This window comes from Topomyia yanbarensis, chromosome 2 (assembly GCF_030247195.1).
Source record: "Topomyia yanbarensis strain Yona2022 chromosome 2, ASM3024719v1, whole genome shotgun sequence".
In the NCBI taxonomy this organism is placed as follows: Eukaryota; Metazoa; Arthropoda; class Insecta; order Diptera; family Culicidae; genus Topomyia; species Topomyia yanbarensis.
This window is the reverse complement of record NC_080671.1, coordinates 68,824,474-68,896,562: the sequence shown is the minus strand read 5'-3', so window position 1 is coordinate 68,896,562 and position 72,089 is coordinate 68,824,474. Positions and strand designations below refer to the sequence as shown.

The following is a 72,089-nucleotide window of genomic DNA, read 5'->3' as shown; positions in this document are numbered from 1 at the left end:
ATCATTTCTTTTTCATCCTTTACCACTCAGTTTTGTAAATCTTACCGTTTATTGTGCCTTTGGTCACAAATGGTTTCCTTGGTCACGAATGGTTTCCTACATTTGGAACAAGTGCATATGGTATGCCAAGTCAGGTACTGCAAAGCAAAGCTGAAAAAGTCATCCACATCATACTTGTCCTTATTCGTGAAATATGCCTTAGCCAGCAACTACTTCAAATACACTTTGAAGTAGGTCTCATCGCCAATGGCGCAGCACCTGTATTCATCAGCGTCATGTAGAGTTTCGAGGCGAACGTTTTCAATGTGGATAATTTCTTGGCCATCTGGGCGAAACTTTGCGGAACACCAAGGTTTTTGACCAAATCCCGCGTCGAAATGTTCGAATTTCGCATGAAATGAGCCATCAGCGCTTCCTCGGTTATTTTGTACGTTTTTCGTGGTTTTCGTCCAGCACCTGCCTTTGGTCACGAATGGCGGTGGTGTGGCCCACTGTCCTCCGTTCCTGGAGCCTTTGGAAGACCTTTGAGACGTTCTAATGATATATGTTCCTCAGTTTTCCCAAGTCGCGAAAATATAACGTTCGTTAAAGGGGTCGAAAGACACAAGCGATTGTTAGCGGTCGCTATATTTCGCCACGCAACATCGAAACCCCGGTATAAAAAAAACAAATCAAACATTAAACTTCTTAAAACTACATTTTTCTTTCTCGAAACTGTCCATCCAGTCTACTTCAGGTGTAACCGAAGAATATAAATCGGAATATTTTACTGATTAGCTGTTTTACAATTTCTTATGCTTATATGGGTAGATCTCCCCGTTTACAGTACCGGTAGTCACGAACGGCTCACTTCGTTTGCCACATGAGCATATCGCTTGCCAAATCATGTATTTATTGGCAAACTTTGAAAGTTTCTGCGCCCATACTTCCTCCGGAACAATAAATTTGTGCTGGGCGGTGAGGAACAGTCGCCTCGGAAGGTGCTGAAAGTTCGCCTTGACGTTAGTCTGATCATCCATGATGAGGCTTCGTCAGCAGCTGTCTGTACGGTTTCCGAGCCCGTGACTTTCCCACATATGGGTCATTCCAAGCCATATTTGCAACCAAAAGTTTAATTTCTTCAAAAAAAAAATTCTTGCATTCTTTAGATGAAAATAATTGACAGTAAATTATATATATATATATATATATATATATATATATATATATATATATATATATATATATATATATATATATATATATATATATATATATATATATATATATATATATATATATATATATATATATATATATATATATATATATATATATATATATATATATATATATATATATATATATATATATATATATATATATATATGTAAAATTTTCAGAATGGATCTCGAAGTACTGTACGAGATCAATTATAACAGCCCTATCGCTACTCGCTAGGTGTTCAGTGTGAAATTGCCTTGTTTCAATGTTACAATTGTAATATCTCGCAAAGTATTTTAAGATCCACCCGAACTTTTTACATAACCTGCTTGATATGATTCTTAATAGTTAAAGAAAAAGCAGAAAAAATCGGACAAACTTTAAAAAAAATACAAAATATATTCTTATGTAAATTTTTTCCAGTTGGCTCATGTGAAAACGCAATCCTTTTTTCAATTTTTTCCATGCATCGCACAGTGGCTTAAAACAGCGTTTTGAGGTACTTGTTTCATTGGAGTCAAAACTGCCCATATTAGCGATTTTACATATTCTACCATGTGTTTGTGTAAAAAGCACCATCTTTTGGCAGTATTATTTTTTTAAAGAATTGATCATAGTAGACTATAGAAAATTTATCTTTCGAACCAAAAAAAATAGCGCTTGATTATCTTCGACAAAGTTGTAGAGGAGGGCACATTTATAAATGTTGCAGAAGACAGATTATCCCTATCGCTCACAGTAATGGAGATTACGAGACGTTTTCTATGATAAACTCCTTCCATTCTTATTTTCGCTTAAAACTTTTTTCTTTCTAATTTAATAATAATGTTCGAAAATATTTTTTATCATTACACGCAACTTTCTCGGAGAGACTGATTTTGATTTTAGCCTGTTTTTGAACCCTTACAACTTCACTATCGGCAAAAACTGTAATTGTAATGTTATAAATTATTCTCATAGAACTGGGTTTCACCTACAAAACCAAGGTAAAACCGTTTGTCCATAAGCACCCGTTCTGAAGTTATACACCGTTGAAAGCATTATGTCTGGCCCTCCAGAAGTCGCGTGTATGCCTCACAGAACGAGTAGCCGCTGGTGTTCAAAGACGCTTTCGCTTGATTTTCTGAGTGACGCGCACTCTATTTACTAGCACGTCTCCAGGAAGGTTAACACCGATTTTGAATGATTTTCTAACAGATGATGTACAGCTTTATCTTGGTCCGGACCATAACTGGGTTACTGTGAGTGATAGCCCTAGTAACAATTGAGATTTTATTACGCTCTTGAAGACTTTCTTAAAATTAATAATTCATTTGTAGTGTGCTATAAAACTAGAAATGCTACTGGGAAAGACAATATGTCTTCTGCAAAATTTATAAATGTTCTCTCTTTTCTCCAACTTTGTCGAAGAGAGTCAAGCGCTACCTATTTTGGTTCAAAAGATAAATTTTGTATAGCCTACTACGATCAATTTAAAAATAATAATATTACCATAAGATGGCGTTTTTTACACACACAAACATTGTAGAATAAGTAAAATCGCTAATATGGACACTTTTGACTCCATTGAATTAAATACCTCAAAACGCTGTTTTGAGCCACTGTGCATCGAATAGTTTCCGATTTGTCGGTAATTGAAAAATACTCAATTTTAAAAACATCAAAAACTCATAACTTGAAAAAATATCATATTCAGTCAAAACAAAAAATACGTCAATTGTTTTTAGCTAAAAAATGCAAAAAAGAAGCCCATATACCTATAAATATACTTACGCTTATTGTTATACTCACTTATACTTTCCGGAAACTTTAAATTTGTCATTCTTTTTCAAAAACATTTTTCCACAGTGCAGCTGTCGGGAAGAATGATAAAAAAGTTTTGATCTCACAGATGACGGAAAATTTCACTGCGACTGCAAATTGAATTTATTTTCCTCGTATTTTGCGTTTGATCATCGCATAAATTCTGCAGCTTTTCTTTTTCTACCTATAAATTATATAAATGACCCTAGACAGAGCCGTCTTATGACCACTCGAGGCCCCTGGGCACTATTGAACGAAGGGGCCCCTATGGTTCAACAGACGTAAACAGATTAACGGCCAATTTCTTCACTTGAATACGGTTTTCGGCTAATTGGTCACCAGCAACCCGAAAAGTGGTTTTCATCGAAAACCGGTTTTCATCCAGTGAAGAAATTGGCCGTAAAAGAGTTATATTCGATGAATGTGATTAAGCGTCACATCACAAAGATGAAGTCAGGATTTAGTATTTTACTTCAAGGGTTCCAAAATGGGAAATTTTGCAATGGCAGTTGATTAGAACAATTGAAGGCGAGAAATATGCGTGTCGATGCTATTAGTAGCATCCGTATAATTGAATGCGCTGTTAACATTATACTGACAGAATTCACAATAGTAATTTGATCTTCTTAGTTACATTGCGTTTTTTGAGGATGAAGAGTTTCTTGGCGAAGAAGGAAGAGTAATGGAGAAGATATACCGTAAATTTACTATTCGAACTGTCTTATGTAGGTCAGCAAAGAATTCTTCGTACTTCATGATGCGTTTAAGGTTGTTTTCGTAAACAATAGATGTCACTCTTTATTGATAGATGGGCGAACATTACTAGTTTAGAAGCCTATCGCTGAAGTATAATCCTTTTCGAAACAAGAAATGCGGACAAAATAAGGTAACAATTCAGAAATTTCCATTTTGATTTTTGTTGTGTTATACTATCATCAGATTTGTTGAGTTTTGCTTACTAAATGCTTTCCAAGAAAACAATGCATTCCTTCTCCGAACGACATAGAATAACCAAATTTTGTTGAAATACAATTTATCGTGTAATGTCCATATTCGGTAAATTTGGTGACATTTCTTTGTGTAGTCTGGTAAATTTGGATAAAAAATTATCGACTTTACCGATTTTTTCCAAATATCTCGAAAACGGCTGCTTGTAGAAAGTTGCTGAATATGAGTGTTTTGATTGCAAATATTTTGAAAAATCATTATTTATTATATAAATTCACTTATTTATACTAAAACATAAAATCTTGAAAATAAACGAAATATTTCTGTTCAGCACACTTTTTTGTCCTATATCCTCCTATCATCTATCTTTATCAAACCATCATTCTTTGTCTTGCTCATAGCTAAAAATAATCGAAGCTCTTTTTGACGGCTGAAAATGAGCCGGATGCGACTCGTGGTGAATAGAAAAAATATTCATTCAAAAATTCATGTTATTCATTCAGTTGAATATTGTACAATAATATTCATTTCGCTAATTATCTAGGCAAATGTTTTCAAATGCCGGTAAAGCATATAAAATAGCAATTATCATCGCTTACATTGTGACAGGGCTTATTTTGATGCGTTTGATTCGTCGCTGCACGTTCGCTTCGTGTAATAATCGGAGACGAATGAAAACCTGCATGGATGAATGGGCGGTTTGTTCGATTGACGATTTCAGCAGCGTCACTGAATATTGAAAATGAATGCGACTGAATATGATCAATTTTCATTCAATGAATTTGAATATTTTTAACTCTGCTTTTCTAATTCCTCTCAGGGGCGGATCCAGAAACAAATTTCGGGAGGGGTTTGAAATTCTGATTTTAAAATATGCACTGTGCAATACGTAAAAACCACATTTAATGGTATCAGTATTCTTAGTTTGAAACTAATATAAAATTCAAACTAAAATTTCTCAACAAATTGAAAATTTTCGGGAGGAGTCCGAACCCTTCCCCTGGATCCGCTACTGATTCGACAATTTTTTATTTGGGTATCGTCCAGTGCATTTTTTATAAAGTTTAATCATTTCTTTACAACTTTTTCTTAGACATGATACGGATTCCCAGTTACATTTTTTTTGAAAAACATGACAGAAATCACAATCACGCTTTTCAAAAGCTAATATGGGGGCAAAAGGGTCTCTAGACCGGTATAATGCATATATGCCGAATTCCATCCAAACCACCTAATTTTGGCTATTTTTATCTCACTGTCCTTTTAATTGCTCAAAAACTAAAAATGGGGTAGCTATAACATGTGACAAACGTTTTCGACGCGAATCTATGCATTGCATTTTGCGGTTCAATTTTCAGAAGTTCAGAAAATCGGCTCGGTCATCCCTTTTCACCCCTCAGCTATATAAAACGGATTGTACTACCGTCGAACCAGGCTCAATTGACATTTTTGTTTTAGTTAACTTGTAATATGGACTCCGCAGCAGCATTGGATTGAATAGAAATAATTACTACTAGGGTTAGGTTTGAAGCATTTTTCTTTTTCGTTTTAAATAAGCTCGGTGTGTGTAGATAAATTACTATCCAAAGTCACCCAATCTAACTGTACCCACCGACAATGCAAGCTCGTTCAGCATAGTTTTTTCCCTCCCTGTAGGTACATCATCAACCAACTGTGCAGATTCTCCATAACAAGATCGACAACTACATTCGCCTTGCCATGATTTACCAATACCACAAGCCCACATACAATCGTACAGATCGAACCAGAGGAACAGTAAAAGAACACCCTCCCGAATATCTCAGATTCGTCTGCCACATGGTGATGCTAGTTTTTACATTTCAGTTGTTGTTATCGTTGTTATGAACGTTACATCCAGTCAGGTCTCGCTCGCTACCCCAGTAGTGTATCAGGGGGTGATGAGTTTTCGTTAGTGATTTTTTCGCTACCTCAGCATTTAAACTCCCCATTATTGGAGTGGTTCCGGGCGAAACGAACGAATCGTTGATGAAATTGGCACTGAAGCGGCAAGTATTTGATCAAGGATTAATTAATTAAAACAAATAGCAAACTAATTAATTTTGGTTCTCTCCTCGCTGCAGTGCCAGACCTGTGCTCATCGTCTCGACAAAAGTCTGATGGATAGGAAATGCGGATGAAAGCCAAACAACATTATTCAGACAAAAGCAAACAACCCTTATTACTTGGTTTGTTCGCTATTCGCGGGGCACAAGGGTGTGTGTGTGTTTGAGTGTGCTCTCCCAGGAGCTTTCGTTTAAATACCCTAAAATAACAGAGCAGCTGACAACAGCGCCATCATCGGGAATCAACCGAAATTACGACCAACAATTACAGACCAGAGCACACACAAACCGCAGAATCACCATCAATGGTGGAAGTCCTTCCGAACGCGAATCGGGAAGTGTGTAACTTGTTGGCAGCTGAGACGGAGGAAAAACTTGTATTCATAAGTGATTCGTCGAAAAGTACCACTCACATACACTCGGCTGGATTCTGGATCTGACGGTCCAAATTGAATTTTCCGAGAAAGAAAAGTGCTATCCGGAGAAGCAGACAACATTTCAAGTATTTTGTGACGCGTCCAACACCGCCTCGTCACACAATTCACAGCACCCCACGAGAGCCGGCCTGACAAGGTGGGAGGCTGGATGGAAAATTGAATCGAATGCTGGAAACTCTCATTTCGCTACATCTTGGTTGCTAAATCGAGGAATAGGTCAATCTAACGATAAGAATTAATAGTGGTATGTATTCTCTTTCTAGGGTCATGTGCGTGTCATTTTATTTTCTTATAGGATATGCAGGATTTCCCATCCTGTTTAGTTTTGCTATCATCTGATTAAATCTTTAGTTGCAATCCGCTCTTTCTCACTCAATAATTTTCTCACTGAACCAGGAGATTTTTCATCCGCAACACCTCTGTAGTTGAGAGAAGTAAACCTTGTTTTTTACGTAGTGCCATCTGTATTTGATGGTTGAAAAGTTCTATGATGATGATAGAGAACGCATGGCACTGTCAGCACTGCTAAGACATCTATCACGCTTTTACATATATGATAAATGCTATGTTGTTGCAGTCACGCGAATTTAGAGGTTTCGAGATATAGCATGTTTTATGTTAACAACTTTGAGAGATCGTGTGGATTTTGCGCGGATGTTGTTTTCGGTAGTGTTGATTGTATCTTGAGCTATTTTTTTTAATATACAGGGCGTTTGATTCATGATTAAGAGCCTCTTGAGGGGTGATTGACTGTCATATTTGGCGAAAAAAATATACTTCGCATTTGAAATCTTTTAGTTCTATTAGAAAGGAGAAAAAAATCCTATTGAATGGTGTTCATATCTTTTAGTTATTTAGTTTTAATTGCCTTTTAGTCGTTAAAAGCTAGTATTTTGATGAGGTTTTTGTTAATTTTCTCAAAAAAAATGAATTATGATTATTGCAATTTCTATTATCAAAAAGTTGGGTTTTAGAACGATATATAACACTGGTCTACAAAATCAAAAAAAAATCGTGCAGGGTTGTGATAGTAGTTTTTAGGGTAAATCGGTTGCGCTGAGTTCAAAAATGATCATAGTTTTTACCGCCGTGCTCCTGTTTTTGAGATTTTTCCATTAATTTATTTTTTTACTAGGCAGCGGTAGAATTTTTTTTGAAATCTGGAAAGGCATATTGAATGCTATCAAATTCGAAAAAAAAACCATACGTAAACAAAAAATATGCCACTTTTTCACGAAAATTTGACATTTTGCGAAATTCAAAATGCTGCCATTTCAAAAGTTCTTAATGGATTTCAATCAGCAGTAGCTATATTTGTAGCTGTAAGCGTCTTCTTTCAGACAAAAAAAAGTTCAAGCTAAGTAGATGAAAATTATCAGAGTTCTGATCAATTTACCTAATTGAAAAAATCTTCAAAATCAACGCTTTTTAGTATTACTACAAACACGACAAAAACTTCAGAAAATCTATTAAAAATAAATGTTTTTTATAGACTTCAATGCACTGCATTCGCAGAGCAGATGTTTCACTTTCAGATCAACAGACGAGGCATGTATCGTTTGTAAGCTTACCAAATTAAGATGATATTTACTAGGACAGTGTCCGGTAGGTAGTCCTGTCATGATGCATAGCTCTTTTTGGTTTAGTCTGAGCAACTCCACACTTTTTTTCTCGTTGGGTTAGATAAATTTCTTTGATTGTCGTACTCCAACTGTTCTTTATAGTTGCATTTTGAGGACACTCGGTGAGACTCCACAGAATGGTTCTGGGCCGAAAAAATTAGTGGAAGACCCTCTTCTTGCTAGCTCATCGGCTTTTTCGTTCCCTGCAACGCCACTATGTCCTGGAACCCAGCATAAATTAACATGGTTTTTCTCCGCCAATTGTCGGAGTGCAAGAATGGGAGTGTACTAGTTTTGAACGTCATGTAGGAGGCCTTAATGCGTTGAGCGCAGCCTAAATATCTGAAAAAATGCAGATATTTGCGCACCGTTATTTTCATTTTAGATATACGTAAGTGCATTCTAGAATGACCTATATTTTTGCTTGAAACACATATTCGGCCAGTATCCCATGATTTGGATCATTCTTACACTGTTTACGTGAAGCCGCCATATTTCTCATTGAATCTATTCTGTTCCGGTGTGCAGTTATGTCCCTATCCTCTGTGCAGTAAAGAGAAATTGAAATTACTCCCCACAATCTGGCAAGCAAAACGAGAGCGCTTCTCTTTCGTTCATATACACCACCGTATTTGATATGTGTAAGCGCATGTTGGTGGCAGAGGTAATTTTCATATACCCAACACTGGAACGATCTAGAGTGTGGAGAAGAGCTCTTGAAATTCTCTGTGGCGCGCTCAGATAAATTCGCCACCGCGCGCCCCAGAGTCGCTGTGGTGTATTCACTGGCGTGTGATCTTGGGTTTGTTTTCGTCTTACAAGCGGCAGTGCGGGTGAGTTTGATTTGATTTGCACAGGTTGTTGCGTTGTGTTGTGTGGATGGTGGTGGCTTATTTCAAGCTTATATGATTTTCTACTGAAGATTTCGTACAAGTTGCTTGGTAAAGCTTACGAGTTTATAGAGTGTTGTTACACTACCGTGGGAAACCTGAACTATTCGAGCCTAGGGACAAACAAGGAAAACGTTTTACGTATCATTGTATCGGCTGGTATAAACAAAGTTTTATACTGATCTGTAGTATCAGATTACTCGTATAACAGATGTAAGACGGGATTTGTACATCCACATTAGGACCGGCCTATTTTTTGTTCAACTGAATAACTCAATGGTAATTTAACTTATTTTGATTGGCGACGCCAAAAAGTAAAGTGATCCATTACAAGTAATGTCCTGGTATTACACACGTTTTCGATTATTATCATACGCAGGCATTGTAATTCTCTCACACCCCGAGTATACTGAAAACGTTAACCGTGTTTTTCTCGAAATATTTTTTTTGGATCTGGCCGGAAATGTAACTCGAACAAATGATTTTTGATCAGCCTAAAATTTTTACAGCATATTCAAGATTACTTTCTCCAGCGATGTACGTGGGATTTAATTTTTCCATTGCATAATTTTTAATAAGCAATTTTGTGTCGATTTTTAACACATTTTCAGCGTTTTTCGACTAAAAATGTGCCATTTCGCGAAAAATCAAGACATAGAAAAAATCTTACTTACGCCGCTTGCTGTCGTTCTAAGAAGTTTAAAAAGCTTTGGTTTTTGGCTCTGGATCAAAAGTTCCGGTCGTGGACCCCTTCCAAAAAAACTCCCCGACGGGAAAGTGCTGCACAGCCGCCATCTTGTGCTGAAATTACTCGAATAAATTATTTTTTTGCAATTCATTACTTATGTTATATATCTCATTAACCCTCCGGAAGTCGCGCTTATGGCCCACTGAACGAGCAGCCGCTGATGCTTTAAGACGATTTCGCTAGATTTTCAGAGCAGCGTGCTTTTCTGGAAAGTTAAACAAGATCTCGATTCATCTCATTATTGCGTCAAGATGAATTCCCGAAATATGCCTATTTTTCGTGCTCTATAGTGGTGTAACCCCTCAATAATTAGTTCTGGAATCTTTTGACGGCATTTTTCTTCTGTGCCATCATTTAAATAAATTAGTTGGTTTTCTCTCGAATTTCCACGCGATGGAATAATAAGAGAGAGAATTAAAATTAAAACCTAACATGTTCGGGTACGAGTATAGCAAAGAAGTTCAAAATGGCAAATCCATCGTCTTTGCAGCACATACTAAATTGTTCCAAAGAACGTTTATCTGTTTACCGTGATTTTATAATTTGTAAAACTTATAATATTAAGTTTATGACCTCACCGAATAAAAATCTTCTTGTGTAAACCTTGAACCTATAGTTGATTTCGTGACGTGAGGATGTGCTTTTGTTTTCATTTCGATCCGAAAAAGGAATACGTTCTACGTTTATCCCAAACATTAACGTAAACTTCGTATTCTATACATATATTAATCAATTCACCTGTATGTATTCATGCATACACTTCAAATCGAGTACACTTCCGTGATTTTTATTCTTAGTCCAATTAGGTGATTCAAATTTTCTGATAAACAGAAATATTGGATTTTATTCATGATGAAATAAGTTTTTATGGATATTTAGTAATATTATATCAAACAATACTAATTAACATATTCCATTTTCTTCTCAAAATTTATCAATTTCGAATGCTCTAGTAATGCTAACAAAGTAAGTACGTAATAGTTTAATAGTTCTGCACTTTAGGTGTGAGTCGCATTTTAGTCATGCTTGGGTCAGTAAAAGCCAAATATTTTAGGCTTTTTTGGCTATTCTCGAGCGACGTAGCGATACAAAAAAATATTTCGTTTTAATTCTAATATAAAATTTTTGAAAATCTACACTTGTATTGCGTTACAACGATAGCATTAGTTAGACTAATAATATAGTGCAATAAAAGCAGAATGTTGAAAGTTGTACTACGTGGCTTATGAACTGCCCTTGAATTTTAATTGCAAACATGGAAAATCGTTCAACGTATCTTTGGTATGTGTGCAAAGAACTAGAATATTTGAGTGAAAATTCTACTAAAAAATCGATGAAAAGTTCTATGGGCGATGTCAATATATTAAACGAAAGCTTTTAATCCCAAAAATGATAAAAAATGTTAAGATTGTTTATTAACCAATTTATGTATGTGAAACTTCTTGTACCATTACCACTACCATGTATCATTAATTTAGCCATTGCTAATTAGGGTTCCTATGGGACATGCAACTATAGATACATTAGCTCAACTATATGTGCAAGGGAGCTCAAAATTCAACGCAATTTTTTTTTCAACTGTTTTTGAGCTAATTTCCAAGCTTGCAATTGGAACTTTTCATTGTTCCTAGCAGTGTTGGGAAAATCATTATCAATAAAAGTTTATTCCAGGTTCATTCGCGAATCAATCTTTCCCAGAACATTTCCAAACAAAAATCTGTGAAACCAAACATCGCATCCGAATGTATAATTCTTGAGACAAATATTCAATGATTCTTAGCATCGAAGTTCGTACACGAACTTCTGCCTCAGTGAAACTCTTGAAAGAATGTTCGCCCAAAGCAACATCGAAAAAGAGACATTCGGAAGCGAAAACGCTTTTAGTGATTCTTTGCACATCACATTGAAAATATGATTGTATATGAAACTTTCATACTCGGTCATACAAACAACGGGTTGTTAAGAACCGGCCTCCATACCAGAATTTGCTTTTTTCCATATGTATATTTTGACAACATACCATTCAAGCACCATTTTTATTCTTTCCCATTTTAATTCTGTCGATTGAGTTTTTTTTCACGCGATGGCTTCTGAAGAAAGCTTCGTTGACACTAAAGTAGCCTGACGCTTTATCCCATTGAGCTATCGCCGTAATATTGTAGAACGTAGTTTTTTTTATCATGTTAATCTACAGGTTTTTGGAATCTTTGAAAATCCCTCGGAAATCCCTTGTTCAAATATCGTGCAAGATGTTTTCATAAGGCGAACTTTTTTCTATATTTTCGTTGTTATAAAAGTTCGCAAGCGATCTTTTCTTCTTCAATCCAATATTTTTTTTGCTTGAACCGAATAATGTTCCCAAACATCGGCACTCTTGAAGTTCACTGACGATTTTTTCCGTAGCGATATTTTATATCAGTGAACTTTTCATTAGAAAATCGGCGATGAAAAGATTCTGTTGTGAACATTGATATTTTGATATTTTCATAACACTGGTTGCTAGTACCTTTTTGATAAAACACTTCATTCAAGAAATTTATAATGAGGAATAATTTATCACACAAAAATCGCTTGTTAAAACTGGAGGAAACACCTTACTTGTTACTTGAAAATACGAAAATTTCATAGAGATTGACAGAGATTCCGACAGATACTACCAAACTAATACTTTGTTTTGCTGTTGATATTACGTGCAATGCATCCATGCATTATAATTACGGTATAAAATACTAACTGACGCAAAAATCTAGAATACGTATAACAAACATTGTTGCTGCTGACCCATTTAACATCCTTTTATGAAACACAAGAACACAAGATTCATTGTTCATTTAAAATAAGCGTGAACACTAGTGGCCTTTTTTCTTGAGCCCGAAACTGAGCTAATTTATTTCGCTCATTGACGTGCAGAATCCCCTTCCTAGCTCCCATGCTCTTGAAACATTCGCTTTCGCCTGCTGTTTAAACGATTTTCACGCAAAATAATAGACAAATGAACAAATGAATAACGGGTGTACGCTCAATTGTGATGTATGTAAATTAATTATCACCACAAGCGTATACCTAATTTTACTGAATATGTCAAGCCTGTCGACGAAATCTAAGATTTCGTTTTAAACTTGTAGGATTAAGTTATAATAAAACTATTAATACTTATAACACGAGTTTGCATATCATGTCCCACTGGTCATTATGAAACTCTCTATACGATGATACGTAAAAAGTTTTCCCAATTTGCTCCGAGGACCGAGTACTTTTAGTTTTGCAGGTAGTGTAACAATACTTTATAAACTCGTTCGCTTTACCAAGCAATTTCTTGAGTAGAAAATCATATAAGCTTGAAATAAGCCACCACCATCCACACAACACAACGCAACAACCTGTGCAAATCAAATCAAACTCACCCGCACTGCCGCTTGTAAGACAAAAACAAACCAAAGATCACACGCCAGTGAATACACCACAGCGACTCTGGGGCGCGCGCGGTGGTGACTTTATCTGAGCGCGCCACAGAGAATTTAAAGAGCAAGAGAGCACGGTTATCTCGCACCCAACTACCTCAACACCAGCGCACACTTGAAATCGGTCTATACAGCTCCGAAAGAAAGAGCGTTCTGCTTTTTTCTGTGGTGTGTGATCATTGCATCCTCTGTGTAGGCATCACATTTACGCGCCAGTGCATCACTAAGGTGAAATGCCATCACTGCCGGTGTGCTAAGCATAAAGTACTGAATAAATACAATGTATTAAGGTTGCACAGATTTTTATGAAGATCTGACATACGGTGTGGAAAAAAAACTGCTTTTTTCATTTGCGAATTTTGCGCATTCTCCGTGCAACCTCAATACCTGTTCGTATTTACTTCTTGAATGCACATCCCAAGAAATATGCAGGCAACAAACTCAAACGGTATCACAAATGAAACACCAAGAACTATAGAGCTGAACTGTCAAACGCCTTTGATCGTAATGAGGTGAGGTGCAAAAATTGCTGTCTCTTTCTAACTCTTCAAGAACGTGTTTTTGTTTAATGTATAAATCAGGGGGTGTCAGTCCTGTCATCCGCCATGTAGATATACAGACTTCGACAGTAGTCAACTTATGATGAGCCTAGCTGCTTCTAGGCCCATGTCGCCCATGCTATTGCATTGAGTTGTTTTGATTTTAACAAAGGCAGATGTTGGCTAGGAAAAAATAGGCGCCTAGCAGGGGCCTGGTAATATGATCACAAAGCTTCTTTGACTTTTAATTTATATCCAGAGCATCGTAGTCTATAAAAAGAAATTTATTTTCAATAGATTTTCCGAAGTTTTCGTCGTGTCTGTAGTAATACCAAAAAGAGTTGATGTTGAAGATTTTCTTCAGTTAGGTTAATTTACCAGAACTCTGACAATTTTCGTCTGTTTAGCTTGAACTAAGAAAGAAGATGCTTACAGCTACCAATTAAGCTATTGTTGATCGAAATCCATTCAGAACTTTTGAAATGGCAGCATTTTGAATTTGGCGAAATGTCAAATTTTCGTAAAAAAGTGGCATTTTTTTGTTTACGCATGGTGTTTTTCGAATTTGACAGTATTCAATATGCCTTTCCTGATTTCCAAATATTTGTCAGGTGCTTGTAGCACCTTTTAATAATAGATTTGATACAGTTCGTAAATTTGAAAAATTAAAAAAAATATCACTGACTAGTAAAAAAAGCAAATTAATGGAGAAATTTCAAAAACAAGAGCACGGCGGTAAAAACTATGGTCATTTTTGAACTCAGCCCGATTTACCCTAAAAACTACTATCACAAACCTGCACCAAAATGGCTGTCGAACAGTGTTATCTGACGTATAGCAACAAGGACTCCATATTCTACCTCTATTGAAGCTTTTTTGACGTTGACGGTTTGACGAATTGTGCTCGTAAATAATATAAATACTTTCGTATATTGCAGCGAACAATTCGTTTGCCTAATGAAGCCGTTTCGTAATAAGCCAACGTAAGTCAATTCGGGGTTTTTACGAAAAACTCGCAATAAAAAATAAAAGTGTTTCAATAGTACTACAAATGATTTATCATATGTACGAAAATTTCGAGTATTTTATGAAAATTTTCTATACGAAACTAATTCGTAGCGATTCACTAACATATTCTATCAGAGTAATGTGAATAATTTAGTGAAAACATGAGAATGGCATAGTTATCCTAAAATATTTGATGACTTATACCACAGAGAACAGACATATAGGCTAGAACAAATTTTCCCGAAAATCCTGTGTAAATATTTAAATGAAAATACGTTGAAAATCGCCATTGCATACAGGTTCGCATGCGTGAGTCACCGTTATATCCCAGTTTGCATACAAGTCCCATATAGCGATTGCTGGCCGATCGAAGCGCCGACTAGTGGCAAGTTGCTACTAGCTGTTGTCATTTCAAAGCGGCTGTTGAATTTCTTACAAAAGCTGAAAACTTTACTTGTATGTCAGTTCTCAGTGCTTATACCTATACCACCCTAAGGTTGGCGTCTTTTTGAGGGGGTCATCCCTGGTCAGACGAAACAAAAATTTGCAATCTAGAATGCGGAAATAGTTTCTATCGCATTTATAACAATTTTCCAGCCCGTGAAATATTCAGTTAGAGAATTGATAATACCATCCTTGTACAGGATTGCTGTATCATCAGTGAACTATGACGGGACTCTACTTCTAGGGAGAGGAGAGATGTCAGTGCAGATGTTGTACAGAATGGGACCAAGGATGCGAGAGGTGTTTTCAGAAGAGACCCATCATCTACTTCCCGAGAGGGACCAGAACTAAGGGCAGATCCAGGGAGGATCTATAAAAAACATTCGGGAGGGGGTCTGAAATATCGATTTTAAAATGAACATTGTACAATTCGTTGTACGTAATAACCTTATTTAATGAATATCAGTTTTGTAGGACAAATTTGGCTTGGAATGATTTTAAGTTTGAAACTAATATAAAATTGAAACTAATTTGAAATTTCTCAACAAGTAAAGAAATTTCGGAAGGGGTTCGGACCCCCAAGACCCTCCCACTGGATCCGCCCCTGGGCAGATCTCTTGCGATGTATTTTTAAACATCAGCGAAACTAAATGCATGTCTTTCCATCAAAATAGAAATTCATGATACATTTTGCGTTGCGTGTAAGACGTCAAAACCCTACAAAAAACTAACCGTACATTCAACAAAACGTCGAACAAAGTGGATCAGCGTAGGGCGTTTGTTAAGCAAAATTTTCTGTGAGGGCGTGCATAAATGAAAATTAATTGCATTTTTTCTAATTTGATGCAAATTTGTTATAAATTCTTAGAGTGATCTGCCCCTAGGACCAGAATAATTTTCAGTGAGGAGGAATTTTTCTGCTTTTTCTGAAAATTCCTTTTGCTTCCATCGACTCTTAAAAATCAGAAGAGTGGCAAGTAAACGTTTACTTCCGATGACAACCGCTATGTCGATGGGCTTGGCGTTGAAAAAATCTGTTCTTTCCTGATCCTACATGTATGCAGGATGGTGTTGACTTCGAGCACCAGCGCACAGTGGCATGTCTTCATACAAAAGTCGGACAAAACCTCAAATGTTACCTTATTTGGCTGAAAATCATAATTTAAGCTAATTTTGAGGTGTTGAGCTCATTTTTGATGTCAAAAGTCGTAAAATATTCAATGCATTTTTCCATACAGTGTCATTGAACCTTTCTTATAAATATGATACCGTTTTTATGATAGAGTTTCCGTCACTGTTCACCAATGTCAGCAATATCATAAAAAATGAAGAACACTATTTTGAAACCATTGTATAACGTGTTGGTTTACTGTAGATTGTCTAACTTTTTTACACAAAACACCATGCGCCTCCATATCAGCAAGAAAGCTTCAAAATCCCCTTAAACCTTTTTGCGCACCTAGGCGCAGAACGAGACCATGATATTCGAAAAGTAGAGGTTATTTCCCATAGAATGTATACTATGTGACCGTTCTGAAATGATTCCGAAATTTGTACAGAATACATAAGTGAAAAAAATATTTTTGATCTGACCACCTCAAACATATTTAAACTAAAAAGTCATAGTTCCAAGCAAATTTACCAAATGTATTTTATTCACTAACCAAGTTCTTTCGTTTCTCTACACAATGAAACTAGTTGTGGTAAAATCGGACCAAAATCAAAAGAGCAACATGCATTGGAAGTGAACAGAGCAATGGTGATTTCGGAAATGAAAATCATTAAAAAGTCCGGACTTTGCTACGTTTACACTCATGTTAAAAATCGTGTTCTTGTCCAATGATCATAAAATTTAGAATATACATCATTCAATGCATGAGAAATTTAGGAAAAATATAAAATATCAATATTTCAAAAATAAATTTTTGAGGTTTTGGCCAGCCTCCAGCCACTGTGCAGCGTGACCAGTTTGCTGGGCAAGGAGTTTCGTTGTCGCGATTGCTAGTCTGTGGTATTATAAGGGCCCCGTACACGAGGCGTTAGTAATGTCATTACTGAGTAGTAATGTCACTTTAAATGAACATGTAAAGCGAGTAACCTGCAGCCGTTGCGTGTTCTACACTGATACACACCAGGTTTCACTGGCATATAGTAGTACAGATTTCACGTTCGAGTTGAATATTCGGGTTTTGGTGCGTCGACTAACCTGATTGTTTTTCCAGACGTTTCTTAAACTCGCAAAAGCAGCCCTCGCCTTGTTGATCCGTGCTCCTATGTCGATCTTAGTGCGTCCATCAAACGCCATTTGGCTACCAAGATATTGGAAGCTTTCGACATTCTCCACTGTTTGCCCAGCTACCGTAAAACTGGAAGGGTTGGCCATGTTTATATACAACGATTTGGTCTTGTTGACGTTGATTTTGAGACCTGCCGCTGAGAAGCGATCGGAAAGATCATCTTACTCTGCATGTCAGAGCGCCGTTGTGCTAGGAGAGCAACGTCATCAGCCAATGCGAAGTAATTTAGATGCTCCATAGTAATATGTTGCCACAGCAACCCACGATTTGGTTCACGCTCAATCGCCCCTACCAGGATCTCGTCGATTACAATGAGGAACAGTAGCGGTGATAGAATACATACTTGCCTAACTCCAGCCACGACCCGGATGGCGTCAGACAAGATACCATCGTGCAATATTCTGCACGAAAATGCCTCGTACTGTGTTTCAATTAGATCGATGATTTTCTCAGGGACTCCCTTGCGACTCAGGGCTCCCCACATATTTTCGTGATTGAAACGGTCGAAAGCTTTTTCGTAGTCGATGAACACTAAGTAGAGAGACTCTTGGAATTCATTGACTTGCTCCAAGATGATATGGAACGTGACAATATGGTCCGCGCAGGATCGTCCGGCACGGAATTCTGCCTGCTGCCGTCGGAGAGTTGCGTCGATCTTCTCCTGTATCCGGTTCAGGATCACTTTGCAGAGAACTTTGAGAGCGATATACAGTAACATGATGCCCCGCCAATTATCGCATACACTCTTTTTGGGTACTTTCACTAAGACGCCTTGCATCCAGTCGCCCGGAAAAGTCACGGTGTCCCAGATATTGTAGAATAATTGATACAACAGTTGTGCAGATACTACGGGGTCAGCTTTGAGCATCTCTGCTGATATGCGATCGACCCTTGGGGCTCTGTTCGATTTCATGCTGCGGATGGCTGCTTCTATCTCTTGCAATGATGGAGCTTCGGTGTTGACGCGGGTAATACGTCGAACCCTTGGCGGATCCTGCCGAGTTGTTGGTGGCGTGGCCGACACTTGAAAAAGGTTTTCAAAGTGTTCGAACCAGCCTTTCAGCTGGTCAGCGCGGTCGGTTAACTGTCCAGACGTATCTTTCACGGGCATCGTAACATTAATCTTTGTCCCTCTAAGGCGGTGTGAGATATCGTAGAGGAGACAGATGTCGCCAGTGTTTGCTGCTTTCTCACCTTCGTCGGCTAGGGAGTCTGCCCACGCTCTTTTGTCTCGTCTACATGAGCGTTTTACTTCCTTCTCTAGAGCCGAATAGCGCTGACGGGCTGCAGTTTTGGCTCCTCGTGTTTTAGCTCGCTCAATCGCGGCTTTGGTGTCCCTTCGTTCCTCTATCATCTTCCAGGTGTCATCTGTGATCCACTGTTTTCTCTGGGTACTTAGCTGCCCCAGCCCGTGGCGATGAAGGCGTTCTTGATGGCGGTCCATTGATCTTCTACGCTTCCACCTTCCGGAATATCTGCAGCATGGTTCTTAAACTCCTCGACGAATGACCTTCTTACCGCAGCATCTTCCAGACGACGTGTGTTAAACCGAGCCCGATCTTCTCCTCCTGTCGATGAATCCTTGCAGTACGCAGCCGGATCTCGCCGATTAGGAGATGGTGGTCGGACGCTATATCGGCGCTACGCTTGTTATGCACATCAATCGACACCGTACTGGCAAACAACAATCCGAGGGCAGCAGTGAGGCAAGGCTGTACTGAGAAACTGGCATGTTCGTTTGTGTTTCGTTGATTATAGAGGGAAAACGGTTCCAAACTCGGGACTACTCGTCGGGGCTGCAATGCTGAGAAATGCGCTTCGTTAAAGGCCGGATCGTTTTGACGACGGCCCGGCTGGTTGTTCACCGTTGCTTTTACCGAAAGATGATAGAATCCGCTCGTTTCTTACAGATGCGGTTGAATGGGCGGTTGTTTTCGCCGCAGTTAGCACATTTTGGTTCACCATCATGACCTTGATCACACACTCATTGCGTGCGACTATTTCCCTACTACCATTCTCCTCTCGTAGCACCGCAGCTGTTTAAAACCGAACATAAAATAGTTTATGCTACAAAACAGTCATAAATCGCTCTTATTTTCAGCTCTACGATGGATCCCCACAATCCATTCAACTTTCACCTGGGTCCACCAACCAGTGCTGCCCATTCTCACCATCCGGAACCAACACCAAGTCCACCGCAGAGTGTCCCTGGTAGACGTACTCCTCTGGGAACCGTGGGTTTGGGTGGATTCTACGCCCAACCACACGCATCAGCTTCCGTTTCACTTACAGACGAGAACCGTCCGTCCGGTAGTGCTGAAAGGTAAGCACTCAACCACTGAATTTTTATCGATATTAAATTTCACCGTTTAGAAGCCATTTCAGTCCACCCCCGCATCACCAGTCAGCTCCGGTTCCTGGTGGTAAACAAAAGAACCGACAGGGCAAAACAGTACGCTTGAACATCAACGCCCGAGAGAGACGTCGAATGCACGATTTGAACGACGCCCTCGACGAACTGAGAAGCGTCATTCCTTACGCCCACTCCCCGTCGGTTCGAAAATTGTCCAAAATTGCCACGCTGCTGTTGGCCAAAAACTATATTTTAATGCAAGCCAACGCTTTGGATGAACTGCGAAGGTAATATAGAATTTAAATAGGAATTATCATGAAAAAAAATCCTAAAAGGGATTTTTTGAGTAGTGTTTCGGATTATCCTCGTCAGTAACTGACCCCACAAGCACCAAATTGACGCCAGTAGCTGGCGCCATTTTGATACTGGTTTGAACTTTTCTAACAGGCTCCAAGTTGGTTTCAAATACCGCTGAGGAAAATCCGAAATACTAAAATCAAAACATTTACCATATCATTGCCAATCCACTTCTACAGATTATTGGCATACATCCAAAGTGCAGCCGGAGCGGGAGCACCAACCGTCGATTTGAGAACAATGCCTTCTGCACTGAAATTGCAGCAACTACTACAAACACCACAGCAAGAGTTGCAGCAACAAGCGCAACAACATCTACAGCAGCAGCAGCAATTACAGCAACAACAACAGCAGCAACTCTCCCAGCAAAGTGGGCCACCGCCACCTAATTCGAATTCTTGAATGTAAAATTGATATGAAACATGCCAAAAGTTCAATTATCTTAACATGCGAGTGCTTGTGAACTATTTAAAACATGCATGCTAGTCAGCGACTGCAACTTTCAACCAATTTTCTAGTGAAGAAAAGTGGTTTATATAGGATACTGTTAGCAATACAAGTATATTATTGAACTAGTCAGTTTTGTGATGAAACGAAGATAGTATAGCTGTATTAATATTTCATACTTCGTATTTTGAATAAAGTAGTGCATTAAACCTTTCTTTTACACGATGACTCAAATGATATTACATTTATCCATTTGCTTTGCTAGCCGTACACCTATGTAGAATTGACAAAAAATTGTGCTATCGTTCAATGGCACATACAAATCGTTGTCGATTATATCAGTGATTCTCATCTTGTCTGGTTCGAATCAACGAATGGGGCCTGGAAGTTGCTATATATCCTCAATGTGCAAGTCTCAGGAGTTCAATACTTTAAAATGTCAATAACGGTGCCGGCCACGTCCTTACAGTCATCGGGGAAGGGAAGAAATGTTAGTATAGCAAACGTTGTTACGGAGACCGTGTATACCTATGCATCTCCACATCTGCCACATTTGTCTCGTACCTTAACGATTCCTTTTTGCTACATAAATTTTTGTTTTGAGGATAAGAATTTTTAATAAACTTTTTATAGCTTAAAACAGCGATTTTTTTAGGAAAAACGTTTCTGAATACAAGAAAAAATTATTATCCTTTCAACTAATCGTTAAGGTACGAGGAGTACTCATATACTAATGGAATTTTTTGAGTTTTGGGATTTTAGTTCATCTCTTGGTCTTCAATCGTGATCCCCGCAAACCTAATAAAACTAAAAAAGGCTTTCGGGGAAAAAGCCATAACTACGTAATTTTCTTGACATTTTTCTAACAAAAAGTTATGTAACCCCTTTATACGGTCTATGCAACTCTCAGTAGTGTTATCATGTGTTTTATTGCTGTGGGCAGCCGGCTGCCGAGAATTTCCGATAGATTCGAAAAATTGATTTTGAAATGCTCGGTTTGTAAAAAAAGCAACTTCAGCGCCGGGCAACCAACAGTCGGAAGTGTTGCTTATGTTTAATTGAATCAAACGGCAGGTGAACAATTTTTTTATCCCTTGCTCCTTCATTCCGACGAAGCAGTGCATTCCAAAAACAATACAATATAATGAAAAGCGATTACCATGAATATTTCAAGGCTCAGGACATATTCGGATGACCATGTTAATTAGAAGAACCGAAAATCGCCTCTAAGTACCAGTTTTGGCAGACCGTATGCACTTGTGGCGAACGCTGTGAACCATTCGTGGTCAAAAGCACCATGAGCAGGAAGTCTTACAAAACTGAGTCCCTTACAAAACGGAAAAAAAGCTGAGACAGCACGTTCAAAATCCTTTATTTTGACCTCATTTTGCGCCTTATCACTCACTCAAAACGCGATAAAAATAGTGTTTCGGTGGATTTTGCGCCCAATTACATGAAACCACCAAACTGTCCTGAACTCCATACGATCGAAACTTACTAAGACATGATGAAGCACGAATTTCGGAAGACTAAAGGAGAGGCGAAGGACGAAATGGAACGGTTGAGGAAACAGGAAAGACCGAAAAAACGTACCGGAAATGACTGCATAGGCTCTGATGAAAAATATCAATCACATCCTCTCCCAAATTTTTACACAACCTTTTTAACATGATTCTTAATATAAAAAAAGTAAAAAAATAGGTCCAACTTTAAAAAAAATCAATTTGTTTCAAATAATTGCAAATTTCATAAGTTATATAACAAAAAATATTTTTTTGTAAATTATAAACTTTTTTATTTAAAATTTTTTCCATATATCGAATCGTTTCCGAGTTATCAGTGTTTGAAAAATGTTCAATTTTTTAAACTTCAATAGTTCAAAAACTAAAAACCTGAAAAAACTACAAGGGGCAGCCCTATGGGGTTGCACGAACTGTAGACGTAGGACTATACTACTTAATGAAAAATATTTATTTTCTTAGTACTTAGTGTGTGGGAAAAAACACCCGGACCGGTGAAAAAAATCAAATTTTAGACAATATAATCACATCTCATGTATAGAACAAGCTTTCTAGTTGCTCTCAAACAGATCCTAAAAGTTCAAACACCCATGGATAACCCCAAGTTTGTAGATGTGTTTCGATGCCGCAGGATTGTAAAATGGTTAATAATACGTCATGAAAACTCAATTCTTCCGTGACAATTTTTTTTGCCTGCAAAATGCCCTGTGTGTATGCAAAGCTCATGATTTGTTGGAATATTAGCATTGATCGGAAAATGCTTTCCAACGCTGCGCATTGCATACATACAGGACATTTTGCAGGCCACCAGAAGCTGTTCATTTTACCACCGCCACATGTTCATTTTACCCAGTCGCTATAAACATGTCTCATTTTTGGACATGTTTAGAAATCAAGAATCATGTTTGAAAAAATGTGTTTATGACGAAGTATTTTTACCAGATATGTACAAAACATGTCTAACAAGAAACATATAAGGTGATTGTAATATCTCATTCACTTATTAGTTAGAAAATAATGACTTTGCTTAACGTGTTCATTTTACCGCCAGTTCCCCTACCTATCAACACATTCGCCCCAAACATTGAACCCAAGCGCACAATGCAAAATGAGTCAACGCTGATGATGATGGGTAGAGCGAAAGAGACAACTAGTACCACCACGACACTATTAGCGCATTTCACCAAAATTCCACGCGGCCTTTTCCGATTGAAAGGAACGGCCGCGCTTAGCCCATCTGTCATAATATCATGATTTTGCATAGTGAAGGGCTGAATGATAACACATTTTGTTCCAAAAAACAACCCTGCGTTATGCAACACTTTGTGCAGGTTGATTATACCAGTTGCAAGTGGGGCCAAATTCACCAAGTTCCGTAAAATTCCTTTTACAGAATTGATAAAATTGCTTAGATGAGCTAAACTAATTAATCAAATCCTGTTTTAAAAACTTCCCTTGCGTTTAAACCAAAATGGAAAGCTTATTACTACCACTACATTACTTAATTTCAAGCGCAAATTGCAAATACATGTGCTAGTTAAACCAAAAATTTACTGGCAACATTACAGCGGAATTTAGGAAGCAGTTGGAGCGGTCGCCTGTTGGACGACACAGAGTAGCGTCCCTCCACAGCCAGTGTAACGGACTTCTAGCTCAGCTACCCTGGCTGTAAAAAAACACAGCGCAGTGATCTGCTTCACCAGCCGTTCAACAGGGAACTGAGCGTGTCTGGCCAAGTCCGTTCTTTAAATAGTCGATGATGACGTCATTCATAGAAGCGTTGCGCGCTAGGTACACCAATACGTCGTACAGGGCTTGGGAAGCGCTGTCTTCAGTGTAAATGCGCGATATTTTGACAAGGTTGTATATTATTTAATTTTTTAATGCTATGATATTAAAAATCTTTGGGTTTATCTATTGGAATCTATTCTTAGAAGTATTTCGGGGCGATTTGTGCAAAAAATTTGAAAATTTATTGTGAGATGGCTGAATTATATGCGTTTAAAATTGAACCACTTTTCGTTACATACCATTTTTGTAGAATTTGCAGAGTGCACCCCCATATCGAAAACAAAAACGTAGTCTTACGTCAAAATATCATATTCAGCTAAAACAAAAAATACATGTCAATTATTTTTAGCTAAAGAATGCAAGAAAACATTTTGGAAGGAATCAAAATTTTGGTTGTAAATCTGACGTGGAATGACCCATATACTGAATTGCTGTGACACTTCGGTTTCATTCCACAAGCTATAGCCGATTTACGAATCAATCTAAAGTATCGAAATAATTAACGACTCACCCTTTAGCGAACCTGGGTGTGATATGCTAATTAACTTTGAATATGATGTCAATTTTACACAACTTTAGCACTCGAGATGGATGTATGTTCGCTGTGATCTGTCGTGAGACCAACGTTGGACACCGTCCAACTGGCGTCTATTTTGGGCTCATGTTGGACAATTTGGAGCTAGGGGCAGACTTGCGACGCATTTTTCAAAATCAACAAAATTAAATGCATTTTCTTGCCATCGAAATAAAAATTTAGGATTTATTTTGCGTTGCGTGTACGACATCAAAGCCCTGCAAGAAACCTAAAGCGGACCCTACACGGGACAAGAATATTGTCAATAAAAATATTGTCAAGACTGCTTCAATACGTCAATCCCATTTGATTTCTACATGATCAATATTTTAAAGATACCCTTACACGATCAATATATTGATCAATATTCAATTCATTGACAATATTTCTACACGTGTAGGGTCCGCTTAAAGCGGACCCTACACGAGTATAAATATTGTCAATAAATTGAATATTGATCAATATATTGATCGTGTAAGGGTATCTTTAAAATATTGATCATGTAGAAATCAAATGGGATTGACGTATTGAAGCAGTCTTGACAATATTTTTATTGACAATATTCTCGTCCCGTGTAGGGTCCGCTTAAAGCGGACCCTACACGAGCGGAAATATTGGCAATAAACCAATTATTGATCAATATATTAATCGTGTAAGGACATTTTGAAAATATTGATTATGTAGAATTTAAATGGGATTGACGTATTGAAGTAGTCTTGTCAATATTTTTATTGACAATATTCTTGTCTCGTGTAGGGTCCGCTTAAGAGAAGAGAAGACAATCGCGTAGCCAATATGATCCAGTCCTAACCTCAATATTGAACCAGCTTCTGATTGGTCGTTTTGCCAGTCAAGAGCGTTCATAATATTTTCAAACGGGGTGAAAAACAGTGCTGCTGAATTTATTTTGGCTACATTTCATATACATGAACATTTCATGCAAATTGAATAAATACCCTGAATGACGATATAACTACGTGTATTGTTAAGAAAGACACAAATAAACTTAAAATTCAATTTTTAAATGCAGCTAGTATTGTGAATTCTTGACTGAGGGTCGATATTTGAGGTACAATTATTTTCAGCAATTGTGAAAATCATGCAAATGGAATCTGGCAACGATGGATGCTTATTGTGTTTGGAATTACACTGAGCAAAATTTGCTTTGAATTTCCATAAAAACGTCTTATGACTTTCAGACATAAGGATTTTAAATGGATTTTATAAGTTTGTCTTATGATTTGGAGGGGAAATTTTCCAAATCCATCTCATATTATTTTCATAAGACAGTCTTATGAAATTTAGGAAAATGTCCGAATGAACGCCATAGGTGCCCATTTATGAAAATTGCTGATATTTATACGCAGAAAATATAGTAGAAATAATGATTTCCATAGAACAGTCTTATGAAATTCATTACAATGTTCGAATGAATGTCATAAGTTTTTTTTATGGATATTATTATACATTTATATAAAAAATAGAACATGGCTGACATTTCTCGAGCATGTTAGTAGACAAAAAATCAACAGTAAAAATCAACCTTTAGAGGATATTAGGTTTTACACCAACCGACATAACCCCAAAATGAGCCGGATGAACTTCGTTTAACAATTTTCGGTGGTTTGTTTACATGGGAGTACGTGAGTTTGAAATTAACAGATGGGAACCCGTTGCACTCGAACTCACGCAACTGACAAAGTAAACAAACCACCGAGAATTGTAAAACATGAACGTCATTCATAATGAGTTCATTAGTGTGGTCGTCTTGTTGAACTAAATTCGGGACAAATGAACCGCCAAGTGTAGATCCCTTCAGAAGATTGAAGAGAAAACTCATTAAATGGTAAAATTTGTACATAATGAGCAACGATTCGTCAATATTTCGTGAGAAACTGGGCTTAGACAACTGAATGATGATGATTGTTACTTCTCAAATGATTTTGATAATCATAAAATACGCGTCAGACACTAATTATATGCACAACTTATTTCATTTTAAATAATCGGATATCTTCGGTTAAAATCATAACCATGTAAACTGATTTAATGCTCATAGTAATTTATTCAATAACATAAAAAACAATTATTTAAAATTTTGTAGCAATTTGACAAAAATCTCACTTCTTTTGTTTGAATCAGCGGTAATCAAGAAGTGCTGGCCTGAAACTATTAGCTTCTGGTTGGCCGTGCAGGCCAGTACTGAATTCATAAGAAACAATTATGAACTTTTCACAAAAGTGACGTTTACGAAAATCAAAATACAATTTTATAGAATCAATAACAGATTTCATATGGGTTTCATAAGAAAAACTTATGAAATTCTTAAACGCATATATTGGAGCGAAGTCATAAGACTGTTTTATGAAATATATTATTTGTACGTCTATGGAGTGCATGAATAAAGATAAATGAATTCATAAGCCTGCCTATGACATTCTAAAGCGTTCAATGGCATCGTCAGAAGGCTGGTTCTCAGATGCTTTTTGCTCGGTGTACGACAGGGCCTGGTAGATAAATTTAAGAAGAGCAAGAAGCCTGTTGTCGTCTCTTCTCTTAGCAAGAAACGAGCTCTACTTCCAACAAAACATTGAACGGCGTAAAGGCTAGTTTACAGTTCGGAAAACGTGTCACGGGATTTGGGTCCCTGTGTAGCTCGGGAATTCAAATCCCGTGACGGGAAATGAGTCTACACAAAAATGACAGTTTTCTTGAAGTGTAAACCCAACCGCGGGAAACATCACGGGATTTTAAAACTCTCCACGCAGAAATCCGGCCGGGAACAATTCAACACAAATTGTTTCCGACGGGGAAAATAGTATTTTTAGAAGGTTTGCAATTTGCTGCAAGTTGGATGCTGTTTGTATTTTAAGAAGCAGCAGAGTTTTTGGTTTGACAGTTTGGAGAGATCTCGGCGGGAAATTTTCCCTGATCAAATCCCGACGCAAATCCCGTGCGAAATCCCGTGATCCATTTCCCGAACTGTAAACTAGCCTTAAAGGCTAGTTTACAGTTCAGGAAATGGGTCACGGGATTTGATCAGGGAAAATCTCCCGCCACGGTCTCTCCAAACTGTCAAACCAAAAGCTGTGCTGCTTTAAAAAAATGCATCTAAGGGCATGTTCAGGAGCGTTTTATTTTATATAGGAGTTTCAAAGTAGAACTGGAACTGAAACATTCACATCCCCAGCAGAGCGTTTTGTTTTATAATTTCGAACAGTTTTGTTTCAAAATTTAAAACTGCTATACGACGCCGTTCTATTTGTTGATGATTTTAAAACACGTTTAAATACATGCAAAGTTTTCAGCACAGGCACTTAGACCCGATAGACTAGGGAAAAATAAATTTGAATGCAGTAACGCTGAAGGTATGGCGAGACATGAATTTTAAACTGAATAGAACACCCGCTAAAACTGCTGCTGGGAGCAACAAGTTCCACTTTAAAATTTTCTGTTTTATATTATACTGTCAAAATTATGAATCTAAAACTGAAACACTCCTGAACATGCTCTAAATTGCACCGAATTTTAAACCTAATAGAAACACCTTTTTGCCCATCGGAAACAATTCATGTTGAATTGTTCCCGGCTGGACTTTTGTATGGAGAGTTTTGAAATCCCGTGATGTTTCCCGCGGTTGGGTTTACTGCCCATATAAGCATAATAGTCCCATATGGATTTTTGTCGAAAATGAGATATCTGTTGGATTCTATTCTGTATCACCACTGAATCATAATGCACAAAGAAGAATACTAGGTTTATTCAGAAAATATTGACAAAAATAACACAACATGGTTGTCCCATCCAAGGCTCAATGAAAAATGTAAATCTTGAACAGCGTTTTTCCCGGCTTGCTGTTTTTCAATATGGGACTCTTATGCATATATGGGCAGTTTACACCTCATGAAAACTGTCATTTTTGTGTAGACTGATTTCCCGCCACGGGATCGGAAAACCCCGGACTCCATTTAAAATACACAGACCCAAATCCCGTGACACGTATTCCGAACTGTAAACTAGCCTTAAGCTGGGATGGAACTTCCCACTGAGACGTCCAAAAAATTGTTTCAAAATCGTTCAACACGGGTTCAACGATGGACGTTTGTTGAATGGTTATTTGGAAGTTGTCCAAATTGGTCCAACGAACGTCCTTCATTGGACGATTTTGAAACCAACCGTTCTTATAGAGTTGCCGATAGATATCCCCTGGTTGTTTTTTTTTGAAAAGGGCCAATAAGCATACTGTCAAAATACACTTTGAAGGGAAATTCTGGACAAACCATTACTCGCCGATTATAAATCACCGAAGTAGACTAAAGAGAAAACTTTACTCTCTCATTAAATATTAACCGTTTCCGGCGAGTTACGGTTTGCCCAGAATTTTCCCTAAAAGAGAATTTTGACAGTATGCTTATTGGCCATTTACAAAAAACACGCGAGATGTTTTCTTTTTTTCTGTTGTCAAGCCCAAAAAATTGTTTCAAAATCGTTCAACACGGGTTCAACGATGGACCTCTGTTGAACGGTTATTTGGACGTCGTTCAACGTTGGTCCAACGAACGTCCTTTGGTGGGCTATTTTCAAAACCAACCGTTCTTAGAGGGTTCTGTCGTTCGTCTCACATAGCCTCTCTTTTTGCCTCACGTAGTTTACATGGACTGGCTGCATTTGACGTTCGATTTTTTGCTATTTGCATGTCTCGTCTCAGGGCGTAAGTCGTTTGTGTCCTTGCGAGGGAATGCAAAGTTAATGCAAAAATAAACAATAAATTCATTTTTCAAAATTCGATGCAAATTTGATGTAAATTTCTAGAGTGTTCTGCCCCTAGATTTGGAGACAACTTTTAGGTTTCTCGATAGCCAGTTGGTTTCAAAATTCCCATCCGCTTTTCAGCCAACGATGCCACATCCTTTTGTGAAATGTCAGTAGTAGATTAATTAAAATGTCTGAAAAAGTCTGTAGATGGTTATGTAAATCCTATTTACACTAAAATGTTACTTTAAAAGTAGATTGAAAATAGAATTCTATAACTCGTATTACAATACAGTTATTCTAGAGCAATTTTGCTAGGCACATTACTCTTTTTAAAGTTTGTAGATTTCTGGCTACGTCTTTATAGAATACTATCAAAAGTCTGTAAAATACAGATATGTCTGTAAATCTGGCATCGCTGATTTCAGATGGCAACAATTCAGTTTCAAACATTTTTATAGCAGCTGATACAACTGTCAGTTTTAGGCATTGTAAGGCCTTTATTGTTTTACACCCCTGCACCAGATGACACACGTATACCTGGGACTATGTAGCTAAGGTAAGGTAAGTGTACATACTTACGGCTGGTTGTGATGAAGTCACAGGATTTTAAAAATAATGTTGTAAAAGTACAGTACAGTGTTCTATTTTTTCTTTCCTTTTCTATTTGAAAACAATCCGAAATGATGACTAATAAAATGTATACACTAATTTCAACCCATTAAGGGCCCTTACGCGCGCAATAAAATTGTCATTACTAAGTATTGACATGACTGGAATTGTATGGGAATTCCATTATTACTCGCCTTACACGCCCTAATAAAAATAATTATACACGAATGTTAACCCATATAGTTCAACGATTTCACATATTGTTTGGATGATCCCTGGACAGGCTTGAATCATACGATGTTTATTTTGGAGGCATCCTATGATTTCATACCTATTTTATAATTCAGTCACCTGGGTGATGAGACAAAGATTTTTTTCATCACATGTTATAATATATGCTAACCCTCAGAGCGATGATTCATTATGGATTATGTAACCCACTCATCTGTCTGTGAACTTCTACCCGAATGCAGCGCATTTTTCACGCCCCCTATCCTTAGACAATCGCAAGCTGTAACCACTGAGAACTGACATACAAGTAAAGTTTTTAACTTGTGTAAGAAACTAAACTGTTGCTTTGAAATGACAACAGCAAGTAGCAACTTGCTACTGGTCGGCGCTTCGATCGGCCAGCAATCGCTATACGGGACTTGTATGCAAACTTGGATACAATGGTGACTCACGCTTGCAAACCTATATGCGACGGTGATTTTCAACGTATTTTCATTTAAATGTTTAAACAGGTTTTTCGGGAAAGTTTGTTCTTGCTTGTGTGTCTGTTCTCTATGCTGTAACTATCCAGTTTTTTACGTGGCATAATGGCGGTCTACATTGTTAAGTTCGTAATACGTTTAATGTCCCTTTTTTGACAATAATCGTTTACGTCAACCGTCCAGTGAGATTGTCATCCTACGTTAGTCCAATGCGTTGGATGTTTATTCAATGAACGCCCGACATCTTCAACTGGGCGTTGCTGTCAAGCTGGCGTAAACGATTATTGTCAAAAAGGGGCAATTAAACGTATTACGAACTGAATAATTTAGACCGCCATAATGGCACGTGAAAAACCGGATAGTGAAATCGTTTCGTGCCCTATTCTCACAGTCACGCCCCCTAGTGACTGGAAGAAAATTTAATTACTAGTTGACATGATTGGAAAAATGTGGCCCTTCAACTTCATGTTATTTCTGCGAAATTAATAATTGCCACATAAAGTAGTGAATAAGCGCCTGCACCCTAATCATGAATATTGACATGTGTGCGACTGCGGATAAAGGCCTTTTTGATCAACTTTTTCGTTCTGCCCGGTTTCTGTGTGTGCGTTGAACACTCCAAGGAAGACGGTTTTTTGACGTCGCGCTCGGTCCCGTACTCGTTTTATAGCACCTAGTACCAGTAAAGTGAATGCTGTATAGGAAATTAATTCAACACAACCATCGCGGATTCAACACGAGCGTACAAATTTTATACGAAGTTCACGTCGCGGGGCCTCACTGTTTTATAGTAGGTATAGTGCGCGAAGTGTTTTATGTCATTGCTGAAAACTGATGTGGAAAATAATATATTTTGGGTAAAACGGTACAAATATTTGCCTCGCCTGGAAAGAGTCGGGACCGCGATCCGCTAAGGAGTGCCATAGTCCTTGAGTAGTTCGTGAGCGTTGTTGTAGGATGACTTCGGAAAATCCGTCTAATTTGCCACTGCTACACTACTGCCGTGTATTTGCCTGTACCCTTTCTAACATGTACGCCAAAAAAATATAGTGCTATGTATGCTGGAGTGAAAACTAGCAATTTTCTGGTGTGTTTTGGGAAAAGTGCTTGCCGTGTCGCGTGTGATGATGGGAAATGTCTATTTTGATGAGAAAAACTTGTGTTCAGTGATTGCCGTGGGAATTCGCGACATTAAAAAATTGTGAAGTGCAAAACTATCAGCCTTCACTATTGTTGAAAAAGAAATAAAAAACGTTCTATGCTGTTTCTTTCACTTAATAAAAGTTTTCGCAATTATTGCTCTGGATACTAGCTCTGCTGCATTGATTAGGAATATTTCGTCGTATCCAGAGCTTTTATCGACAGGTAACAGGTGTACTTAAATTTATTGCAAAATTCAAAACTAATTAATGTTTGGTTTGGTTTCAGTGGCGACAATTTTTTAAACCCAATCGGATCCAGAACAGGTAATTTTGATAATTGTAACATCTGTCCTAGGTTTCTGGAGAAGTGGCGCACATATCTATAGATTTTATATTGGCATTAGGTCGATTTGAAAACGTCAACAGATTTACGCTTTAATTGACAAAAAGCTAGGTTTCCATTAGTCAAGCGCAATCCTTGGACGAAATATTACGTTATACCTAATTGTCCAGGAATTGATTTCGTGCAAGCAATTGAAATTTGATTTTCATGACGCCGTATTATAACCCTTAATTGCATGTGCCTCACTTATCTTTTATTAAGGCTCCGCCTACCTCCAAGAATGGATTGTTTCAAAAGGTTTTGGCGTTTTATAAGGAGCCCGTGTTGGACGTTCTCAGAGGAATGGCAAAGAGGCACAATTGCATTTTTTTACACCAAACAAATCGGGAATATTCATGATCAAGCAGCAGTAGGTGTTGTCGTGAACCAGTCGTCACTATTAGGACCATCTCTAAAATGGTATACCTTTGATTGAATTGCTGGGAGTACTTTATGTTACAATGATAAACTGATAGACTACATGGAGACACCATTGCTCAACATCACAGAAGGCTGACTGGATCCAATTAAAAAGTTATGGAAATTCCGGTGATCATTGTAAGATAATCATCGGCGCAACTATATGTCGAAACAAGAAGTTCGTTATGTTTCATCAACAATCCATCGGTGACAAGGTTCCATAGAGATTGTGACAGCTCATCACCTTGAGGACATTCGCAGACACTCAGTTTCTTTATCTTTACTTGTCTTAACGAGAAGCACAGATGTCGGTTGTTAAGCATTGCGTGTATCCAGTTCGTGGTATATAAAGGTACTTCATAACCTCGTGGTGCTTACTAAACGGATGCGAAAGACACGTTGTCAAGAGCACCTTAAATATCAGGGAAAGTTCTCAAACTTGATTGCCTTCGCCAAAAAATTTTAGGAGAAAGGAGATCAGAGGCCGATTTAAGGTTGGACAGAGAATGCACAAAATTCGCAAACGAAAAAAGCAGTTTTTTTCCACACCGTATGTCAGATCTTCATAAAAATCAATCAGCGTATGTAGAATGTTGTTACAGTACTGCTGATTGATTTTTATGAGGATCCAACATACGGTATGGAAAAAACTGCTTTTTTCGTTTGCGAATTTTACCCTTTCTCTGTACAACCTTAAAGCTGCCTCCTTATAGGTACAGCGGCCATCCCATGGAACGGATATTGTAATTCGCCACACTAATTTAATATATACTGTTGCGAAACTGCAAGTAAGAAATTTTTCCAAATATCAATATGAATACTACTCTTTGAGGTAGGAATAGAATGATCCATTTTTTCCAGGAAGAATTAAAAATGTTAACATTTATGTATTTTTGTCGCCTTATATATTTTGCCATATCAGCATTTTTTTTTTTTTTTTTGAAAATTCTACAGTGCAGTAATGCTTTAAGAGAAGCAGCTCTTGGTTTATGCGGAAGAAATCTGAATTATGTAGGTAATTATTAAAAATACAAATGACTCCAGGGCTTTTAGCTGACTTTTTGCAGTCTGCGGGTAGATTTGGAAGATCAGGGGTACAAATATTATATATTATATGGAGCGACACGTGACCCGCGTGGGACGCCTACTTTAACGAATAGCATATCAAATTCACAATTATGATCATTTACCTGTATTTAATTTACGCGACACAAAAACACTCATTCGCGTACACCAACGTTTGGAATTTCGCATACATAGAATGCTCTGGTGGTCAATTTGTTAAAACTTTCGAATTCAAAAAGAAACAAACTAGAAGTTTCAGGGCGCCATGAGCGGATACTCTAGTGATATGAGAAAACTCCCTCCCTTCTAGATCTGGAACATACACTCAACATCTCGGATCGCGCGAGCTTTCAAAAACCCACACAAATATGAAAGCGGTTACACAATTACACAATCAAATTTATACACGCTAAGTTGCAATCATAAGATATGCATACGCAGGCGATTAAACCCGCTAGGATACAAAAGCACAAGCTCAGCGCGATAATACAACATTAGTCACAAACGCGAATATGCAATTACGATCATCTAAGCAAGCCCACGCCCGTGATCTTGCAAATCTAAAAACGCCGCTGTGATTAGGTGACACCTGTTTTTAACACCTACGAATTTACAGCGGCAACCTCAAGTATGATTATACAAATACGCGTTCTCACGCGATAATGTATCCGTCATGTCTGGAAGCTCTCAGCGTCGGCCCTAGCAGCCTAGGTCCATGCCTTCAGTAGGACCACCCCAAAAAAAACCGCTCGCATGGACTGAACAACAAGTATCTGGGCGACATGACCAGGAAGTCTAGTGATATGAGGCAACTCACTCTATTCTAATTCAAGTTTAAGCATAGTTGGTGTAATTATTCAAGAGTCCATGCGAAGATTGCGAATGGTCACACTGTTATACAAACTAATTTGTTCACGTGAATTTACTTGTAGGCGATATCCAAACGCCCATTTGGTTAAATTCGTTAACATATGAACGCTCGAGCCCTTCGCGATAAACCATGCCCACCTACGCCCACGATCTCGACAACACCCCGGTGATTAAGTGACAACGTCAAGCGCAGACAAGCACCACGTGCTCCGGTGTTTTCTGATATCTCCTCACTATGGACAGAGGGGTGACGAAGCGTGTCCGAACCGATGATGGTACTGTCTGAAACAACAATAACCAGGCGGGAACTGCACCCTGTTCACCACAGCTAGAGCGCCGGTTTAAGTGTGTATTCAGCTACCCTTTTCCGCATACTCATGAAATTGGAAGGTACTGCATTGCCTATAATCTCAAGTCAGTCCCATGTAGCTAGGGAATCCCGTAGAACAGGGGACTGTCTTGCGATTATAAGCAGTGCATAGCTTCACTCAATCCCGCTGTCTCCAGCGCTGCAATCCAAGTAGGATTTCCTTACCTTGGTATCGAAGAAAATGCATTAACCAGAAGACGTTACTGTTTTGTCTATCAGAATATTTCTAGCTAAAGCGTTAATAGTTTAGCTGATCAATAGCACCTCCGTTTTGTGGTAGACTATCTGCAACTTCTTTTACAACAGAATATATCCCAAAAGCATGCCATGGATTAACTATTAGATTGATTTCCAAAATGGGACGCTCAAGCTATAAAGAAGCCAAGCGTTTAGGGCTATATGCTTAAGTACTTTTCTTCGCTCTGGAACGGATAATCGATCATCATCAGGAACGTTGGCTTAGTTGAATATCCACTGCACAAAATGCAATATCCATATCAGTGTAAGAATTTTACGATCACTCTGCTTCACGATGTTGTTTACAACTTTGAAAAAGGTGTCCCGCTCAAGCAATCCAGCTTGAATGTGTTCCTAGATATTGAGGGTGCCTTAAACAATGTGTCATTCCAGTCTATTATGGAAGCGACGTGCGGTCATGGAGCATTTATAAGTATCTCAGGTTGGATAAACGCAATGCTAAGTAACCGCATTCTTTGCTCGTCACTGCGACAGGCAGAGATAAAGAAGTTGAGCATTTGCGGCTGTCGTCGGGGTGGCGTTCCGTCACATTTGCGGGGGAAGCTGGTTGCCTAGGGCTTGCGAAGAAACTCAATGAGCTTGAATTTCTAGCTTACGGGTTTGCATCAGACCAATGTTTAGTTTTCTCGCAGATGATTTGTGCTATTTGTGAGTTCAACCTACCTGCTGCTTTCCATCCTTCCAGTTCTATTCCTTCCCTCCTGCTTCTCTTTTCCTTATGCTCAGGAAAATTATGAGAAGACACGACAATGTACACGTTCCTCGACCACGTAATTCCTGATTCCTGACGATAACTGTATCTGGAGTTCATTATGAACAGTACAAAATAAGTATCATGTAAGTGCTGGTAATGACCGACTTTTGATGCAAAATGTTGGTAAAATTTTCCTTCGGATTACCAGTATCTGTAAACTTTTGATTGTACCGTGAACGGCGGACGTCATTAGAATCCGGATAAAGTGGCAGATTGTTCTGTCGCTATTAGTTTCCGTATTTTTTTATGTGTGCGTATTAAAGGCGATTGAAGTTTTATGGAGCAAATTGATACAGGGGTGCTATTCCTGTCAACGCCTAACTAGCCACATGGTTCCGTTGAAAAATGGATGCTCATTTCGATACCCGCTACTAAGTCTATTTCGATCGATTGGGTATCAATTGCTGGAAAATAGGAGAGTTGAAATTTTAAAACGATTTCCAGGACCGATGTGTCGCGGTCCTTCTGTGAGGCATGATGGCTGTTTGGATTGGATCATGGGAGCAACGATATAAAAGAGTTGGATATCCCGATACCAGAATCAAGATCAACAGTTTTCCTACAGGATCTAGTGGGATAGCATAGAAGTGTGGTTCGTATTAGTTTTCGGCGACTAGCGGATGGTTAGGAATGGAGGACAAAAGATAAGTATTGTTACCCTAATTTTAAAATATAACTAGCTGTATCTGGTGCACTTCGCCACACCCATCGGAACAAAGTTAAAGAAATACTGGTAGTTGAAATATATAAAAAATTGATTGGCGAATCAACCTGCGATAAAGTCTGTAATATGTGGTCCTGCTCACATTGGCGACTTTGGACGGTCTAATTTAATTTTCCATATTGAACGATCGTGAATTTTCTACCAGAACTGAAAAGAACTGTCATACTTATCGAACAAATAACTACTCTGCACAGTAGTTATTTGTTCGATAACACAACATTCAAAACAATGACAGCGAGTAAAGGCGCTTTAACCTAGGCTTATTAGTCAGGGCAAGGTGTAAATACTGCTGTCCCATCCCAAAGGTTCAAAGGAGTGACATTAGCCTTCTTAGCCAAGTCACTCCCAACGATTTATTATATCCCCTTTAAACCTTTGTCTTAAACGATCGGTACGGTTGTCCTCGTTTCTTCCTCCTTTAAGATTCAAAACAATTCGTTAATTTGATTATTCGTTAAATGAATAATTTAAAAGCCGTCTAATTTTGAAACATCTTCAAACCCAACTCTGCACAGTAGGCCGGGCCGCTTTAGTATTTGCGATATATGAAAATATGCTTCAAATATTAATATTGACAAGAAAAACACTAAAGAATAACTGCAGTGTTTTCCAGGATGCTTTTCAGTACTGGCTGTGTAAGGGTTAGAATAGAATAGAAAAGAATAGTGCTTGTAATGACCGACTTTGTATTACCGGATGTACAACCGAAGAAAGGCGCACGTAGTTTTTTTATGTTAATTACTAAAAAGAAAAGAAGGAGGGGCAAACAAGCTGCACGAAAATAAAAGCTAATACCTAATATAATACAACCTTGAAAATGGAAGAGATGAAGCCCTGTTTGTATAAATTCTTAAGATAATAATCAAGCTAAAATATTATTATGCGTATGATAAAAAATGGTTAATATGGCAATTGAAAGTATTGTGCAAATACTATTCAAAATTTTAACGGTATATGGAAGAAAATGATTCCCAATATGATGAATATGATTCAACGGACTAGAAGTAAACCACAAATATGACAATAAATAATATGTTCTTTGTGAAGATATGACTGCCGTAAATTGGTATTTCAATTCTTGTCGTGTATTGTTAGGTATCAGATTTTTCAACCGGCATCATTCCACTCAGACAAAACCATGCGTATTCCCCACACATATGCTCTGTGGATTAGTTTCCTAGTTGGCTAATTAAACTTTAAATAAATATAGAAATTAGCTTGGTTTGTTCAAATAAATAATAAATAATAACACGAATGGCGTCGAAAATAATAAAATGTCTGCTTATTTGTAATTAGATAATAGATGAATTAATTACAATTACAATTCACCATAGAAAAAATTGGTGTCAAGTGTAGCAGGAGAAGATAGCCGTCCACCGCCACATACGCACAGGCATTTGCTGAACTCGACGAACAAACATTTAAAACTCGGTCATTCATCGGTTAAAAAATGAATTTTTGAAGAAAATTGCATAATCTTTCTGTATGCGAAAGCCAACACGCATCCATACCACAGAGAACAGACGTCCATCTTCAGCATTCAACTTGTGTAAAATCTCTAACGGTTTCGAAGGTAGTTGGGATATCCAAACCAGGTGCGCTACTGTCGGCATGTTTTTTGTGGCTGAGTTCGACAGAATTGACAGCGGTTATTCCTCTACCCAAACTACTCCGGAACCGGTTCGGACTTCCAGCATGAATCCCAGCTCAAATGCATCAACCGATAGAAATGGAATCGGTTGTTTTCTTTGAGCAAGATTCCATACTGAATCCATTCAGGATTTCGAACCGGTTTCGGAATGGATTTGACGGATAGTTGGGATAGGTTGGTGTGGCGCCGCTAGTGTTTATCCTATATTAATTCAAATGTTTATACACGTTTTTTAAAATATTTTTGTTCGATCATGGATGTCTGTTCTCTGTGTCCATACTGTGTTTTACCATTGTCAACTGTTTCCAACAAATAATAATCCTGAAATTAAGAAATCGAGTAATTCAAAAGTCAGCAAATATATAGGAAAGCAGTACTTCGAAAACAAAGAATAAATTGTAGTATTCCGATTTTCATGTTTGGAATTTATAATTAAGTATAGTAATTGTACGGTCCTACAGCGTTTTTGTACTTTTCAAGTGACATAATATAGGTTGTAGATCTCACCAAATGCAGCACAGTATAATGTATGAAAAATGTTGTATACTCTCAAAATCCTAATTTATAGCAAAAAAAATTCTATTTTTCGGAACTTTCGTCACCAAAAAAATTTCTGCGCGGTCATTTTTCAAGCGATTTTAAATTTTTTGCGTGAAAAAGAAAAATAACCTTTCCAACGGTATGCTATGTTATGTTCTTTTGTCAAAAATACTATGCGCTTTTGGAACAACAATATGAAAACAACCATAATTTTGCGGTTTTTTCATGAAAATTTTGAATGTTTCTCAACATTCTTCTAAAGAAGTTTCATTGTTTCGAACAAAATTTAGAGAGAACATTCAATTTCACTTCTAACAACTTATTTTTCCCAGTTTAACTTCACAGTTCACACACATACTTTAGAATGTATATGTAATCAAGCAAAAAAATCGTACATTCCACTAAGACCTCCGTTCGCGTATATATTGTGAAAAAAAATCTATTTTTTAAAAATTCATGCGGCCAAATTTCTAATCTGGAAAAAATTAATATCTCTGCCATTTTTCATTCGATTTTAATCACAAATAGTTGGATGCGGAATTAGATATTCTCTATTAAAACAAAATGGCATTTCCTAATAAAAACGATAAGAAATTTTCATATCTTTTATGAAAAAATAGCATACCATTAGAAAGATCGTTTCTTCTTCTTCCCAAAACACTTAGAGAATTGAAAATTGGTTGAAAAATGACCGCGTAGACAATTTTTCCGTGCCGAAAATCCTGAAAAACAGTTTTTTGCCATAAATCAAGATTTTGAGGTGTATATTAAATTGAACATACGTGGTTTTGTGTTGTAGACGACCAAAGCTACAACCTATAAAAAATCACTTTAAAGGTATATTCAATTTCATGTATTTTGTAGCACCGTGTTATAAGTAGAGTTGGGAAATGTGGAATTCCAATAATCCGGAGATAGCAATTAATAAAAACAGAAATTAACAGGATTATAAAGGGCGAACACGAAATTATTGCGACACATTCAACAGGGCATAACTTTTTTACCATTGGGTAAGAATCAACCAAATTTTGCACACTTTCTCATTGATGTGTATTGTTTACATGCTGTCAAAGTCGAAGTCGTGTTTTTTGATTCGATGAAAATGGAGGTGAACCAACGCGAGTCGAGAGAACAAATTCTTTCCAAGCACCTGGAATTTCCTGACCTGTCGCACCGGCAGTTGGGGAAAATGTTGAACATTCACCATTCAACCGTCTCTAGAGTGTTGAAGCGGTTCCAGGAGCGGTTGCCGTTGGACCACGGAAGAAAACCGGGACCGGAGAACAAAAAGACGGAGTGAAAGGTGAAGCGGATGATTAAAGCAAATCCCAACGTCTCAAGTCGTGATTTGGCTAAAAAGATCGGCATGTCCCAGAGCTACGCCCAGAATGCAAAGAAGAGAGCTGGACTACATACATACAAGGTACAGAACTTCCCAAACCGCGATGAGCGGCAACAATCGACGGCTAAAACTCGGGCACGGAAGCTCTACGAGAAGATGCTGACAAAATATGGCTGCTGTGTGATGGACGACGAAACGTATATAAAAGCCGATTTTAAGCAAATTCCGGAGTTGGAGTTTTTCACCGGTAAGAGCAAGTTCTATGTGGACGACAAATTTAAGAAGAAGAAAATGTCGAAGTTCGCCTCCAAATATCTCATTTGGCAGGCCATCTGCTCTTGCGGACTGCGGAGTGAGCCTTTCGTGACAAAGGGCACAGTAAATGGCGAGATCTACAAATCTGAGTGCCTCGAGAAGCGCCTTTTGCCGTTCTTGCAGCAGCACGACGAAGCTCCGCTATTTTGGCCAGATTTGGCATCATGCCACTATTCTAAAAATGTCCTGGAGTGGTATGAGGCCAATTCTGTCCATTTTGTTCCAAAGGACATGAATCCGCCAAACTGTCCGGAGCTGCGCCCGGTGGAGCAGCACTGGGCAATGATGAAGCGGGAACTTCGGAAGAGACAGTCAAAGACGAGAAGGACAAGTTAAGAAAATGGAAAAAGAACTGAGAAACAGGTACCGGATGACACTGTAAAGACTTTGATGGAGGGCATCAAGCGAAAATGCGTTCAATTTTACACTCAAGGCTCTATCGATTAACTTTTCTTTTGTTTTTTGAAGTAAATATATGTATAAAACAACCCTAAAATTTTGGTTTGATTTTAAACATTATAAGAAAATTGGCATGACATTTTCGGTGTCGCAATAATTTCGTGTTTGCCCTTTAGCTCTCCGGTGCAGAAAGAAAAGTCAATCCTTTGCTCCTCTCTTCTCCGAATCAAATAATTACTGGATTCTCAGACCTGAGATTTAGACCTCTAGAAGAGTTAATTCTCCAGTTCTAATGTTTTGATTTCGCTATGTTTCTCATCAGCAAACAATACTTCTGCACTAATGGTAAGCTACTTGCGACCAGTAGTTTGGTTGTGAACACAAATAGTGTTACCATTTATTTAATTAGCTAGCATTTTATGGCGACCAAGTCGGTGACGATACTGATGAAACAAAGTCGAAACACAAATTTGTTGACTAAACATTAGTTAATTACAAAAACTTTACAAAAGTTTCCATGAAAATCGATTATTCGCTATCAAATATTTCTCAATCTACTACTGACTCCAGCCGCTTGTGAAATTACATAGGTATCTTTTTTAACAATATGGTGACAAGGAAAGCGACAATTTTTGCGCTTCCGTAACAGCCCTTGATAGTGTCCCGTCCCGTTCAACTACCGAATTTTTTTATTTAGAAACAATTCGTGCCGATCAGGTCGCACTTGGCATGTTTTTAGAATCGATGGATGAGTCAAATGAGCAACGGTGAAACGGTGAAAAGTATGCAATGAATGGTAAACGAATGTCAACATTTGCAGAGCATTTAACTGGGATCATGTGCAGTGGATCTGAAGAGGATGAGAAAAACAGAAGTGATGGACAATGAAAAAGAACTTAGTGGAGTTCAGTAGAATTAGTATACATTGTCCATTTATACATATACATTAAACAACTTTCAAGCCTGTCATCTAAGAATTGCATTTTTTGCATCGGTCGCCACAATACAGCAGGCATCATTCAAAGAGACTGACCATCGCGGATGAAAAAGTGCCGAGACCTCTAAGGATACATTTCTTCACCCTCGCTTCATTCACAGTTGGGCGACTGGACAAACCTCAAAATTTTATTTTGGCTTTTTCTCAATTTAATATTTTTTATAATTGTTAATAAGCGGGATAGTATTCTTCAAATATTAAAGCTCGAGGAAGAGAATTCGATTTTTTTCAAAGGTGGTTCAAAGGTAAAATTGATGATAAATTCAGAAAAAGCTGCGTAAAACCACTGTTATTCAAACGAATGTATCATTTGAGTTAAAAATCCGATTAAGCTCAAACGGGCTTTATTTGAAAGGTTTTTCGTTGGGCTTATATTTACCCTTCGATCTAACTTTACAGGTCTTTCTTATCTTTCACATATGCATAATAAATGATAAATCGTGCATTAAATTAAAGTCATCTTCAAAGTGGTTCTACTTTTTTTAAACAGTTTGGCAAGATCGTTTGCAGTACATAATATTTGAAAATTATTGTACTTTTCGGAAATGAATGTCTTGTTTGGCCCGAAGTATGGAAAATGCGATTTTTCATGATTTCCCATGTCTAAAGGAGACGCGTGGTACTTTTAACTATCTAGGGTCCATTAAGGGCCATTCATATACCACGTGTACCAAAAAAGTTTCGTTTTTACACCCTTCCCACAATGTCCACGTAGATTTTTCTGTAGTTTTTGTCAATTAATGTAATAAAGAGGGTTTCCAGGTATTCGTATTTTGTTAGATTCTACCCTCGCCCAAATTGTCCACGTGGTATGTGGATGGCGCCTATGTAAATTATTGATGTGTCTCATAATTATCAACAATTGGAAAAACGATTATTTTGTTGAAAATTCACTTCATTTCATTTTTCGAAAGCGAATTTTCAGGTATAGTGCACTTCATATTCGTAAATGTTGAATTTTTGAGCCACCCTACGTGTCGAAATAATGAGTCACAAAAAATATTTCAAAAAAGAAGTTACATATGAATCAGAGTAATAAAATTACAAAAATGCAAAATTTTCATCCGGCTACGTGTAACTTTTGAGATTTTGTCCGACTTGTGTACGGGGTGGGTGATAACTGTGCGACTGGTTAATCCACTACCGCTACACACGGTCATCACTCATTTAGTGGAAATGCAATGAATCACCAAGCGGCTCCGTCATCGCGTTCGTGTGGTTGTGTTGGCTGAGGGTGAATCTAGCTCGGTTATCTGTTAACCACCATAACAAGACGTTCGTTAAAGGAGCATTGTGAAAAATCCTTAACCCTCAAAAAGGCAAGCTAAAATTGTGACTTCAAAAAGCATCGCCCCTAAGACCCAATGAAGTCAAAAGCCTCTTTTGTGTCGTTTTATCAGTGAGAGAATCGAAGCCCCAAGAAGGCTCGATCATTTATATTTCAAATTACAAGTTCATTAAAACTAGATAACTGTAACTAGCTGGGCCTCTGAGATAACTTGCCTTTTTGAGATTTAAAAGATTTGATTCTTGCATAAAATTTTTAGTTTCTATAGATTCAAACAAAGCCTAATCATATATTCATCTGCATTTAATCTAATGCTATCCAATGAAGTTGTCGTCTACCGATACAGACGAGAAATCTTCGAATCAATTGGAAACACATTCGCCAGCTTGCCTTTCCTGGTAACTTCGAATTTGTGGCTGTTGCACAGCCAAAGCACAACACATAAGCACTAACGAGAATGCTTGTGTTCGCCATTCAACAAAACGGCATTTGCACAGAAAACGCTATTCGAGCACCACCAATCAACCGACTGGGTGTTTGTCTGTGGTGTTTGGTTGTGTTAAGTTGATCAGAGCCAAAGTTCAAATTCCTATGCTTGAATGAGAAAAGACTTCTCAAACTCTTGAAATATTACGTTGAGAAGACGGTTCAGTTCCAAGTCAGTACGTGCTACTGGGTACCGACAGTGGGAACAACAACAACAACAACAATCATTGCCAGTCACTTCGACGACTCATACACAGTGCACAAACGAAATGCCCAAGCTTCGCAGCAAATGTGTTATAAAACATGGAAATTTGCTGAGCTTAGTCTGAAATCTATCACTCGTTTGGTCGGTGTTCATAATAATGATGATGATGATGATGGGGATGATGATAATCATCGTTTTGCTTCAATCACGCTAGCTCATGTACAAAGTTTCTGTGTGGCTTACTCGCGTGTTATCTGCCTATCCGTGCTACGGCAAATCATCAACACTCTCACATACAGAAACTGAGTCGAATCGGATGTCGTCACCATGCATCACACTTATCACGCGCCTCCACACTATTTCTCAATGAGCTGGTATTCGTTCTCACTCGTGAGTAGCAACGAATGATGGTTCACCCGGTTAAGAGAACCAACCGAGATAGCGGTCTCGTTCGTTTTTTCGTGTTAGAGGCAACTACTCGAATGAAAATTTGGTCATTCATTTGGTTTGTATTCTCAACTATGGCTCCAACCGTATGGCAAAGCAGTACAAAGTCTTACCACATGGGCAGACACGAGGTGATCCGATCCGATGACGACGCCAATGCTTGGAGAATGGTTGTGTACGGTGAATCGATTTTATATCAGGGTTCTATTCGGTGTAACTAAATAGGTATAACTATAAAAGTAATCCTCAATTCTTCGTTAGAAACAATTGTATATCTACTAGTTCTAGTTCCTTCCCTTAGGTATTACACATATCATGAAGTATATTTCGTGCATCAGGTTTAAAGAACCTTTGAGAGACAATTGTTTTAAGATGATTATTGCGTTACGCCTCGATAGTGGGGCATCAAGAAGACCAAGAGGGCATATGGGCCTTTTCATTCCATATATTTTGTCTTATGTAATTTTAAATGTTCTTTGATTTTATGACATTGTAAGGGAATACGGATCCGCCGGTTGATACCTATCGAGCTTACATTTCTTTAGACTGAGCAATCTAATTTATTTGTTTGTTTAGTGTTTATTTTGCCACTGGGTATTTATTGCGCATGGGGAATACGCATGGTCTTGTCTGAGTAAATGATGACTTTTAAATTATGTATGAGGGTTGAGAATTGACAATTCGCAAGAACTATTCAAAACCAACTATCAATTTGTTTTTAAATCCTCAATCAATTATATTAATTGTTCTCATTGTAGTACTTTAATATGCTGTGGAGTAGAGGTGTGCGCCGCGCTGCCGATTTCAGGTAAAAATCTGCGGCGCGACGGCGTCACGCCGATGTGCTTACTATTTTTACATGCAATCGTCGGCGCGGCGGCGGCGGCGTGGCGCACACCTCTACTGCGGAGTAGTACATGCACTATATTATTGTCATATTAACTGTATTTCTTCATGATGATAAAACCATAGCTTGATTATTGACGCAAAAAGTGACAAGTTAGTTTCTTTTCGTTCTTATCGTCCAATCCTGCTCTAGCAATTAACGTAAAAAAACCGCGCACCGTATATTCGACATACAAAGTTAACAGTTTGAGGTATTTCGATAGCGCTTATTTCATGGCGTTTAAAATTCTCCTCAGATGGCATAACAAAGCGCGCGGATAGTTATAATTATGCTTGGATTACGAAACCTTAACATAGGTAGCAATCGCCTTTCATTATATTGTATTGTTTTCGAAGAAGCTATGGATAATAAAATTATGAAGTTGCTTTTTTGCAAACCGAGCGTTTCGAAATTAATTAAACAAGCGATAAAATTACCATAAATTTTCGGAAGCCGACTGCCCAGTGCAATACACACATAACACTTCTGAGAGTTGCATAGATCATATAATTTATCAAGGTGAATCCAGATTGGTGTAACTCTTTACCCCATCCTATTAACAAAAATTCCTTCCTGTAACAAACGAGGAGGTGCAGATTCCTTCCTTTCCCTTCGCTTCCGTTATTGGCATTTCAAAGTACTTTCGAAACTTGCACATCGATGATGGACAGATACTCCATGGCCCCATTTGTTGATTGTCTGTGCAATTTCGCTTGATCTAATCAATAACGGAGTAGCAGTTACGAATTGTACCGTCATCATGCTCATCCTATCTTGATTTATCGCAAAGTGCACACTTTTTAATTAAATAAATGGGTGCGTAATGACAGAGCCATAACCGTACATTTAGGCTGGTAATTCAGTTTTTACTATCTTCTACATGGTTGCATTACTCATACAGTGGGTGCAAAAAGTATTCGTCTAGGTGTATATTTTTATAAATAAACCATTTTCAAGCATGGCATGCAAATTAATACTATGTTCACACTACAAAGTTAAAACACGTTATAATAATTGGCAATAAGAAAAATGTCATCAAGATAATGTTAAAACACGTTTTAACTCGTAGTCTGAACGTACTATAAGGGTCAATTTGGATAACAAATAATGTTTAAACCCACTGCAAGTTAAACCCACCCGACACCAGTTAAACGCCAGTAGAGGGGCATTTGCGCGCGGAATATCAGCACTAGAAAGTTAAGGTTAATGCACTATAAATAAATATGTTCAAACCCTAACCAAAAGCAGGTTTCTTAGTGTGGAATTTTCGCAATTATCCTACAAATGTCACGTATGATAATAGCCGACAACAAATCTGATACTACATTTGTTGTCGGCTATTAATTTTAATGGAGAATTCACGCTGCGAAATTTGCAAGCAAAATAAGCGATTAAAATTTGCATTAATTAATTTTACCGCACATAAAAAAAATGTTCGTAGCAGCCTATACGATGATACGTAACACGCTTTCCCAGTTTGCCCCGATGATTGAGTACTTTATGTTTCCCCGGGTAGTGTAACATTACTCTACAAACTGGTAGGTACGATTTACGAAACAACTCGTATCAAATCATTAGCAAAAAATCATAACATCAGCATGCAATAAATCGACACATTTGTGGAATTCCGGACCACAAACGCCCACAAGTGGTTCCAAACATTTTTTATAACAAATGCCGAGAAGTCGACTGCTTTAAGATGTTTTATACTGACGGATCAAACTTCGAAGGATTCACTGGCTTCGGTATTTTGAATCAAATGTTCACAGCCTCCTACAAACTCAGTGACCCTGCTTCAGTTTACGCCGCAGAACTACCTGCTATTCAGTATACCCTTGGAGTCATTGAAACATTACTCGCAGACCATTACTCCATCGTTTCGAATAGCCTCAGCCTTATTGACGCTATTCGCTAGATGAAACATGGAAAGCACTCCTCGCATTTTTTGAAGAAAATGCAGGAGCTACTGAGCGCTTTATCTGACAAATCTTTCCAGATTACCTTGGTGTGAGTCCATTCTCATTGCTCCATTCCGGGCAATGAGAAGGCGAACTCCTAAGGTGGGTGCCTTGGAAGGTGACGTTTATGAAAGACCAATTTGCTTCAATGATTTTTTCAGTATTATCAGAGAACCCTCAAAAATTGGAAAGCTTCATGGAGCAATGGTGAACTAGGAAGGTGACTACATTTGATAGTCCCTAAGGTATCGACGAAACCTTGGTTCAAGGGGATGGATGTGGGTCGTGACTTCATTCGTGTGATGTCCCATGGCAAACCATTACACGCTGGACGCACATCTCCGGTGTATTGGGCTCGTGGATAGTGGTGTCTGCTATCACGACATCGAGCACATTGTCTGGGCGTGCGCTGAGTATAGTTTCGCCAGGTCTCGACTAATGGGCACCCTCCGGGCCCGAGGAAGGCCACCCAACGTCCCGGTTCGAGATGAACTGGCAAGCCGCAAACTCCTCTTTATGTTTCTCGTATACGACTTCCTAAAATCATCAATATACGAATTTAACTGCCCCTTTTATTTTTCTTATCATTCTTAGAAGTGCCCTCTTCTGCCTGTACCCACGATGGTTTGATGCGACTCCCAGGCGACACAAAACATCTCTGTCGATTGAGCCAACAAACACGGGACATGCAGTATGAACATCACACACGCAACTCAAAGTGTTGCCGATCCGCATCTGAGCCGTACTACGAAATCGAAACCTCTGCCGTCTTGAGGAGGACCACCCAGTGTCCTAGTACATGATTCTTCCAGATGAAAGCCACACGAGTCTGTAATCTATGCCGCTGATCCCGATGCCTGAAACTGAATGTTTATAATTTTATCCCCCTGTCCTCTTTGTTCACCCTCCCTTCCCTGACTCGTATAACCAGAAGCATAACCCCTACCCCCCTCCCCCCTTCACCCACTCCAAATATCTTCCCGAAACATTTAGCTCTTCCTGTCTCTTCTAGTTTTAACTATTATATTATATAGTCTCGTTGAAAAAGCCCAACTCTACTACCCCACAAAAAATAACTCTAATTAATCTCCCCGAATCTTTACAAAATTATATCACGCTCTCTAGTTATTCCTAGTTTTAAGATAGTTATAAAAATTGTCCCCCTTAGTTAAAAATTATTTGCTTCAATAATCTCCCTGCTTAAAATATTGCCATAAAAACTAAATGACCCCCCTAAACTTACGAAAATTAAATTACTCCCTTGTGAAAATGTATAAAATCTCCTTAGTTTCATTAAAAAATCAATATGTAATCCCCTATTTTTAAGTAATTTAAAATGTGAAACAAAACAAAATTGGCACCTTCAAGCTAATTCTTGTGTTCCTCTGCATTAGAGTGGGACAAAAACTAGATTCCTACTCCGAGCAACTTTTTTGGATACCATTTGGGTTCTAGAAGAACTGCAAATTCTTAGCTCGATCAGTGAAACTATAATTTTGGGTCCACTATTTAAAGTTTACATGGGATTTCACATGGAAAAATTGCTTCTCAAAAAAAATCCTCCACCTATTGTCTCCTCAAAATAAATCAATGTACAATGACGTAGCATTTTTTGAGTGATTTTCAACACTCCCCTCCCCCGTCGTAGCATTTCGTCACAAACCTCTAAATACCCCCTGGTAATGACTAGGTCATTGGGCTCTTGGATCGTAAGATGTTTATTAGGCTACCGACTTGAATTTTTTGTGTATTTATTTTGGATCATACAAGTTACTAGCCAATGCAACAATTCGCCCCATATGGTACATTTACAATAACCAGATCATCTATTTCCTCGGAACTTTCCAATTCTCACCCCTTCATCCCTGTGCCGTTTTCCGCCCAGCGCTGAGAGTTCCCGGAGAACAATGCTCAATCGGAGAAGGGAGAATAATTACATATAACATCACATCAAATTCCTCCTCTGCTTTATACCAGCATTGGTCTAGCAGTCTAATACGAACGAGAGAGCCAGAGCATGAAAATATCGTTTTCAATGGTGGCGAGGCAAATCCACAAACGTTTGTAGGGTGTCGACTCGGTGCTGCTGCTGGCTGCCGCCATATATTTATTACACAGAGGGCCAAAGGCAGTGCTCTACCAAAGGTGAACTCAACCAGGCTGAATGTTATACAGTACTGCTGCTGCTGCTGCTAGAAAAATAATGGTATAGAAAATTGTTCGAGCAATTTTTGTACTAGTTGTTGCCTAACTCACACTCACCATCGGAGAGCGCTTCATGAACGATGGAATGGAACTTCAGTCCGGGTGTATTGTGACGTGAAATGTTTCGTTAGAGAGTACAATACATGCTCAAGCTGCCTGAAAAATTAAAAAGCAGAGGGAAAAAAACCTAGTTCTTCTCTGCAGTATTTTAGCTGTCATTCGGTAGACGGTCGAAATAAAAACGCGCTTTCGTCACATAATACACTCATTATCCTAACTAGACAGCGGTGTAACTACTCGAAGCTCTACTCGTACGGAACTCGCGCACGTTGTTGAAGGTTCGCTTCACATTGTACGGCGTCAATCGAAGGGAACTCTGATAACAGTCTTTTGCGATAATCTCCGGTCCGTCGTCTCTCTGCTTGCAATGTTTTTGGAATATGTTTGATCGCTCTGCACAGCACATGTAAATTGGCATTTGCAGAGTAGAAACAGTAGCATAAGCAAAACGAAAATAACGACAACTCGGTGAGATGATAAGCACATCACAGACGGACAAGCTTGATAATTACAGCTAGGATCGATCCACTGATTTTCGCATTCTCCGGTCTGATCGCTTCAAGGCCATTTAAAATACAATCCAACACCATCTATCGATCTAATTCGACGTTTTATTTTTTTCTTTTCGTAGGGTTTCAACCATCGTTCCCGCCCCCTTGGGCGAGATGGTCACCAGATGCACCTGAAAGGACGCACCGATAGGCCATGGCTAGGGGCCAACAGGGTCGAGAGATGTCACAACGCTGCTGCAGCGACAAACTCTCTGTTTGGACAAGCTCCCATCTACACCGATATCCTTCGCATTCTTCGGCGGCAGACACCATAGTGTTGCGGAAAAAAGAACTCAGACAGAAACCAATTTGTATAACTAGTGACCCCAGCAGTGCTAGTCGGGGTTGGAGGAGAACTCGACATCTGAACTATGTTGAAACCGTTAAAAAACTTACTGACCTATTTGCAGAGGAATGCTAATAGTTCACCCATTTTCGGGTAAGTGAAATCATATAGAAATTTTTAGATATAGTTGAAAGTTGTAGTAGTTCCAAATTCTAGTTTCATCTGCATTCTGAGAAAATTTAGCGATGAATTTTGAAATTGTGTCAGAAAATTGTACTGTTCAATGCCTTTGTAAGATACTGCATTGGATTAAATGGCACATAAACAACAGTTTATGGTATGGTTAAATCGAAGTAATGATAACTCAACTCCATCAAGTTGTGTAATTGTTGAATTACATGGAGACGCATGGTCATTAGGGTTGGGCAAATTATCGTTTTTTAGTTTAAATTTTTTTGGTTCCATATGTAGTCAAAAATATCTGCAAAAATTGAGGTTAATTGGCTACATTTTTGCGTATTCAATCCTCGAGACCACAGTTTTCTTTCGGTATACTACTATGTATTAAAGCAGAAGTATACTACCCATTATAGCATAGTTGTCCCGTTTTCTATGGGATTTCCTATCTTTATGGGACTGATATGCGATCATGGGCAGTATAGTCCAGTCTAACAACTTTGCCAAAGAAAGTATCGTCCTAGAATGTCTCTTAACATGGAACATGGAACAATTATGTGTATTAAGGCAACATAGCTGTTCACATTTTGGTGGTTCGAATTATATGACAAAAATAAGTTAATTTATGATTTTTGTAATTTTTAAAAATTTTATATGAGTGATAAACTCAAACTGCTTATAACAGTGTGTGTAAAAAAGGAAAATGTCGTTTCCAACCATCATCACAAAATCGGCGAAAGTCGTACAAAAATCTGTAAATTTTTTCCCCTAGAAATGTTTGATTAAATTTTATGTCACGTTGAAAAATCAATCTATTTTTGGATGAAAATTTCAAAGATAATATGAGTCCCCTCTCGCAGGTTGATGGGATTGACGGTATTGTAAACATCATCAATCCACAATAGATTCAATAGAGTTGTCTAAATATAAGGACCTTCGCTCTTTTTAGTTTCTATTTGCACCAAGTTCTACTACTAGAGGTTAATTAGTTCTCATGTTAATAATCCACCAATGGGAGCTGGCCATTTGGCATAATTTTGAGAGTTGATTACAATGAAGGTCATTTGGCATAACGGTAATTTGGAATAATGGTCATTTGGCATAATTTTGAGAGTTGATTACAATGAAGGCCATTTGGCATAACGGACATTTGGCATATCGGACATTTGCCATAATGGACACTTGGCATAACGGACATTTGGCATAATTTTGCTAAGTGATCTCACTGAAAGTCATTTGGCATAACATACGAATGTGTAGTTTATCAGGTGAATGACCCATAAGGTTAAAGCTGCACTAAGCAATAGTAATAACTAGCTAATACCCATCGCGCGTTGCTGCGACTTCCAACGAAATAGGAATAAAACACAATTTGTTCCGAAGCGCCATCTAGCAGGAAGAACATCCTCTACCAATAGCACACAAACACGCTCCATAACGAATGTCTACTATGTATACATTTTTACGGCAATCGGTTAAGCCGTTTGGGAGTCTATAAATCATATACATACAAACTTTGACTGTTATATATATAGATAGATAGATAGATAGATAGATATAGATATAAATATAGATAATGATAGATATAGATAGATAGATAGATATAGATAGATAGATAGATATAGATAGATAGATATAGATAGATAGATAGATAGATGTGTTACTATCCATTACCTAATATTGATTATATTTCGAGTAAATTTTTAGCATTTTTTAACTGATTTTGCCTTCTTTTAAATATGAGCAGTTTTTTGAGTTTCATTGTTGAAATTTTTGTGCTTGTTCATACTTGCAATTATGGATTCTTTGCTATGATTTACGTTTTAGTATATTATAGTGTAAAACTGCTATCCAGAAAGAAGTAAATCGATCAAAAAAGTATGCGCATTGAATATTTACGATGCGAAATTATTCTATTTTGTGATTCAACATTGAATGGCACCGAAATGTTTGCCACAATTTTTTTTTTTTATCAGTTTTCGAAAAGGTTATTAAATTCGGTTGTCGGCACCCAAACATGATCGGTTCTCGGCACCCCATTTTTTGTGACAAATGCTCTCAATAACCTAATCAATATGGGTATTTTGGAACGGGCTTTACAAATAGATACCAGAGATCGATCTTTGGCACCATTCTGAAAACCAGGAAGGCGACTTCCGGTTTAGCGTTTTACATTTACATTTTTAGTCAATTTTCTTAGGGTGCCGACAACCGACCACATTTTTCAAAATGGTAAAAAATTAGAATTTTACTAAATTGTTAATAAATTTTTTCAAGTTGACAGAATAAATTAAATTTTTTCATAAGTTATTAGCTAAGGTTCTAGCTTTCCATTAGTATGCTTATTCCCATACATTGTTCAATTGGGGTAATGTTGTAAGCCAAAAACAAAAGTGCCGACAACCGAACACATTCCCCTACAAATATTCAATCGTCGGTTGTTACTCTGTTGTAGCAGTTAGGGCGAAGCCAGTGTAATGCTGCTTTGCCGCATAACCAAGGCGCAAAGCCGCTGAGGATCAGCTTGGCGAGGTGGCCGCCGACCTGCCGTCGGAAGCAGCGGCCCCTCGTAAGCAAACCTGTGATCCACTTGTTTGCCCGGATTACTCAAAAATAGGGACTTTAAATTAGTTTAAGTCCGAAGCAATGTGGCGTAGCCAAACTAGTCGTAAACTTTTTTTATTAATTGGTAAAGAAGAATAATCCAATTAATTTTGGTTCAAGTTCAATGTTAGTACTATAGGTGAACAAACTCATTTGAAGTCATTTAAATATTTAGGTAGCTGCCGTTATGCTCAAACATTTGAGCAACATGCCTGCTGCTTACAACTACTTAACTAACTTTTCCTCGAAAGATGAACGTTATTGTCAATATACAATCAAAATACATAATACATACAAGAAAGCATATACTCAAAAAACATCCTGGTAATCAATAACTTTATCTCTGCATATATCTATGCCAAACGACCGGTATGCTAAATTACTGTTTTCCTTAATGTAATAATAATTGTACGAAAAGACCTTCAGCAGTAGCACGGCTCAATATTATGCCAAAAAATCGTTTTTTTTTATTGAATCGTAAAGTTCAGGTTCTCAAGATCGTTATCTCAAATTTTTATAGAAATCGGAGCAGTAGACGGAAAGTTATAGCGTTTTTCATCTTACTGCCTTACGGAGGCGTGGCTTATAGTTGAAACTTTAAACGCGATTATCTCGAAATCATGTTTTCCCAAAAACGTCTTTGCGGTGACTACGATTGCCGAAAAAGTTTTCAACCAATCTCTTTTTTAGCTTGTTCGTAATTTAACTGCCGTGTCCTTGAACGATTTCATTTTTTCGTAAAAATTTTCATATTATGATTTTTTTAAATATTTTTTTTTCAGGTAAAAATAGTGTCCCGTTTCCAAAACGAAGAATTTTTTTTAATCAATCGTTCAAGGACACCACAGGCACAGATGCTAATAATTTTTTTTAGTTTTATGCTTTCAGTTGAGCTATTGGACTGGAATCGTAGTCACGGCAAACCTCTGAAAAACACGCGTTTTGCAAAAATTGCTATTACTTCGACATTTATTATTATTTTTTTATGTTTTCAAGTGGATTTTGCAAATTGGACCTTGTACTACGCTAGACGTACAAGTACTTTATAAAAATACGACTACATAAATTCATACTTTTCCCGTTTTTCCCGCATCTCAACAACCCCTTAAATTATGTGTTTCCCTGTAGTTTAAAAAATTTCAAATGACCTTCAGTGTGATCACTTCTCAAAATTATGCCAATTGTCCGATATTCCAAATGTCCGTTATGCCAAATTTCTGTTATGCCAAATGTCCGTTATGCCAAATGACCTTCAGTGTGAACAATTCTCAAAATTATGCCAAATGACCGTTATGCCAAATGTCCATTACGCCAAATGACCTTCAGTGTGAACAATTCGCAAAATTGTGCCAAATGACCATTATGCCAAATGTCCGTTATGCCAAATGACCTTAAGCGTGATCAATTTTCAAAATTATGCCAATGACCATTATGCCAAATGTTCGTTATACTGAATGACCTTATGCCAAATGACTTTATGCCAAACGACTTTATGTCAATTGACCCAGACCCTCCACCAATCATTATGACTACTCAGGATTTGATTTACATAAGAAGCTCGCTTCAAGATGTTGATTACAATACGCCTCGATGGTGGTGTATCGAGGAGGCCGGGAGGGCTGATGTGAGCCTTTTTTCTGTTCTATACCTTTCCTCTATTTACCAGCTCACAACCAACAGTCAACCAATAACAAATATATAATTGAGAAAGAATGTGCTATGTGTGGTGGTTGGCTATTCAAGTATTAGTAGTGTTTGAAGCACTAATGAAGATTTTTCATGTGATGATCATAACTTCATCTGTATCTTGTACTTGTCTAATCTATTACGTCTCTCATCTATTGTCATTTATTTCTTCTTTTCGAGTCCTATACTGCCATTCTACAATTCTCAAACGCGGTCTCAAGCGGGAACCTACAAAAATGCCATCACGCACGCGATCGCGAATCGATCACGTCCGGAAGTCTATCCTAGAAGCCTACGTCCATGCCTTCAGCTAGACCACTTAAGATACGCTCATACCTATTAGACAACACGTCTCATGGCGACATGAGTGGGAACCCTAGCGATATAAGGGAACCCACTCTCTGCTAGAATCTGAACCGTACACCGAAAATTTAATATCAGACTCACGGTTCGCGTGACCATTCAAGAACACACGCAAATATACTGCAAAATCACGTCAGCATACAAACGTTAGAGCCCCTCGCTATTATCCAAGCAATCTACGCCCACGAGCTCGTCAACATGATAACACCCCGGCGATAAGGTGAACGTCTCAGCACTCATAAACTTACCAACGCGATCTCAAGCGTCAACCTACAAACTCCCGCGCTCGCGCCATCATGAATTTGGATCGTTCGGAAGTCTCTATCCTCAGTACCACCAGTCTAGGTCCACGTTAATAAAAAAAAAAATTAAAAATTAAGAAAAAATAACTCCCATATCCTCTAGACAAAATGTTCCATGGCGACATGATCGGGAACTCTAGTGATATGGGGTAACTCACTCCCTGTCAGAGTGTGATCCGTACATCGAAAACTAAATATCAGAATGACGATTCGCGAATATGTGAATGGCCGCAGGGTTTCAAAATCGAATTTATACACGCGAAGACAAATACACGCGAGCACACGCAACAAACACGTCGACATACGAACGCTTAAGCCCTTCGCGATCTTCTACGCACACTTATGCCCGCGATCGCGCAAACTTGATAACACTCCGGTAATTATGTGAACATTTTAATACTTACGAAGTTACAAACGCGGTCTCAAAAAGGGAACCCGCAAACGGGCGCGATCATGAATCGGTCACGTCCGGAATTCTTTACTTTTCATTCTAGCAACTTTGGTCCATACATTCGGCTGGACCAATAAAAAAATAAAGTTAATATCCACTAGATCACACGTTCTACGGTGACATGACTGGGAACTCTAGTAATGTGGAAGAACCCACTTTCTTCTAGAATCTGAACCGTACACGAAAAATTAAGTATCAGATTCACGGTCCGCGCGCGTATATGCGAAAGGCACACGGTTATAAAATAGAATTTATACACTCGAAGTTACATACACGTTAGCACACGCGACATACAAACGCACACGCGATCGAACACGTTAACGTACAAATGCTCGAGTCTTTCGCGATGATACACGCGATCGCGAAGTCCCTACGCGCGCACATACCTGAACCATACAATGAATATCACATTCAGAATCACGGCCCGCTACAGTTGACCCAAAGCAGTGTTTTAGTGGGCGCAATTGCCTGTCCCGTCTGCAATTGTAGTGTGTGATTCAGACGGGGAGCCCTTATGAGAACCTAGCTCTACAGCTCCAGTTGGATAACTCTCGAAAAAAAACTATGTTGAGCTTCACTATTCGACTCATTTTCCGATGGCGTTTTCTGCGACTTGGAGCTTTATCCGCACTCGAGTGGTCGGTCCTCCCCCCACGACGGTTATGATGTCGTTGATATAGACAAAAATATGAACTCCCACCGGCAGCGACGCAAAGAGGGAGTTCATGTCGACAAGGAATAAGGTGACGGTGAGGACAGATCCCTGTGGGATATTTCTTTGACATAGCTTCTGGAGTATAGGCTACAGAATCCCATTCGGAAGACTCGATTGTGGAGGTAGTCCTTGATGTAGTTCCCAAAGTTCCCGGTGATTCCCCAGTTTGCTGGTTACCGGAGAACCCCCTCGCTGTAGCCTGTGTTGTAGGCCTTGGCGACGTCCAATATTGATATGTCGGTATGCTGATCGTCCGCCAGGACCTGCTGGAGAATTTCTCCAGAGTCCCTAAGATGGGCCAGTCCCTCCACCTTTGCGAAATGCGAATTAGTGCTGGTCAAGATGGGAGTTTTCTTCGAGGTAGCTCATAAACCGTTTGTTAACCATTCGCTCCATATGGCTATAGCTTTGCCTACGCCGGTGCGTAGACTAATCGGCCGGAAATCATTCGTCGTACGGGAAGTGTCACTCTTCATTAGTATAGGCATTACAAGAGCAGTTTTCCAAGAGGATGGGATAGATCGGTCATTCCAGATGCGGTTCAAACATTCTGACAGGACTCTCCTAATCTCTGGAGAAGTATGCTGCAACACAGGGTAGCCGACGTCATCAAGTCCAGCGAATTTGCCATGGGTAGTAGCGGGTGCCGCCGTTAATTCTATCCCGGAGAATTCTGTTGAAGTTTTGTCCGGAGACCGATGAGAAGAATGTGGGCGCTCTTCTAAGTCTTCTTCAGAGTGCTAGAGTGTTCGCCGAGTATTTCAATAATTTCTGGAGGTTCGACTGTTGTGGTTCCGTTAACTTCGAGAGAGAGAGAGAGAGAGAGAGAGAGAGAGAGAGAGAGAGAGAGAGAGAGAGAGGGAGAGATAGCCGACTTGTCTCCTTTTCCGCTAACAGCGTTCACTCTCCTCCAAAGTTCGGCGGCAGAAACATCGGGTGATATCCCTGGAGAAACGCGTTCCAGCTCGTGACTTTCGAAGTCTCGATGGCCTTCCTGACCAGGTTTCCTGATCTACGAAACTCTGTAGCCCTTTGTTCTTTCATAGGGTGGTTAGCGTGGGTCTTTTTCAGTATCTGGAGTGCTTTGCGATGGTCTTCGGTGGCTTGACTAACTTCCTCGGCTAACGGCTCGAGATGGAGGTTTGCCACTTATATGAGAAATACTGCTCTACTGGACGAGTTTTGTCATTAGTTGGTCGGGTATGTATTCACGGCCTGGTGCGAGGGAGTCCGAGACTGCTCGTAGACTCGTAGACGACCCAGTCCGCCTGGTCGTATAACCGGTGTCTGCGAGAACGGAACAACAAGAAATCCCAGCGAGGTCCGCGGAGCAGAAAGATATAAATAAGACTGAAGAGTATTGGCCTCGGATATAGGTTAAGCTTCCGTTTTTAAGTACAATAGCATTACATTCTTCCAATGGAGGGGGGGGGGGAGTGGAAAGGGAGGAGTTGCTTCTCTAATCTTCCGGTCATCACATCACATGCTTTGGTATTCTTAGTAGGGGAGCCCGGGGCTAGTTGGCGGTTGGGGTAAGTTGGCGGAATCCCTTTTTCTCTGTTTCTATTAGACATATAGCGCTTTCTCTTCTTGTGTACCTCAAGTTATGTGAAACCCGTTATCCAATGTGGTTTTGTTGCAAAACAATTTGTTTGGTTGAAGTTGTGGGTGATATTGTGTTTTCGAGCATACCAAGTAAATTTTCAAAATGTTAAATACTTTGCGTTATTTAGCGTGGTTTTCAAACTATTACTTGAATGATTATATTTTTCGATAGCGCGTGAAAAGAGATTTCAGTATCCGTATAGATATTACAACTATCCACAAACAAAAGTTATTTTTTAAACAGTTTTTAATAAAATATGCGGTTGGGGTAAGTTGACGGTACTATTTACAGTGCAAAAATGTCATCAAAAAATTTATTTCTGGAATTCACTCCAAAGTAAGAAAATCTTTTTCTTGTGTATCTCGCCAATGTAGGAGACATTTATTCTGGCCAATTAAATGAAGAATTTCGAAAATTTGCTTTTGAAGGGGGTATGCGTCAAAGTCAAAATGCCGGGCTATTGAAACTGAAATATAATAGCAAATGTCGGGTAATATACAGTTTTCTCGAAAAAATATTCAGCACGTTCCAAAAGGACCCTTGAAGTAAGAGAAATTCCATTTGATTGCTTAATTTTTGGCGTATCATCACATACCGCCAACTTACCCCGGGGCCGATGTAAGTTGGCTGGTTTTCCGCGTCACATATTTTTTGTCTCTAACAATGGAGACAATACATCAAACACTTTAAAAAAAATCAGAGATGTTGCTCTTCCATTCCGCGTGTTCTATTTTGCAAGATCTACCTACATCAAAGCAGTAAAAATTGAAAACTGAAAGCACCGCCAACTAGCCCCGGTCTCCCCTATATATAACAAACATGAAGATGTGACACAAGGCGCCAAGAGCGCACTTAAATCCTGTCAATCCTATTTTTCATTGGATTGTCTGCTCTAAATATATCGCCAGGGGACCATTCATAAATGATATCGGATATTGACAATAGGGGAAGAGCGTCACGTAATGAGATAACTAAAATGAATTTTAGACGTATCAGCGGATCAGGGATAAAAAACGAACAACATTGTTTATGAATGGCCCCCAAACAAAGAATATTCCATAACGAATATCACGTAACATCGGCGACAGAGCATTTGGATCAAGGCCAAGTTCCCCCTGAGTCGTGCAAAACTGAGAAGCAACATCAATTAAGGCACAGATAGCAAACGTCCATTTATTTTCATTTTTTTTTGCTTTGTCTTTTCATTTGTTTCTCTTGCTACGATGTGTTCGGCTCGGTGCGGGAGAGCGTGACGGCCAAGGAAACGGAAAGCCAGCAGCCCAAACAGATCAGGAACAGGAGCGAGGACTGCGAACAGGGAAACAGACAACAGATGAGAAATCGTTTACTTATTTATTATAACTACGATACTAATCACAATTATTTTGCTTTTCTTGTTTCATTTCAGCAAACCAAAATCTATACGGACTAGCACATACGAACAGTTAGGCTTTGTAGGATCTCATCTTGAGAAATGACAATGACACTGTACGAGTTGGCGCTGGGCTTGTGGCCTTCGACTGGCATGGTCCATTCTCATTGATTCGGAAGTCTTCTTGGCTGGTTGGTAGATATGTCCTCCTACTTGCAAGTTGATCAATTCGCTTGGTTGAGAGACATGTGGATCCTACTAGTTGGCGACTGTTTTGATCGTGAGTATGAGGCTAGTTCAGGAAAGGAGTGCAGGACTGGCACCTAAGAGATAGTTAGTTGTTCAGGACTTGTTCTTATGATTACTAAACTCGACCAAGCACACCGGCTCTCGCAGGTGATAGGCGACCCTTTCGGGTCGGTGTGGTCTGTTCGAGTCGAGCCAGGCGGACATTCGGTTCGAGCGGGCTTTATGGTTAATGGTGGATAAATGTTTCTTACGCCTTTATTGGCAGAGATTCTTTTTGCGAAATCCTAAAATGCCTTCACTGGTATAGCTACTCAGGATAATAATAATAGAGGAATTAAGGGTTTGCCTGGTCCATGGTGTAATGAATATGTGTGTTGACTGGAACAGGGATAGTCGAGTTATGTTATGAGATAGAGAAGAAACAGCACAGTTGAGGGAAAGGTGTTCGCGAGTGGGAACTAATACTGCTAGTATGTTTACCGTTTCAATTGGTAGTCGATTGATCTGCTTCGGACCGGGGAGACAGGGGGAGATTGGGAAGAGACAGAGGCGAATTCAATGCGAGGTTTGCCAATATGACGTTGACCCCAAGGCGATGGTAGGATGATTTTCCATAGGACGACAGACTGGATGACACGACGTTGCACGCTCTGGACTTGCGCCAAATAGTTTGTATGTATGTATGAATGTAAGCCCGTATGTAAAAAAAAATGTTTATGGTTTGGAGGTGTGGGGAAAGGGGTGGTATAACTATTTATCACCATTCCAGTTGGAACCAACACGTGATATTTAGGGAAGGGAATCAAAAAAGCAGATAGCATAGTCGACGAGAGAGGCATTTAACAAATCTAGGAAAATTAGGAGTGAGGAAGAGAGGACGTCTGATGAGGTGAAGCACACCTAATAACGTCCACTATATTTAACAAGCACTGTGTTGCTACAACATGGTAATTCAATAGGAAGTAGCAAGCACAAGCAATCAGTAATACACAGTAGAACAAAAAGAATAACTGATAGAATAGCCAGAGGGAATTTAGTATTCGCGGACATCACGGTTGACTGCTGATTTACTTAACAGTCGATTGATCCGCTTCAGACCTAGGGGACCCACGAGGAGATCAGGAAGAAAATGGAAGCGGAATCAATGCGAAGTTTTAATTGCATCACTGACGATTTGGCACGCGTTGTTAGGAGCAGGATACATTGGACCAGACAAAATAGAGAACTTAACGTTACACACTTCGAGACAAACAGGCGCAAAATTTAGTCCTCCTCCCGAGGACCGGTGTTTAATTGGCAGACAGTCGCTAATCCTTCCGATTTTGCAAATTTTGTCTCGCGGGACGGACCGAGATCCCTCAAGCTATAAGCTGCAGTCCTATCAGCCCGTTAAAAAAAATAGCGTTACATTCTTCCATGGCTTCGGAAATTTGGTTGCCCCGTTGGATGCTTCTACCAGATCCCTACAGCGGATGATGGGCGCTGAATTCCCCTATCACCAGGAAGGGGGCATCTAGTTGCTCAAGCGTGTTCTTCAGTTTTGAACTGATATAGCGCACTCCGGTGGAGATGTAGACGGAGGCCACCATACATTTGACCGGATAGGATATGATTCGTGCCACAACTACAAGCTCCGCGTTGAGTGTTGAGCCACGCTCCGGGATTAGTCCCGTCCCGGATGTGAGCTTCTTTAAGAGCATATTGGTTGAAGTTGAGCAGGTAGTAAATGTAGATCTTCCAACAGACTCCGACGGTCGCTCATGTTACACTGTAAAGCGAATGTGAGCCAAGAGGTGGCGTTGGTGTCATTGATTGATTTGCTGCAATTGTCGGAACTGAGTATGTGGGAGGGTTACTGTAAGGTTTCTGATTGCCGTTAATATCGCTCTATGATCCACCTTCACGGTTTTCCGTTGGTGAATAGGACAGCGGACGGAGAACGTATTCGATAGACCGTGGGTGACCGTTGCTCTCTCGAACGGTACCAGGGGAGATAGTTTGGTCTAGGTTGTGTGCATTGGGGAGACGACTTATCCGGGATGCAGCCGTCGTAGGCTCGCCGGTTATGATCGGTACTACCCCATACAGAGCTGGGAGGGAAGGCTGTCTCTCTGATTAAACAGCTGATGATTTCGGATGATATATTGTAGGCTAAGTCCTCGGTCGGCATTCGATCGGGTCTGGTGCTACTAAGGCCATGAGGGGCGCGGTGGGGATGAGGTTAGATGTTACTTCGGACGGTTGCCAGTTGTGGAACTTCATTTGCTGCCAAGAGCATCCGGTGATGGGGGTTGGTGCCTGGTAGGCTCGGATTTTCGTGTAATCCCTGAATTGTTTGATTGGATTGATGTTCGTCATCGGGCGTCGGTATCCCTTTTTTGTTTGCCCGGTGACGAGGTGGGGAGTGGATGCCTGGAAGCGGTTCAGAGGCGTTGTTCGTCCCTGTAGGAAAGTGGAGGTCCCGTGCACCGGCATTCGCCAGAGGATCATCGACTGGGGTCGGTACTACCCCGGACCGGGTCGATGAAGTGGAGAAGCCTTTCTCCCTATTTAAACGGCTGACGGTTTCAGATGCTCTGTTCGAGGCAAAGTACGCGGTCGGTGGTGGTGGTCGGTCGGTCCGGAGGCGTACCGCTGTTGGTGGTGGTGCTTGAATGGACTAGCGGACAGTCCTTCCAGTGACCGCAGTACGTGTAGCAAGGGGTGCACAGGGGTTAAGTTAGATGTCGCATCGATCGGTTACCAGTTGTGGAACCTCATTGGGGGGCTCGATGGGGGTTGGTGCCCGCTGGGCTGAGATTTCAGAGTATCTGTTATTTGTTGGTTCATTTGCATTGATGTTCGTCAGTGGATCGCTAATTAAGTCTCCTGGTTTTGCAATTGCGGATTTTGAACTTGATCTCAAGCGCGAATATACAAGCGTCCGTTTCCACACCATGAATAGACACTACCAGAGTTAAAAATATTCAAATTCATTGAATGAAAATTGATCATATTCAGCCATATTTATTTTCAATATTCAGTGCCGCAGCTGAAAAAGTCAAACGAACAAACCGCCCTTTCATCCATGCACATTTTCATTCGTCTACGACTATTACACGAAACGACCGTGCAGCAACGAATCAAACGCATCAAAGTAGGCTCTGGCACAATGTAAGCGATGATGATTGTTGTTTCATATGCTTTACCGGCATTTGAAAACATTTTCCTTGATAATTAGTGAAATGAATATATTGTACGATATTCAACTGAATGAATAACACGGATATTTGAATGAATATTTTTTGTATTCACCGCGAGTCGCATCAAGTTCATTTTCAGCCGTCAAAAAAGAGCTTCGAATATTTGTAACTCTGGACACTACTGTAAGGTGGCAACTTAGTTTCTTTTGGCATCTCAACCGTACACTTCAAATTAAATATACATGCAAAGTCACATACATACTGACATAAAAACGCGGTCTTCGTTAGCTTACAAACACTCGAGCCTTTCGCGGTAATACACATCTGATCACAAACGCGAACATACAATTGCGATCATCCACGCACACCGACTCCCAATATCTGGCGAACAGAAAAAACACCCAACTTTTACAAATGTATAAGCACGCGGTCTCTTAACCGCGAATTTAAACAACTCCCGTTTCCCAAAGATCGTAAAGCGTCCGAGGTGTGCATTCAGAACCACGGCACGCTACAATTGACCTTAAGTTGTATTTTAGTGTGTTACATTTCCGGTCCCGTCTGCAACTGTAGTGAATCATCCTGACAGAGATCTTTCCAAGAATCTAACCACAGCTCCAGTTGGATCACACCAACAAAAAAAAACCTTACGCATTTAACTAATAGATATCTTTTTTTGTCCCTTTTCTTGTAGATTATCCAACGGAATGGGTCCCATCGAGGAACCGACTGCGTTGGTAACAAACGACGATATGATGACATCGGAGCAACTGGGTTGCGAGGATCCGCTGTACGATCCACTCGCACTGGACGAAGGCGACGCGGTGGATGTGCTGAATGTGAGCAACGCCAGTAGTGCTGCGACCACAGGCACAAACAGCAGCGATCTGGATAGTTCCAACGCCGGACAGATAGTACTGGTGGATGTGACGAGCCTGAAGAATAGTCCCGCAACGGGGAATAACAATGATGATGAGATTGACACTAGTGAAAAAGTGACAAATGGGATCGAACCTGTGAATGTTAGTGTTAATGGACACAACGATAGCAAAGCGTTGCTAGAAGAAGAGGAAGAAAATAAGTGTATCGATGAGAGTAAATCAACAAATTTGGAAGATGAAAGTTTTGTGACTGCCTCCTGTGGGGGTACTCCCAATGTATCCCTGGCCACTGAAGAGATATTGGTTGCTGAGGTAACTGATCCGATAGTGGCACCAAGCGGTGTCAATGGTCAGGTACATGAAGAGGAGGAAGCTAGTGACGGTTCGGATTCCGGTCTTGGTTCAGAACCCTCGAGAAATGTATCTACACTAGAAAAGGACACTGTCGAGCATCCACCGGTGAAAAGTAATCTCAAAAGACGCTCGGGCGAGGAAACTACCGAAGCGAGCAGTGAAAAGCGACCAAAGAAAGGTATAACGTTTGATGGCGTTACGGTATACTACTTCACCCGAATGCAGGGCTTCGGTTGCGTTCCATCCCAGGGCGGATGCACGCTTGGTATGGAGTTTCAGCATATGCATACGAAGTAAGTAGTGCTAAAATTCTTTAAGTAGACATTTTTACATTTTTCTTTCCCGTAGACGCTTTACGCTGGCAGAACATGCAGCAGAACAGCGCAAAATGCACCGAGCACAGCTACAGGAACTTAACCCTCGAACCAGTTCCAGTGAAGAGACTGACAGCGACGATGAACCGAGCGAAAGTGGTTCCGAAGCGGAGAGTGAATCATACGGTTTCTTACAACCGGTGACCACCAGACAAAGGCGAGCGTTGCTAAAGGTGGCTGGCGTTAGAAAGATAGACTCAACGGAGAAGGATGAGTGTAGATTGATAAGGACATCCCGAGAGGTGTGCGGGTGCACCTGTAGGGGATACTGTGATCCGGATACCTGTGCCTGTAGTCAGGCTGGCATAAAGTGTCAGGTCGACAGACCTAGCTTCCCCTGTGGATGCACGCAGGATGGATGCGCAAATGTGGTTGGTAGAGTTGAGTTTAATCCGGCTCGTGTACGGACCCACTTCATCCACACTATCATGAGGTTAAACTTGGATCATAAAGCTAGTAATGATGATCACAACGGGTTGGGAATGCAGTCGGTAAATAGTTACAGTAACGGAAAGGATTGGTCTAGTGGCCCCGTACGATTACCAGGATTGTATGGAATGGTAGGTGTAAATGGTGCAGATACTGTGGATGGGTATCCTCATCTGCATCAACAGCAGCATCAGTATAGCGCAACTCATAACTATTTAAGCGGTCATCCGGTTTCTAGTGGACTTCCCCCAAGCAACGAATCGTTGGATCTGCATTACGCGTTTCGTGATTACTACGGGCCCCATCAGCAATCTAACGATCAGCTGGCAATGCCAAATTCACTGATGACTTCCTATTATACCAACTATCCGGCGAATATGGACCAATATCATCAGCCTCACCAAACCAGTTTGGTTATGGACCAAAGACAACCTGACCAACATTCCCCGTACCACAGTCAAATCGAATCTGCCGCCACTAGTTCGGTTATGATAGACGAAGATGTAACGCTAAACACTCCAATCAATCCCAACTTCAGTTGCGACGAACATTCGGCTCCAGCCGATTCGATCCAAACCAGTGCCTCACAGCCAATCCCCGAGTCCCACCTGATGGATCAGGAAGCTTGTCCTTCTAGCGAGGCACCCGAAAGCCTTAGCCATGACAACGGAATACCCCAACCAGATGAGAATCCCACAGAATGCTGCAACACCACATCCTCCAAGTCCCAAATTTTTCCCAGCGGTGATTTCATTGACCTAAACACCCCACTGGCGCCGGGAAGCGAGCGGTTGGAGGCAATCAACGATCTTCTAGAAAGCACTCGCCATACGCACAGTATCGCCAAGCAGTCCATCATCGCCGAAGAGGACGATGAGCTGAGTGACTTTCGTGATCCGCCTGTCGATCCTCTCCCTAGCAACTATATAGTACGCAGTGAAGAACCTTACTGTACCGAAGGAGACGATACTCAGCCAGAAGTTATCACTTCGGATGGGGAAAACGCGGCGCTCGGACTGGAAAAAAGCACCGAACCTGTCTGTCCGGTCATCGAGCCAAGCGAAAACCTATGTGAAATTATTAAGAATAGTATTGTTGAAACTGCGTTGAATTAAGTAGCCGCAAAACTTACGTTGAAAGATGTTCTCATTTCATTTCGATACATTCGTTTTGATTCAGGGTTAGTTAATTTTCATTTTTGGTTTTAATTTAATGTTTTTTTAGGTTACGTTTTCCATAATTTATTTCCTGTTCCATTCCCACAATTCTAGCTTCTCTCGCAATCTTCTTTGATCTACGTTTATTATTATTGATCCGACACCTCGAAAAATTAATCGAAAAAAGTAGAAACAAATGATGTAAAAGTTACAACGCAAAATCTTGTGACTTCTTCAAAAATTACATACTTAATTGCTAAAAACAAATTGTAGGTAAATCGAATTTTGAACAGTTATCTAATCAGAACAAATTGCCAGTTACAGTTCTGCTCAATGAAACGGAGCAAGAATGTTACAAAATAAGACAACCATGATAAATCCAACAAGATGGCAAAGTAAATAATAAAAATTATTCCCGTGTCAATAGAAGTATTCAAATGACACAAAATCACAGGTTGGATTAATGCTCTAATTCTCAACCATGAGAAAATGTGGTGAACTTGAACTGCATTCGGAGCAGCACTAATCTGCCGCTCTAAGCATAATTGTCCCATGTGTATATGGAATCCCATAGCACATGGGACAGTTATGCTTATAGCGGCAGTACTTACTATGTATAATGAGGATTAAGCACTAAATAATGTAGGCAATTATAATTGTGAATAAAAGTAAGCGTTTCCAACGCTGTCTCCTGTACATAAGTTTCATTGAATTTAATCCAAATATGGAAATCATTAATATAAAATAAGTAAAAAGTATGTAAAATGTGAAACAAAATTATAAAATCATTTATGAAAATAACACCTTAAACATGTATAATCGCGTAACGATTCCGGTAAATTCGCACACTCAAGAAAAATATCACAGTCCTTCAGTAAATTAGCGCATAGCATTTCGTTTTTGAGCCATTGGTATGGTGATAACTTGACAAGTACAAATACACGCGTAGGAGTGTAAGCTCATTCGTAATATTTTGGATTTTGAGAAGGGCTTTTAAGGTATGACATGACAGAAAAAACAGATTCGCAAAATCGACGGAGTTTGCTGAATTGGTTAGCTAGAAAATGACAACATGACTTTGAAAACACTTGAATCCTAAACAGCAAAAGCTAAAGTTTCAAACGAGTCGAACATTTTGTGCAGCACACTAGACCACCACCGGAATGCCTTGTAATACTGTTCTCAAAATAATCGCCCCTATTCTGCGCGGCGTGTGTCGTGAGACGACTAATCTCACCTCACTTTACGTGACTTTTCTCACCCTATTCTGAGAGTCGACTCGGGTGAGGTGAGATTCCCCATTGCGTTTAAATGGGCGTCTCACGTCACACGAAGTGACTCTTCAGAATTGGGTGAGAAAAGTCATGTAGAGTGAGATGAGATTAATCGTCTCACGTCAAACGCCGCGCAGAATAGGGCCGAATGTTTCCATGATGTCCTTGAAGACCCTGTCCCGAAATGTTTCTGCTGGCAGGACCTTTTGTCACCACTCAACGACATAGACTCTCCAACTGACAGTGCGATAGACACCTTCGCAGGTGACCGGAGATGACGTCGAAGCTGTCATCGATGACGTCAATATGTGATAAAACGTGCGCAAGCATGCAACGAAAGTTGTTCGAAGCATTTACTGCCCTTAATCGTAAGTCAGTCTCATGTTCTATGGGATTCCCTATCTACATGGGACTGGCTTGCGATTACATTGAAAACCCGTTTATCAGCCCTTGTTTTTATCAGTTTTTTGGTCCGATTTTATCGACCAACCAGTATTATAAGTCTATGTTTAGGGATTAAAGAAGAATATTTGTAGAGCTTCGGTTTATTAAAAACAAATATGTTTTGCCGTTGTCCCCATTTTGTCAACTTAACATAAACAAAGGGGGCTGATAAAAACGGGTCTTCGCTGCATAGACAGTTTGTATATTTCCTATTTTAAATATTCATCATCATTTGCGTCTCGCTATACTTACATCGCTCCAATATCACAACAGTGGCAAGGAGCGGAAAATTTTGCTCAAGGTAACCAACGAAGGAGCAGCCCCTGGAGCAGGTGCTGAGAACCAGCAGTCGCAGCAGATCAGTCTCTTTGAAGCGGTTGTAAGCATCCTCATCAATCAGCAGGTACTTTTTTTTCGAGAGTTGTCCTACTGGAGCTGCAAAGCTAGGTTCTCGGAAGGGGCTCCCCGTCAGAATCACACACTACAGTTTGCAGACGAGACAGGTAATGGCGCCCAATAAACCACTGCTCTAGGCCAATTGTAGCGGGCCGTGATTCTGAATGTGATATTCATTGTACGGTTCAGGTATGTGCGGGCGTAGAGACTCGCGATCGCGTGTATCATCGCGAAGGACTCGAGCATTTGTACGTTAACGTGTTCGATCGCGTGTGCTAACGTGTATGTAACTTCGCGTGTATAAATTCTATATTAAACCTCTCGCATATTCGCGTGTGTTCTTGGATGATCGCGCGCGGACCGTACTTTATTTTTGGTGTACGGCTCAGATGCTAGAAGAAAGTGAGATCATCCATATCACTAGAGTTCGCGGTCATGTCGCCATGAGTTCCCGATCATGTCGTGTTGTATTGTGGATATGAGCTTTATTTATTGATTGGTCCTACTAAATGTATGGATCTAAGTTATTAGGACAAAGGGTAAGGGTTTTCGAACGTGATCACGCGAAAACAAACGTTTGTAGGTTCGCGTTCGAAACTTCGTAAGTGCTAAAACGTTCACCTTATTACCGGGGTATTATCAAGTTAATCACGAAGGGCTTATTCGTTCGTATGTTAACGTGTTTGTCACGTGCATGTGACTTCACGTGTGCAAAACTGGATTTTGTAACCGTGTGGCCATTCCTATATTCGCGTGCGTTCTTGGATGGTCACGTGGACCTTCATTCTGTTAGTTTTCGGTGTACAATTCACATTTTGACAGGGAGTAAGTTACCCCATATCACTAGAGTCCCCGGTCATGTCGCCATGGAACGTGTTTTCCAGTGGATATGAGAGCTTTCTTTTTCTTTTCTTTTTAAATGGTCCAATTGAAGGCATGGAGCTAGTCTGCCGATACCAAGGATAGAAACTTCCGGAATTGACCGATTCATGGTCGTACGAGCGCGGGAGTTATTAAATTCACGCTTTAGACAGCGTTTGAAAATTTATAGGAGCTGAGAAATTCACTTTATTATCGGGATGTTTTCATGTTTACGAGATCGCGGGTGTAGGTGTCGTGGATGGTCCCGAAGGTATCAAGCATTTGTATATTAAGGTTTTTGTCACGTGTATGTGACTTCGCATGTATAATTTCGATTTTAGAATCATGTAGCGTGTATTCTTGAATGATCATGCGCGGACCGTGAATCTGATGCTTAATTTTTAGTGTATTGTCACCATGGAACGTGTTGTTTAGTGATTATGAGGGTCACTTTTTTGTTTGGTTCAACTGCTAGGACCGAGGCTAGACTTCCAGACGTGACCGTTTCATGATCGCGCGAGCCATGGGTTTATGTTTGAGACCGCGTTTGGAAGTTTAAATATGCTACGTTTACTTGACTACCGGGGTGTTTTCATGTTGACGAAATCGCGGGCGTAAGTATGAGTGGATATTGCAATTGCATGGTCGCGTTTATGACCAGCTTTGTGTTATCGCGAACGTCACGAGCGTTTGTACCTATATGAGTATAGATAGCGTATATTAGGTAAATACGAATAAAGAAAAAAGATACAAAGAGCTTGATTAGAAGTGTATGGAAAAGCAAACTAATAGATGTACAAAAGAAACAGACCAATGAAGTAGAATAGAAAAACACATGTAACATGCAATCAAATTCGTCTAAATACAACAAATATTGTATATTTACCATTAACGACAATTGCATTATGTAAGACTTTCATCATGCTATGCTGGCTGGGAATGGATGATTCACGTGCGGCGGTAAATTTATTGACCCTAATTAATCCAATCCGACCTACCCGAATGCCAAATGCAGAAATTGAATACCGTAAGTATTAGCCACTATTCTATCATATACGCCAGTTCTACATCCATTCCCTGACCCAACTGTCACAAATACTCAGACGAACACATACATAGATGGACATACGACTAGCACATAACAATTGTACACTAATACGAAAAACTACGATTATTACAAAACGACAGCTATTAGGTTTCTACTTATGTATTTATTAAATTAATTTAATTAGTCTATGCACGATGGCGAAGTCGACCGATAAACGGACACACAATGACTCCCTCCGTGAGCCCCGTCCACGAATACCGCCATCAAGTTGTGGAACAATTACTTAATAATAGAGTGGTACATAGTACCACTCTATTATTAAGTAATACATATATTTTTTCCAACTGGTTAATCTCACGGGAAATAACTTTTTGTGGGTAATAAACAGTCGGTGGTAAAATGTACCATTGTGCCCCATGGGTAGGAACTATGAAACACGACGTCGTCTATAGTGAAATATTCTATTTGTAAATTCTGTTCTTTTGTTTTGACGAAGAATTATCCTAACGCTTCGAATTTAAGTTATATTGAGGCGAAAATCACTTGCTTACGAAAGAAATCATTATATCATCGCGTAACATAGGACTACCATATATGCATATTAGCTGCAATCCTGAAAGCAGCGACAAGTTCTACAAAATTTGTCCAAATTTACCAATTTTGCACTATATGAGTAGTATTTACTGTGGAAAATCGGAACCTATTCACATTTTGAGACAGACCACAAAAGCAAGAAAATTCCACTGTTCTCCAGTTTTTAATGAAACTTTCTGTACATGAGAACTTTGTCACAAAAAGCCACTTTGCATACTTTGTTTTTCCAAAAAATGATCTGACTTTTTAAAAGGGTCAAACTTTTTTTTTACCAATTTAATTTAAACGGCTATAGTCTAAAAATTACAAATCCTACAAAAAAGCGTTGTAGGAGTGATTTGCACAAAATAAATTAAATTTTTGAATAAAAATATTGATTCTTCGTCGACCCCAACACTGAAAAAAATCGATTTTAAAAATTTAAAGTCGATTTACAAAAAAACATCTTTGATTTGGATGAAATGTTGTTCCAAGATAGGTAATTATGTTTCCTACCTACCGTCAAAAATTCAACTTGGGCACTTTACAGGGAAAAAGTTATATGAATAAAAGAATTTCCTTGTCCAAACTTAATTTATTTTTTCAGTGTATTTTTATTGAAAACTAAACCAATGAAAGTCATAATCATCTCAGAATCCAGTTTCTGAACTGCTAGTTGCCTGATGCAGGCAAAAAGTATCAGTAACGAATTTGGTATATATTCATAACAAACTTGAATGAGGGCAAAGGGAATCCGTTTAACATCATCGATATATGCGAGATTTAACTAAATACCACTTGGCCGTGTACGAAGAAGTATCTTGTCTATGTACCCGCCTGGGAAGTAGAGATTGATGGTGTAGGGGTCTTAATTGCGAAGTATAGGGTTCGCTCCTTCAAGAACCCTTTGCTTCGGTCAGTGAAAATTCTGGTTCGCCATCCTATAAATTTCCGAAAGAAGACAATCAGTTTTCTCTGCTAAGCTTTCTCGTAAAGGCCTGAGAGTGTCCTTTGAACGGTGCTGTTATAAAACCGAAGTAAGTGGTTCCTGGTCTCGGTAATCGGTAATCGCAGGAATTTCTACATGGTACATCAAAAACCCCAAGTGTACCTATGTTTCAGCCCCTACATTTTCCCCCAGGTTTCACACGAGGGATCATCCATAAATGGCGTAGCATTATATGGGGGAGTATTGTATTTTGTGATGATGTGTGACGACAGGGGGTAGGGGGTCATGTCATGCTACGTAGCTTTTTTAAAGAGGAATAACTAACATCGTTTTTTTTATTTTACGGGGTCAAGGGAGGGAGGAGAATTACCGTCAGCTACGTAATTACCAGGGGGGTATTTAGAGGTTTGTGACGAAATGCTACGATGGGGTAGGGGG

The 72,089-nt window shown here is 39.3% G+C and overlaps 2 protein-coding genes across 7 annotated transcripts; both read left to right on the top strand.

The window, feature by feature from the left end:
* The first annotated feature begins 6,061 nt into the window (after positions 1-6,061).
* On the top strand, positions 6,062-20,861 carry LOC131678351 (class E basic helix-loop-helix protein 23). 3 transcript variants are annotated; one of them, XM_058958426.1, is made up of 4 exons: positions 6,062-6,719; positions 19,586-19,807; positions 19,870-20,124; positions 20,374-20,861. In XM_058958426.1, the coding sequence occupies exons 2-4, from the start codon at positions 19,593-19,595 to the stop codon at positions 20,594-20,596; spliced, it is 693 nt and encodes a 230-aa protein (XP_058814409.1). In that variant the 5' UTR covers positions 6,062-6,719; positions 19,586-19,592; the 3' UTR covers positions 20,597-20,861. The 3 variants fall into 3 exon arrangements, with proteins under 3 accessions (XP_058814409.1, XP_058814408.1, XP_058814407.1); XM_058958425.1 differs by having other exon boundaries at positions 19,861-20,124; XM_058958424.1 differs by having other exon boundaries at positions 19,858-20,124.
* A 10,405-nt stretch (positions 20,862-31,266) lies between these two features.
* LOC131678350 (uncharacterized) lies at positions 31,267-66,807 on the top strand. Of its 4 annotated transcripts, XM_058958420.1 has the most exons (5): positions 31,267-31,968; positions 32,032-32,069; positions 49,999-50,357; positions 63,606-64,439; positions 64,495-66,807. In XM_058958420.1, the coding sequence occupies exons 3-5, from the start codon at positions 50,290-50,292 to the stop codon at positions 66,062-66,064; spliced, it is 2,472 nt and encodes an 823-aa protein (XP_058814403.1). In that variant the 5' UTR covers positions 31,267-31,968; positions 32,032-32,069; positions 49,999-50,289; the 3' UTR covers positions 66,065-66,807. The 4 variants fall into 4 exon arrangements, with proteins under 4 accessions (XP_058814403.1, XP_058814404.1, XP_058814406.1 ...); XM_058958421.1 differs by lacking the exons at positions 31,267-31,968; positions 32,032-32,069 and adding an exon at positions 49,147-49,308; XM_058958423.1 differs by lacking the exons at positions 31,267-31,968; positions 32,032-32,069 and adding an exon at positions 49,625-49,645.
* Positions 66,808-72,089: the final 5,282 nt, after the last annotated feature.

Coding starts and splice junctions, on each gene's coding strand:
- LOC131678351 (XM_058958424.1), top strand. CDS start 19,593: ATGGATCCCCACAATCCATTCAACTTTCACCTGGGTCCACCAACCAGT. Junction 19,808..19,857: donor CCGTCCGGTAGTGCTGAAAG/GTAAGCACTCAA, acceptor TTCACCGTTTAG/AAGCCATTTCAGTCCACCCC. Junction 20,125..20,373: donor GCTTTGGATGAACTGCGAAG/GTAATATAGAAT, acceptor CCACTTCTACAG/ATTATTGGCATACATCCAAA.
- LOC131678350 (XM_058958420.1), top strand. CDS start 50,290: ATGTTGAAACCGTTAAAAAACTTACTGACCTATTTGCAGAGGAATGCT. Junction 50,358..63,605: donor AATAGTTCACCCATTTTCGG/GTAAGTGAAATC, acceptor CTTTTCTTGTAG/ATTATCCAACGGAATGGGTC. Junction 64,440..64,494: donor TTTCAGCATATGCATACGAA/GTAAGTAGTGCT, acceptor TCTTTCCCGTAG/ACGCTTTACGCTGGCAGAAC.